The sequence below is a fragment of the Amblyomma maculatum genome, chromosome 10 (assembly GCF_055883805.1).
Source record: "Amblyomma maculatum isolate TAMU_Amacu chromosome 10, ASM5588380v1, whole genome shotgun sequence".
NCBI lineage: Eukaryota > Metazoa > Arthropoda > Arachnida > Ixodida > Ixodidae > Amblyomma > Amblyomma maculatum.
In genome coordinates, this window is record NC_139353.1 from 119,361,358 (window position 1) to 119,433,446 (window position 72,089).

Genomic DNA, 72,089 nt, shown 5'->3' on the forward strand with positions numbered 1-72,089 from the left:
ACGCCCTACAGTCTAAGGTCCTTTCAATATTTTCGCTTTGTCACCCGCTGAACTAGAATCGCCATCTCCTTTTTAGTGTCAGAGCACTTCATAAGCCAACCGCGAATCAAATGTGAAGCCTCTACCGAATGCAGGGGCGGGGGAATCTTGGGAACCGCGTGGATTCGGGCACCGGTATTCCAGGCAAAAAACGATTACAGAAGCTGTAGCCGTTGCCGGAGCCCTATCACTCCGCGTTTTGGACTGCAACGCACTCTCACGCTGTGAATTACAAATCGTTAGCTACACAAACTCCTAGCTGTGCGCAAAACATTTCTCACGTCCTATTCGTTTAAACCACTTTGAACATACAGTTAACCACCCTTGAAAACAAGTAAGAATGCAGGACAAAGAAATCAACCTGGGGCAATAAAGTTATCTCACATTTCCAGCTAGGAAAGACGACTTCATTTCTTGAGACCGGCTTAGGCCTCGAAACAGCCCCAGACTACGCACATTTCAACGCTTTCACTCTTTTTCTGTTAAATGAAACTATGCGTCGTGCAAAAGGAGGGACCATTTATTTATTTATTTATTTTTGTAATAATTCATGTGCTTGTAAATAAAATAAATGGTTGCGTAGCTTGTTTAGCAGATGCACATCTTCGTCCTCCCTGCAGCCTCTACGCCACCTGGAACCATGATCCAACGTCAGAGGCGGATAAACGGAAAAAGAAACGAGTCTTTACAAGATACGGTCTAGCATTGAATCGAGGGCAAGCGCCGCTACTTCGACGTGAATCGACCTAGAGGCTCGTGTTTCCTTTGGCACGCTAATCAGCAATCAGCGGTTGAAGCGCGCTCCACCAAGGGGGATCGCTATAACCGCATCTCGAACGTGAGAGAGCTTCGCACCGTTCAGAAGCCTTGAATGCAGTCCAAGAGATTTTATTTTTTTATCGCGGCCTGATGCCGTGCGAAGCAACGTTCGTGCGTGCTGATTGTGAAACGTGTGCGTAGTCGAGAAGGAACGCTGTGGTGTACGCACTTTCTCTGCCTAGTTTCTTATTCTTCGAAATTGGGTATAGTTCATTGGACGTTTTTCTTTTTACGACGGCGGTTTCGATATCCTGTTAAGAGAACAAGTAATGTCATTGCCGACCAGTTGGTACTGGATCGGGCGCAGCGACGAGCTGCGAGAATGCTGCCGGGAAACACCGCTGCTTTAGTGCTGCTGCTGGCGTCCCTTATAGGTAAGCCAGCTTTGCAGCGCCTTGTGCGGTTTATCTGTGGTACAGTAGGCCTCAAATGCAGGCGTATCTCATCAAATCACAACTATGAATTCTGGTGAGACTAGCGCATTTTGTTTATTCCATATTCTTCCTAACCTTTGAAGGCCGGTCACAAAAAGTTAATGAAGAAACTTGGTATAGGCATACATGGGCATACTTCGTGAAAAGTGGGAAGCACGATGCCGAAAAAGTAGCGGGTGTTCGCTACGCTGGAGCGACACTACATTTGGCGTAGGTCAGGTTTTGCGTGGTTACACACTAGCATTTTCTCCGAACACTTGGTAAAAAAATGTTATAGATAATACAGCTGAATATCTAGAAGATATGTCTGTATTCCTTGGAATATATGACGTCACAGTATGCATCTCCTTATGTAGAAACTACCTCAACGATTCAGTTTTTCGGTAAATGTTTTGTCTAACTTCTTTTTTATTACACACTTACATTGTAAACAAAGTAGCAACTTTCAAACTAATAGCGTAGTTCAATATATACAATATATGCAGTTAAAATTTCTATGATACCGAAGTCATACGCTGAACTTCCAAATTATGGAAGTGCGTCCTAGTATTAATTGTTTTCGACTGCAATAAACAGCGAATCGTTGTCTGTGTTTTCCAAAAACCATGTCAATTAAAATGTCCTAAAATGGCAATGCTTTCTCTCAAGTCGTGGCTCGTTTGAGGTTGCTATGCGTTTTCAGCCGGGGCCGCGACGACGAAGTAATGGGATAAATATAGCAGAAAGGCTTTTCGGTCCACGCTAGGCTGAAATTTGAAGATGGAGGCCGCGCCCCCTACAGGTGGGTCAACTCGGGGAACTCGACCTTTTTCAAAACGTGCAATGAGCAGCTATGTATATACCTGGCCGCTGTTGTTCCCCCCTTGCACATGCCCGCTTTCATAGTGCGTGTGCACTCATTGTAAGCTTGACGTCTGAAATTGGAATAAAGCAGAAAATTATACCGAACCTAACATTCTGATAAATGCAAACACTTTTACAAAACGTTTCTACCTTCATCGTGAGGGAAATCAATGATTTATTCTCAGAGAATTCTCCATGGAGTCTTCAAAAGCTAAGAAATATGCACAACATGTTAGCTTTTTTTTCTTGCACAAAAAACTAAATACTTTTAATCTGTGCGCAGTTTTTTCATCGTGCAGTGCATCTGGTCTGTTGCATATCCTTAGAGTATTGATTGCCAAACTGCAAGATAGTGTTTGCAGCACTCAGCCAGACGTGAAAAAAGTACGGAAGATCGCGAACACACAACGGCTAACTGTAAGTTTATTTATACCTTAAAAAAATTCTGTACCACCCGGTTGAACATTGTCAAGCTTTGCCGAACAATGAAAGAAAGGAAAAAGAGAAGTTCAGAACATAGGATGCCATCCGCGCGTAACTGTTTACGTGAAAAAGATGACGGCGGATAAGATCCTTGGTCCATGGCCATAGCAGTCGACCACCGTTGAGGCATACAGGGCACTACTTAGTTTCCTAACAGCCACCGGCTTGTGTGACAAACTTTGACTGTGCGCAACGTCTTCTATCTCTTCCCCTCTTTAATACCCTTATCACTTTTCCTCAGTGTAGGGTAGCCAACCAGAGGCCTTTCTGGTTGGCTTTCCTGTCTTTCATCCTCATTCCTATCTATGAGTTAACAAAACGATGTTGCCAAATACTTGCAGGGGAAGCTCTACCTGCTTCCTGTTAACGACCTATTTCAGGTACAAAACAGGAAGAGAAATTGGCCAGGTTTTTGAGCGCCGCTGGCAACACTGTTGATGTTTTTTTGTAACTGCTGCCAGTTTACCTGAAATCAACCCTTGCAGAGTAGAATGGGTATCGCTCTATTCAAAGGCAGAGAATTTGTATAGGATCATGGATTGCCCTCGTCGTTATTGACAATTACCTCGCAATGCATGAAAGAGCTCTTAAGGACCGCTTGATTATTCACGTGCTCTAAAATATTCCGGTCGTGGATGAATACCTAGTTCTCTTAGATTCCAATAACGAAGCCATATTACGCAAGGTGCCTCAACATGTCACCTTTATTGTTTATGACGGCACTGGCACCATTTTATTTACACTCTGGAACAACTGAAAAAAAAGAGACGAAGCCAAGACCAGCAAAAGCTTTGCAGTACATGAAGCCAATTAAAAATAAATAGAAAGGAGCAAAAGCTCAAAATTAAAAAAAAAGCTTTTATCATCTGAACAATAAGGAAAACTGGAAAAAAACAAGATCTGAGTCGCAAGGTGGTCCACGCTGGACCGAAGAAGAATAAAAAAAAAGAAAAAAGAAAAACACCAGAAGGCAACATCCAGACCTAAAAATACGGCAAAAACAGGAAACAGAAAAGCATAACACTGGTTCCACTCAACGTGACTCACGAGGGGCCAACAATAATACCCTACGCTTTATCGACCTTAGAATGTTTTTCACACCTAAGCCTGTATTCTTTAAGGAATACATTAAGGAATATTGTACAATCTAGTGAAAGTAATGCCTTGACGAAGTCAATGTGAGCACAAAATTCAGCGTAGCGTTTGCTGAAGTGTGCAGGCTGACTGGGTCGTTCTTGCTTCTGTCGCTGGTAAAATGTTAAAACTTCTGAACGAGCCGATACAGCCCCCTCAGCTGAGGTCTAACAGCAAAATAATGCAGCAATTATTCTTTATATGTAAAAAATTTCTCATAATCTTAAGAGGGTTCGCACGAAGGCAGGCGTTCACGGGATCATTTCGTCCCTTAACTGCCTTTATTGTAAAGTTCTCAAGATGACAAAAAAGACTAAATAAATGTTAGAGAAAGCTCGCAATAAACCACAGGTTATCGCAGGCAAAAACCAATTGACAATAAAATAAAATGGAAAACTCCAACAATAAAATGTCAGAAAAGCGTATTAGAAGCAAACTATGGCACAAATCTCGAGTGGCCCAAGCGAAAAAAAACCAAGGCTGGATCCAGTGTGCCAACTCACTTCACTGTCTGTGTAACTGTGTCGCATGGTAAACGAAACAGCAAAGACACTGGCATTACTGCACGGCAGAAGAATGCCAGCGGAGCATGCGCAGAATACTATATTCCACGATCTCGTGCCAAGGAATACATCGGCCATAGACTGTTGATGTATCAACAAACGATTACCGGAGCAGAGTAATGATTTTTTCGATTCATCGTTTAGAAACGTACCGGTGTCTGCCTTGTCGCACATGCGAAAACAATGAAAAATCTTCTCGTCTCTTGGAACAGACGATCACTCTAAAGAGATGCCGTAATAAGCTTATACGCGAAATAGTTGAAGCCCCCTTGGTCGCGAAGCACAAGGATGAATAAATCAGCAGAGCTCAGACTTTCCAGTAACGAAATTGCATATATCTCTGGTTGTCGCTGATTTTATCTTTGATTTTGCTGGCGTTCTTAACATGGCGTCATTCTATATGATTTGGTTTCGTTTATGAGGTTTAACGTCCCAAAGCGACTCAGGCTAAGAGAGACGCGGTGCTGGAGGGCTCCGGATATTTCGACCACCTTGGGTTTTTAGCGTACACTGACATCGCACGGCACACGGCGCGTTGGTTTTCGCCGCCGCCGAAAAGCGACCACCGAAGACGGGATTCGTTTCCGCATACTTCGGCACTGTTCCCCAGCACCCTATTTCTGCATCACCACCGCTTGGCGCGACATTCTATATATTTTAATTTTTATTTGTATTTTATTCCTGCCTGATTTTTTCGTCGCTCTTTTAGATTGCAACATTTCACATTCAGGCTTCTTTAATTACATTTCATACGACGCCGCATACCCCTCCATGCCTAAACCGATATACTCAAAACCATAACAAGAATGCTCACTAAATGCTCCCTTGACAAAGCCATGATGCACTATGTACGCACGAAAATAAAACATGACAGCAGGCTTAGATTATTTGAAGTAACACCAACGCCCGTGTTTGACAGTGCGAAACGGCTCACTCGACCACAACATATATATCTAAACAAAGTGATAGCAAACGCAGCTTAATTGAAAAGTTGTTTCTCGGTCGACACGAAACACTAAACAGAATACATGCACTTACTGTCAGAAACAGTACTCTGCAGACATAATACATATTATACAGCAATGCGCATCTTTTTCAAGAGGAAGAAACAAAATTACGCATATTCCGCGTGACGACATACCCACCGTAGCACATCAGATACTATGAAGCACCGCAATGCAACATGCCATTGCCACCAATGACAGTGAGAGTGGCCTGTTTCGAGTAGTGTAATAGAGGTCGACTTACAATGCGCAGAGCGGCAGCATGGCAAGCAACGAGAAACCGCTTGTAGAACCGTGAAGAAGCGAGAAACTAGACTCCCATCCCTCCCAATTCTCTAATTACCAAAACATTGCCCAGACATCCCTTAAATTAAATAAAGGCTTTATTTATTCATTAATTATTCTCTTTAATTCTACATGCCCATATCAGCCGCGCTTTTTATTCCTTAATTGGCCTGTATTATTGTTTTGCCATGTTTATAGTTGGCTTTCGATTTTGTTCCATCATTTCCATTACTCTCTCTTTCTCTATGTGTTACTCATTTTTTAACTGTCTTATGTAATCACATGCGGTGTTAAAAAGGTCTTATCAAAAAACGCTCTTTGCACTTTCATTTTTTTAGCCAATGAAGAACTGAAAACATCGTTGATTCTTTCATGCACTATTGTTCCCTGCCTGTTATTAACAGAACTTACAGCATGTTACTTTCATCTCATGCAGTTTTTTTTTCTGTTAATCTTGTGTCAGGCTCATCAATTTATCGATATATAAATTTTTCGATATATAAATTTATCGATATATAAATGCTGTAAGCCGGCGCTTGCTTTTGCAAGCGCCGGCTTTTTTGTCCCATGTTGGCTACATTTTTGCTTTCCTTGCGGGCGTATGTTTTCTGAGGCCATATATGATGTGGGTGGCCGATTGCCGAAATAACGTCGCTGCCGTTCAGCGCTTGTGTGTCTTGTGTGTCTACGCGCTGCAACACACAATAGAAAACCAACTAGCCTGAAAGATTGTCCTCTTCAAACTGCACGATTGTGCATCTAAGAAATTATTCGCCCCTTTTCAAAGGTGCCCTGGTAGTACACACCCTTCTTCAAAATTTCCAGATGGAAACAGTTTGCCATCAAGCGCAGTGTATATTGCGTCGATAGTCAAAGTCAAGATAGTCAAAGTAGCCAAGGAGTTCTATACAGATTTCTACAGCAGCCAATGTAGCCAGGACCGTAACGAGATTGGCGGCAGGGAAAAGCAGTCAGACGTTCCACCAGTGTCGAAGGACGAGGTCAAGAAAGCATTAGAAACTATGAAAAGGGGAAAATCAGCTGGAGAGGATCTGATAACTACAGATTTGCTAAAAGATGGGGAGATATCGTACTAGAAAAACTGGCCACCCTGTATTCGCAGTGCCTGGTGTCATCGATGGTACCGGAACCATGGAAGAATGAAAACATTATCCTCATTCCTAAGAAAGGGGACTCTAAGGACATTAAAAATTACAGACCAATCAGCTTACTGTCTGTTACGTATAAGATATTTACTAATGTAATCGCTATTAGAATCAGGACAACCTTAGACTGCAATCAAGCAAAGAATCAAGCAGGTTTTTGGAAACGGTACTCTACTATCGATCATATCCATACCATCAATCAGGTGATAGAAAAATGCTCGGAATATAACTAGCTCTTATACATAGCATTCATTGATTACGAAAAAGCATTTGACTCAGTTGAAACATCGGCGGTGATGCAGGCATTGCGAAATCAGGGGGTAGACGAGCCGTACGTGAAAGTGCTGGAAGATATATATGGTGGCTGCACAGCAACCATAGTTCTGCATAAAGAAACAAAATTCCCATAAAGAAAGGTGTTAGGCAAGGAGCCATCCCCAGTACTATTCACAGCTTGCTTAGAGGAAGTATTCAGAGACTTAGAATAGTAGCAGTTAGGGATAAGGATAGATGGAGAATACCTCAGTAATTTGCGATTTGCTGATGACATTGCCTTGCTAAGCAACTCGGGGGATCAACTGCAAATAATGATTGATGACCTAGACAGGAAAAGTAGAAAGGTAGGCTTGAAAATCAATATGCAGAAGACTAAGGTAATGTTCGGCAGCCTCGGGAAGGAACAGCAGTTTACATTAGGTAACGAAGTACTGGAAGTAGTAGGCGATTATGTCTACTTAGGACAGGTAGTAACCGCAGATCCGGACCATGAAAAGGAAATAACATAAAGAATAAGATTGGGATGGAGCGCATTTGGCAAGCACTCGCGGATTATGGCTAGCAGTTTACCGGTATCGCTCAAGAGGAAAGTGTACAACAGTTGCATCTTACCTGTAATCACCTATGGGGCTGAAACATGGAGGCTAACCAAGAGAGTTCTACTTAAGTTGAGGACAACCCAGAGGGCTATGGAACGAAAAATGGTAGGGGTAACATTAAGAGATAGAAAGCGTGCAGAGTGGGTGAGAGAAATAACTCAAGTTACCGACATTCTAGTAGAAATTAAGAAGAAGAAATGGACATGGGCAGGACATGTAGTGCGAAGAGAGGGTAACCGATGGTCGCTGAGGGTAACAAACTTGATTCCAAGGGAATGAAAGCGTAGCAGGGGGCGGCAGAAAGTTAGGTGGGCGGATGAGATTAAGAAGTTCGCAGGGGTCAAGTGGATGCAGCTAGCACAGAACCGGGTTAAGTGGCGAAATATGGGAGAGGCCTTCGCCCTGCAGTGGGCATAGTCAGGCTGATGATGATGATATTGCGTCGAACGATGCATTTTACCAAGCTTCTAAATAATACGTAACGCCACAATTAACGTAGGTAACCCCCTGCTCTAATACCCTACTGGCGATGCAGGTATCCCATAAACAACAAAAAACAGGTTCTTCTTTCTTCTGTGCACAACCTGAGCCTATCACACAATAGAACATCACCGTTTGGTCAAAACCCTTTCACACCTTTTCATGCAATAACTGTATCATGCCGTTTCCTACTACCTGCAGGGGAGTGCCGAGCTGCTCTGAAAGCGGATTGCAAACTGGAGACGCTGGGGGAATGCGGCGACGACTTCATCCCGTTCGGCAACACCGACCGCCTGGCCTCATACGGCAAAGGGTTCGACGAGAAATGCGCGTGCGTAATACTGGCGGCATCCCGGCTGCCACGTCCTGCTCAGTCTTGAGAGTTAAACTGAACACTGCTAAAATATTTTCTGTCCAGATGTCAGAATTTATTGCGTCTGTGCTTAAGCAAGCAGTATATAACGTGTGCTTTCTAGTTTTCCAGAGCCCCGGTATATTGACGTGTAGCTACTAGTGACTCATTCGTGGCGGGAATGGCGCCTATGTTACCGGAGTAACGTAAGAGGTTGATTCCGTACTCATTGAACCTTTATTTCATCCCTAGTGGCAAAAAGTACGAGACTGTCAATCCCAAAGAGCTGCACTAGTCGAACGCAATAATACGAATGCGTTGCCGGAGAGAATGTTTATTTTTTCTCACTTCTTTGCTCGAGCAATCGCGAACACGGACTGAGCATCCATAAAAGGCACACGGTTTATACATATTCACAGAAGCCATTGATGACTGAGGTAAGTAGTAGAAATATAGGTCGAAGAAGAACGAAAGAAGGAATCTGGACCGAATACAAAGATTTCTTTGCAAGCTCCCACAGGAATATGCGAAGATCGGAAGAAAGGTGCTTGCTTTCAAGCAGCAGTCTCGACAAATATCCATCGGTCACAAGGCTGAAAGCTTTCCACGCGCCAAGTATTCGGTAACGATAAATACGTCATCAATACACAACGTGATCAATTCGTGCTTTCGTCTAGTTTTTAGAAAAATACGGGCCCACATTTCTGTGATACCACTTAACTCAGCTTTAATTGTCAAAATGTGGGATATTATTAGATAATATTACGTGCGCGCAGGTGAAAATGGTGCAGGCATCATAAGAATGGAGAGTTAGACTTCTAGGTTTACGATCATGGTAAGAATAGCGCTAACACAGGATTGAGCGAGAACACAACACACGCTCTGCGCCAGTGTTGTGTTCTCACTCCGTCCTGGGGTAGCGCTGTTACCAACGTGGTATAAGCATGCGATGGTTGGCAAAAAATATATCCTAAAGTCTTTGCTGCGCTCGTAGTCAGTACCTAAAAGCGCCGTAGAAAACCAATAGCAAGTGCTCTTAACTCTAATGCAAGCGTGATATACTGTAAGATATACTTTATGATCATATTGATAGAAACGCACTGATCTTGCGATGAGGACGCGATTTTGCTGCCGGAGTTCGTACTGCGCTCCCAATAAGAAAATAATAGTTTAAGTAGAAAGCTATTCAGGTAAATTTTGAAGATTGGTAGCGAAAATCTGGAAGCCTGCGTACTTAGGGCTGCTCAGGTGCGTTTTTTGAAATAGTTGGTAAGCGACTGAGACGTAGCGTAAGATAGCTTTATGGGCAGAGTGATAGAAATGCCTTAAACGTTCGAAAAGTGCCACAATTTTTATTCTGAAGCTCTCCGTTCACAACAAATGTCATACTAGCAAGGTAAACATTGTAGTGTGCTTTTAAAAATTTAGAGAAAACCTAGAATCATGCGCAGGGAAGATCTTCGAATATGTTTTTTTTTCGCGATGGTTAACAACGTGCGAAAAAATATGTTCAAAACTGTTTTTCATAAATTTTCCAAAACGCCCGGATATGTGCCAGCGGGTACATTTTATGTGCACTGGAACTCAACCATGTGAAATCGATACTTACACACCAATAGGGCAGTAAGAAACCAGAATTATATTAGCATTTGTCGGCCAGCTCCGCATATGCTCCATTCAGATCATTGTTTCTGAACGGCATAGCAGTAGCACTCTGAAATTCGTACCTTAAATTGGCGAACAAGATCATGTTAGAATAGCATTTTCATTCCAACTCAAAACATAATTAAATCTAGGTGGTGATTCTTGGTAGGGTTATCGCAAGACCTGTATCAAATATGGAATTTTGTGTCTTTACATTTTGCATACGTTGCCGCCTCACATCACATTTTTATTGTATTATTCTAACCTTTCTGTAGAGCGCTTGAGCAGCGCACGACCATGTGAAAAAGATCCCGCTTGACCTCAGATTCTCGGTTGTAGAGGCAACATTTGCGCGGCCGTATTGCGATGTATATCCCATAGCAAGAAAGCTGCGAGAAGTTCGCCTAGAAATTAAGGACTTTTTTGTGACTTGTGACTCTAATTTTATTTTCTGTTGCATTGGACGCAGTTGCAGACTCTCATAGCGCCCTTTGCGATGCTCCTGACAACAATTTTCATCATGATGATGCAATGTCGCATTCCAGTTGCAGTATCCACTTTTCGTTGGAGGCAGGAAGCAAGGTGCTCTTGTCATGTGCGATTTCAGCGGTCGGATTACCGAGGCCTTTCATCACTGTATGCCTCATAGCCTGAGTCGCTTTGGGACGTTAAATCCTACAAATCCGCTGCTAAAATGCACAGAAAATATCATAATCTAACGCCAACAAAAAAATGGTTGTGTTTGGTAAGGCTTTCACCTTGATGGCATTCTGATTGCCTCTCTTCATTTAATTTTACTATCGTTTTATTGCTTCAGTTTTACGTGAGCTTCTGGTAAGTGCCGATTTGTACACTTTGCAACTGGGAAGATAGGTGGAAAGGGGATGATGGTGGGTTCGTGCATGTGCAGCCAATGGAGGGTGTTTTGTCTAACGGAGGATAGACGCTTCCCATACACGCATCTGTAGGAAACATCAGGCGATGTGGGAGTGTCTTAAGGTCGATGATGAGTAGAGAATGGTTGTGGTTTGGTTCTCGGTGGGTGAACAGTCACATGTATTGTTTTGCTCATGAATGTGTGGATGCCGGTCACCGGGTATGCTTCCGTTGGGTTGAGGCTTTACACACACGTGCCCTCACATATCACATATTTATTTAATGCGTTGGCGTTATAATTTTCTTGACACTGAGAACTATTCTTTCTCCTTAGCGAAACGCCATGACTGCTGAAGAGAGATCACATGACCTGTTGACGTCCTATATATTGAATGCAATCAGGACTCAGTGACCATAAATCCAAGTCGCAAGACCCGACTTCTAAAATTATTCCTTGGAGAGTTTTATGGTGTCACGAGGCCACATAATTATGTCTCAGCCGATGGTAGATCTAGTATTGTCCCTGGAAAAATTTTCCCAGGGACCATAGCTCTGGCATGTGGCAGCTAACAGTTTGCATGGCCGAGTGCTTCTAGGTAACCAAGGTGTGGGAAGTGTCCTAAGCTACGAAATAGCCGCGCATCAGCACCACTGCCAAAACGCAAGCGAATAGCCACTGATGTCGTCGTGTCCATAAAAATTGAAACCCGGACGCTCTGCTTACCTATATTGCCCATCATTCAAACTAACCAAGCGCCCCGACCTCTGCACCATTCTCTTCCCCATTCAACATCAAATACTAATCGAACTCATTACGAACTTTACGGCAAAGCGGGCTTTCACTGGACTGGACTGTTTCTTCACTGATACCATGGCAACGCATCGTTTACGCGAAAATTCCCCAGAGTGACAAAGAAAGGAAAAATTAAGGATTCAAAAACACTGCATCATGACCACTGAGGGTCATGATGAATTTCTAAATTCAGGTGTATTAAATCATGTTACCTCATCCTTCACATGCCTACAATGACATTTCTAGGTATAGCTCTTCGGGACCAGACAGTGCATGATATTTACACCCTATTATTTACACTGTGAATTTTGTACGAACCATTCGACCCGCTTGTCACACGTCCTTCATTCGAATCAATCTTTTATATGTTCAATTCAGGGCGGAGAAACGGCAAACCGCTTGCGTACGACAGTTTGTGGACGACTGCTTGGAGGGTGTGTCGGAGACAGCGGCACTGCTATTCGTGACGACGCTTCGACAGAACATCGATGCCATCTGCACATCTAGTTCTGATCAGAACAAGGGTAGGTTTTGATCTACTTATATGGCATAATATACGGCACCTGCCTGAGCCCGCCGTGGTCGCTATAATTTTTCGATGACATCTGACCTCTCCTGATGCTATTCAGCTGCGTTCAGTGCGCATGGTCCAAATAAGAAGAAACTAACTTAAATGAGGCATACTTCGAGAATTGATTTTGCAGCCAGCAAAGGTTAATGCATTCCTCAAAGCTTAATTGGATGCTGATGTTAATAACTTTATTTGTACGTATAGGTTAGATGACGCAAATCAGGTGTTTTCCTCCACCAAATACTCTACGTTGCCGCACAGGCCCTGATGACCAAGTTTATCTTGTAGAGATCCAAGCCAAAAAGCGCGGGCTGCCGCTGCGCATAGGTTGGGCTGGGAAATTCCGGTATAGGCTCCCAAAGCGCCACGAAGCGCCGCTGCTGCTCCTGAAGGAGAGCTCCCTCTCTACTCAAAAACATTACAGTTAAACCCAGTCAGACGTGCGAAAGCATATGGGCTTAATTCTTTAGCTGTTGGTCGGTATTCTTTTTTTTTTGCTCTAAGTTTCGATTTGATTACGCTCCAGGACGTAGGTACATACATAAGGCAACGTGTTCATGTTTACAGCGTTTTCTCTCCCGTTCCAATTCAGCCCGCGGACCCGTAGCGCTCCTTCGGCCAAGACAGTAGAAGATCCCAGCTTACTCGCCATCCTCGTGTGGTCTGACGTGCCGTAGAAATTTCACAGTGTGTCTATGCAAGCAACAGGGAAGCGAATGACTTCATTGAGGTCTGCCTAAATTTCAACTTAACACAAGTGGTATCCGAACCGACCCGCGTTGCAGAAGGGTGTGCAAACATCCTCGATTTAATCCTAACTACCAGGCCGGAAGCCCTCTCATCTATCACTTATCTACGCGAAATCAGCGATCATAAAGTGATTCACGCCACATTTGAGTTCCACCCATCACGACGCCAAAATCAAAACAAAACTATTCGGCTATACGACAAAGGAATCTATGAAGCCTTTAATCTCGAACTAAGCCAATATCTCACAAAATTTGAAGTACCTTTTCACGATCGCTCAGTAAATGTTAACTGGTCCTTCTTTAAGAGCAAGATTATCGAACTAACAGACAGATACATCCCTAAAATAAGCTTCCACTCCGACCGCCAAAAACCATGCTATACCAAAACAATAAAAAGGCTCGACAATAAAAAAAAAGCGCCTTTTCTGTGCGGGAAAAAAAGCAATACGATGCTTTCGCGTGAGAAATATACTATGCAGCCGAACGCACGTGCCTCTCCGCAATCAGCAACGCGAAATACTCTTTCCTTCACAACGACCTCCCGAAATTGTAGACTTCCAATCCCAGAAAGTTCTGGCAGGTAATAAGTGAGCACCCGGCACATACCATCACTCTTACTAAAGAGTCTGGCGAAGAAGCAGATGACAAAAAATGCGCTGATATTTTTAATTACGCCTTTTCATCCGTATTCACTAATGAAATTCACCCACCAACTGCGCCTTCCACCGCCAATATACAGTCCAACATGCCTGCTGTCGTGTTTTCTGAAGCTGGCATTTCCTCGCTAATTGAACGCCTTAAAACTTCGTCATCGGCCGGCATCGACGAAATTAACTCCAAAATACTTCGCTATACTAACGGCATTCCTGCAATGTACTTATTGTTATTGTTTTCACAGTCGCTTTCTACAGGATGCATTCCGGATGACTGGAAAGTGGGGAAGGTCATTCCCGTCTATAAATCAGGCAAGAAAGATACTCCTTTAAATTACCGTCCGATATCATTAACCAGCATACATTGCAAAATCATTGAACACGTCATTTATTCTCAAATTATGAACGTTCTTGACAGTAACAACTTCTTTCATCCCTCACAGCGCGGGTTTCGCAAGGGTCTGTCATGTGAAACTCAAATGGCCATCTTTCTTCATGACGTTCACTCCAACCTCGACCTAAACTGACAGACTTGACGCTATTTTTCTAGACTTCGCTAAAGCATTTGACAAAGCTCCCCACAGGCGTTTACTGCTGAAACTAACCATGCTAAATCTGCATCCTAACGTCTTATTATGGATCGAAGAATTCCTTTCTAACCGCTCCCAATTCGTTTTCGTTAATGGACACAGTTCTAACCCTCTTCCAGTAACATCAGGCGTACCCCAAGGTTCTGTATTAGCTCCCCTCCTATTCTTAATCTATATAAACGACTTACCCGCAAACCTGGTTTGCAATGTTTGTCTGTTTGCAGATGACTGCGTTATTTACCGCACAATTTCCAGCACCTCTGACCAATCAAAGCTCCAAAACGACATTAACGCAATACATGTCTGGTGCGATGACTGGCTAATGTCGCTCAATCCTAATGAATGTAAACTCGCACCTTTTCACCGCCGACGTAACCCCCACATTTTCACTTACTCGGTTGCTAACGCTCCACTAGATCTGCATGCTCATACAAGTACTTAGGCGTCACCTTGTGCCAGGATCTCGGCGCTCACATGTAACGAACCTCGTCGCATCAGCTAACCGATCATTGGGTTTTTTGAAACGCCATTTACGGCACGCCCCTCAAGTATTAAACTTCTCGCCTACCAATCGCTCATCCGACCCAAACTAGAATACGCATCTGCTATCTGGACCCCGCAACAATCATATCTCATCAGTTCTCTAGAATCTGTCCAAAATCGCACCACGAGGTTCATTTATTCTTCCTATTCATATGACATCTGTGTATCGTCACTTAAACGGCAATCAGGTTTATCACCTTTTGCCCATTGTCGTCGCATTGCTTCTCTTAATCGGTTCCATAAGTTTTGTTTACAGCTCCCTCGGCCAACCACCCTACACCACACCGCCAGCTCGCATATCTCATCGCACCGGCCATCCACTTGTAGTTTCAAGCCAGCGTGCCCGCACCGTCACTTTTTCTTCATCATTCTTTCTTCGCACTGCAAAAGACTAGAATGGCCTTCCCCACGATGTTGATGCCATCACCTGCCCATCAAGCTTTGTAAACAGTTTAAATATGCACTTCATAAATATCATGTAGGCAATCACATTCAATCAATGTTTGTACTCCCATCCCTTGTGTAATACCCCCAATGTGAGGTCTTTAAGGTAATAAAGTGAAGTGAAGTGAATATCGCGCGCAGCAAGATGAAAGCCGCATCGCGTCGGGACTGAGTAACTCTCGGTGCCACACGAGCGAGACAACCCAGTTGTCAGGCTAATCCGATAATGACCCCTGTACCGAGGCGTGACGGCGATGACTTTTGTCATCGTTCGTAGATACACCTATTAAAGACACCGCGTGCTCACTCCCCACCCCCCTCCCTTTGCACCCCTTTGTTGGCACATGGTTACAGGTAAGCTTTTGCTGTTGATTTGAAAAGGTCACATTCAAGGCCAAGCCACGCACATTATGAAGGCCTGGTTAGACCTCATGAAGTAGGGCATTCGCACATAAAGGGAAACTGGGAATATGGGGGCAGCGCCGACTGCGGCGGCATCGCGTTCTCCTACACTGCCGCATTCCTACTCCCTTCATGCATATGCAGAACAATTGCACTGCATCTGCAGCACCGCTTCAGAAAACTCTCCTTGCTTGATTTTATATTTCGTAAATCGAACTTGAATAAGTTTGAAAAGTTCGTTGAGAACTTGTACTCTCTGAAGCAGATGGTCGACAATTACGATAGACGTTTGGACCCGATGAGTGCGCTTCGGAAGTAAGCGATCACGTTTTGTTTGGTTTGGTTTGGTAAAACTTTATTTCCCACAGGAGGGGTCTTGGAGGACACTCGGCTAGGCGCCAGGTGTAGAGGACAGCTCCCACGTCGGCACAGAGAGTCCGAAGCTCTCCGCCGCCTCGCGGGCCTCCTGGACAGCCCGAAGCTGATCATGTAGTGAAGCACTTTTTAACACTTTATCCAAAAGTTCCTTGTTCTTGGCGTAGGCGTCGCTCAATGTACAACCACACAGCATATGGTTTAAGTCTACACGGTTACTGCACCGTTCCCACACATGTTGTCTTTCGTAGTCTGGGTCGATGTGCTTCATGCGCCAGGGGTTGGGGTATGAGTTCGTTTGGAGCAAGCGTAACGTGATTGATCGGCTGCGGGTTAATTTCTTATCCGGGAGGGGAAATGCTCGTCTGCCTAGATAAAAGAGCTTAGTAAGGTCGTTGTACGTGAATAATTGATCTCTGTACTCGATATGTGGAGTAGCAGGGGAAACCGGAGGGACGCGGTCGATGAGTCCTCGCGCCGCCTCGTGTGCGATCTCATTGAGACTCCGCAGGCCGCCCCCTAAGCTGTCCATGTGTGCCGGGAACCATACAATGGAGTGATCGGTGATGTTACTTCCGTCTAAGATCCGTAGCGTTGTCTTGTCTATCCCGCCCTTGGCGAAAGCTCGAGTGGCTGCTCTAGAGTCGCTGTATACAGTTGTGAAGTTCGAGTCTTTTAGAGCTGAGTTGTGAAGTGTGAGTGAGTTGCGCGTACGCCCGTGTGCGTCGACTACTGCTGCCGGGTAGGCATGCTTTCCCGGTATGTACGCTGCCTCCACGAAAGCTGTCTGGTCGGGAAACTGTGCCGCGTCCGCAGTGAGGGCTTTGGCGCGGGCGAGCCTTCTTCCTTGATTGTGGATCGGGTGTACGTTTCTTGGGAAGGGGGACACTTTGATTGCTTCTCGCACGACTTTAGGTAACTGCAGGACGTTGTCCCTTTCTACTATGGTGTTCAGGCCAAGCTTAACGAGAATCTCTCTGCCCGCTTTGGTGCTTGATAGGCGTGTAATCTGTGCCGTGTGCTGTGCCTCGATGATTTCGGCAAGGGTATTGTGCACTCCTAGCTGTAAGAGTAGTTCAGTGGAGGCATTATCGGGGAGCCCCAACGCTGTCTTGAAAGCTCGGCGTATGTGTACTTCAAGCCTTCTCTGATGTTTCTTTTTCCAATTGAGCATTGCAGCCCCATATGTGATGTGACAGAGTGCAAAAGCATGGACCATTTGAACGGCGTTGTCCTTGCTCAGTCCCCTGTGGCTATTCATGATGCGCCGAAACATCCGGATCGCGTTTGCAATCTTGATTGGGATGCTGTCAAGCATCGCCCAGTTGGACCCGTTGCTTTAGATGATCAATCCTAGAATTCGTATTTTATCCACCGTAGGTATGCGATTTCCATCCCTGTCGTGTAACTCTATGCATGGTGTGTGGGTCGGCGCCAGCCGTTGGACGGGCGCCCTGGTCTTGGGGGGTGATAGATGAGTAGCTCGGATTTTTTAGAAGAGCAGCGAAGTCCCATTGGGGCAAGATGGGCCTCGGTAACCGTGATGGCTTCTTGCATGCGCGCTTCCAATTCCGCATCGCTGGCACGTACCGGTGCTCCATATGGTAACATCGTCTGCGTATATGATGTGCTCCACGTCAGCAATTTCACCCAGTGCGCGAGAAAGCTTTGTCATCGCCAAGTTAAATAAGAATGATGAAAGTACTGAGTCTTTGGTGTTCCCTTATCGCCCAGATTAAAGCTCTCCGAGACGTGTTCGCCTATCCGGAGAGTGGCCGTTCGATCCTGCAGAAACGCCTTGACGTAGTGGTAGAAGCGTGTTCCGGGATTGTGGTCAGATATGGCTTTGAGAATGGACGCCGCGTTCATTGTATTAGTCATTTTAGGCGATAGCTTATGCAGGTCGTTCCGGTCGAAAGCCGCCGGCGTAGTTGTAGTAGTCCCCACCGCGTGTCAGAAATATACAGGCGTTGCGTAAAAATGGTAACATTTCAATTTTTGGTTCTACTGATTGATGATTCTTTGATGCGTAAGAGGCGATGATGAGTACGTAACGCATGGGGAACTTTTAAGCGCCGGGAAGGTAGGCTAGACTATAGAAGCTAGGCTGAGAAGCTTGCTCTGAAGAAGCTAGTCTCATGTATTTCGGGCCTGACGCATTGTTTGGTTTTAGTTTGTGATAATATGGGCTTTACAGGCCCATAACTGGCAGTTAAATGGCAATGTTCAGTGCTAGTGGTGCCAAATCACTGCACACGACGCACACACCCAAATAACATTTCAAACACATTCGAAACAATGTTGAGAAAGTTTAAAGCAAATTTTGTTTCACTGGTTTTTGTATCCGCTCCCGGATGATTGGACAGGGATGCTAACAAGGTTCACATTTGCCGAGCAAAGTGTGACAAGCTTGTAGCTAACTTAGGACAGCGGAAAAAGTCAACGCAAGCTAACATTTGTTTATTCATACTAAGCATGATGGTCCTATGAAACGTGCATTCGAGACTGAAGATTCTCTTACAAAGCTTGAAATTACGCTACTTCAAAACAATGCTGGGGCGGCGTTCATGTGAATTATAGCAAAGCAAACACATTCACCTGTAGGACAATGGCCAATGTTGCGACCTCTTTGCCCGCGGGTTGGAAAAGCATTCATGCTGTATAATAGAGTACTTCAGCAAAACTATTGGGTCATTTGTGAACTCATGAGAGATACTTTCTGGCTAGCAGCAGTTCATTTTTAATTTAATAGACAGCTTCCATTTTTTTAATAACCCGTTAGCCATTTCACGTCTCATCTTATATTTCATAACACTCAATTAGGCCATCATTCTTCAAAGAAAACCTACAAAAAAATCTTTTTATCTTTCTGCACAAAGGCATTCACAGATAAAGAAAGAGCGAGTTTAGCACCGTTCACCTCTTACTCGCTCAGACTGAAGGGCGCGTGCTACTGGTGCCATGCTGGTGCTACCGCCGCGCGTTTGTTGTTGTTGTGGTTGTAGGAAGAAGGAAAGGAAAATGCGCGGGCCTACTACTGGCTCTGTGGCTGAGCCACCTCCACCGTCTCATGCGGACAGAAGCGAGGAAGTAGAGAAGAAAAATAGGAGGGAGAGAAAGACACGCGCCGCAACAGCCGTCGTCCACCACCTAAGCGGTAGCGGGTGCAATGACGGCCTACAACAGATAAAAATTCGGTGGCTGGCTAGCCCCTGCTGTAAGCAGCGCTGACCAACCTGTCCCAGCCAAGTAGGGTAAGGAACAACCACCCTTCACTCCTCCTTGCTCCCGTAGCCTGGACGTCTCGCCGCCAGGGGGGGCGCGGGGCGGCCGTCATGCACTGAAACTTGAGCTCAGGTTCCCTATCCTTTCACGTCTCCGAACTGTCTTCATAAGCGCCCGAGGACTCCACTAAATGGATATGCTTTCTGATTTATTTGTTTGGTATGAATTGCAGGCTGTAAAATCTTAAAGCGACTTAGGCTTTTAGATTTAGGCATGATTGTGCGGAGGGCTGCGGATAATTTCGACCACGTAGGCTCACTACCATGCGCTGGCTTTTACGTGGGCGCCGACGCTTCGCCTGCATCGAAACGAAGATGGCATGGAATAAATTTACAGTTATCTCAATAGTAAAGCGCCCTAACCTAAATTTTATTGTCAGCTCAATTCGTATTTTGCCTGCAGGGACCTCTTTGAATATTTTGGCGCCAATTCTGAATTTTTAATCTGCTTATAAAGTTTATTGAGTCTGCTTCAATGGGCATTTTTCGTTCAAGGACATCAGATCCGGATATCGACAGCGACAACGCTGGATCCTCGAGACTGCCGTGTTAAAAAACACGTTGGTGCTTTGGAGCAATCGATAAACATTTTTTTTTTAACTTTGCTAGGGACCGGCGAATGTGGCTGGTCGACATGGGATAGTGAAGGTTTTTTATAGTGTGCGCATATTGCGACGCCGCTCTATAAACTCGATGACCTGCTCTAATGCAAATTTAGTTACTCTTTCGCAAAAGAAACCGTATTGGCGTCATCCCTTTGATCGAGACCAATCGTCCTCAGAGGCCTTTCAAAGCATCTCCTTCGTGACATAGTGACCACTGAAACTGTTATATCCAGGGTCATATAATATCTATAATTCTTTATCGCGTAATATTATATTATAATCTCTATTATAGCATCAGAGAGAAAATGGAGACAGTGACACTTCATGCACCGTTTTCCATCGTACTGGTTGAGCGACGCTGCAAATGTTTCTCTTTTATTTGAATGCTGCTGAGTTTCAGCTAAATTTGTTGAGGCAGAGCGAATAGGCGAAGACGCCAGCGTCCCCACAGTCTTCAAAATTTATTGCACTGAACTGACACAAATCACACGCACTTCATACAGAAAATAAACTGACATGAGTGGAGCTTGAATGCAGACAATTATAGCTAACAGAAGAAGGTAAAAAAAAAAAAACCCAACCCAGCGTGAAGAAACTCGATTTCATGCACATAAGCAACATTGAAAGAAATATTTTAAACAAAGTACAAAAATGTTTCAAAATGAAATTATGGTACCACTATAAACAAAATGGTACCACTATATAAAAATACCATTATAAACAAACCAAATTAATGCACATGCATGGCATAGAGGTAACGTGTCCGATTCAGAAGTCCTGGGCGGATACTGGCAGGCTGATTATGATATCGCCCTCCCACATAAAAGGAGAAGCCAGAGTTGGCAGCTCCTGCGAAACGTAATGTCAGGATCCCTACGTACAGTTAGTGATCGGCCATTACGCACATTACATTACGTCGTCGATGACAGCGTCAACGCCAGACGTTTTGGCGAGCGGGGCCTTACCTCTATTGTGTTAAAAATAGCCATTTCCGAGTTCGCATAGAGCACAAAATGTAAAGAACTGGTACTCGTACTTAACGTCAAGTTAAGTTCCTAATAATATGAACGGCAGGTTCCGCCTATGGTTGGGGAGAGATATGGCAGGAGAAGAGTGCACTATATGAAGACTGCCGGAAAAGCTTTGCCCAGGCGTAAGTCGCTGTCATCGCCCGTCTTTGTGCACATTTCAATATGAGCGCCAATATAATTTATTGCCGCCACCTCGTACTGCTCGTCATCGCCCACAGTTTCCCGTTCTTTCTCTGTTTACCCCTCCAGCCCTTGGTTCTCTTCTGATTCTTCATGGCCTTTCTTTCATTTCAATATAGTAGAGTGAGGTGAGTGGTAAGTGTTCTGGAAACTAAAAGAGATGAACAAGAATTGGGAAGAAGCCTTAGGTTTTTGAACAATGTTTGGACAAAAGGATAATTCGAGGTGTTTGCTAAATGACTGAGTGTTAGTATGTAGATGCGTGTGTTTATTTTACCGCCACATCGTTAAGCGCTCTTTCTTCCTGGGATTCGGTCACAGCGTTGTCGTTCTGGCCATTGTAAGTGAAAACATTTTCAGGCCTCTGCCGAAACTGCATTGAGGGAATGAGAAAACAATTAGCGGTGCAACAGCGTGTCTTCTGCATTTTTTATACACAACTTTTTTCACTTTCTAATGTTTTTCCTGTATCTTATTTTACTTTTATTTCTATTTTTTTTTTCAGTGCTTTCTTTGTTAACCTCATATGTAATTCTATTCACTTATAGCCACTAAAATTATTATTCATAAATAATTATTCTCCACTGTGAATAATGAAACTCATCACCCATTATTTCATTTATTGTTTGCATAGCCTATTAAGCATTAATTATTGGTTTACAGGGGAGATGCGGTATCTGTCCCACTTTCTCTGTGGACACCTCAAATGGAACTTCATACTAATACACCGCATACGGTTCTCATACACAGTCGTGGCTCAACTTTTGCATACTCATTCCACGTCCACGGTTTGGCCTCATCAACGTAGCCCTTTTAATGTTTTGGCAATGAATCCTGAGCGCACCACTAGCAGGGGTAGTTAACGGATGAGATGTCAGAGCACTGGTGGTCCTGAGGGTGTTATGACATCACGAGATCGTATAACAGACGAGGTGGCATAAGTATCTCCTTTCAAAAAAGAGAGCAAGATGATATTCGAACCCTGGGTTCTTGAATCTTGGGTCAGGCATGTTGCCTTTAGGCTGCGCAAGAACATTCGGAAGGCTTTGTTACAGCGGGGCTTTGCATGTACGCCGGAATTTCTGCGCTTACAGCGGTAATTTACGACTGTATGTTAATGAGAATTTGTGCTATTAGATGCACAAATAAAACATTATAGATTGTATCAGTAGCAATGTGCATATGTGTGAAAGAGGTCGGTAAGAAGAGCCGCAGATGGAACCCATAACATTACCGTTTCACACATTAATGTAATGCTTATGTGTCCTTTATATGTCTTTTGTTTTCATCTTCCTAGTCTCTTTTTGCTTCCTGTGTACGAAAATAGGTAATGAAATACGAGTAATAATAATAACACAGGTTCACAGGAAAGGAAGGGCGTAGTATCTGTCACACTCATTTTGTGGACACCTAGGCATCACCGTAATGTAAGTGAGGAAGATGGGAGTTAAAGTGAGGTAGAAAGCAGTAGAAAGGAACTTATAGGAGAACAAAAGTTATCAACGTGTCATTTTATTTCTCCTTAATTTCTTTTATACCACGGCCTTTTCCTTTCAACAGAGTTCCAGAGGGCTGCCCCGTGCCTGAACTCAACAGGCCCAGGTATCCACGCCTGCTTTCAGGGCCTGAAGAGCAGTCTGCAGAGGACCGTAGTCAAAGCTCCCGTCAATGAGGTCATTCCTCAGAGTTGCTGGTGAGTGCTTTGGCCGACAGCCTCATAAACTACCTAGTGTGCCTTATGAATGGGCACAAAATTCATATGTCATCTTTTGGAAAAGACATTATATGATTGGTGGAACTCTACTCTGAAACCTATTAATGTCTACCAGAACTCAAAACAGGGAACTGCAGCTGTGGCCAAGAAATGCTTCATGTTTTCGTGTGGAAATGAGTTTTATAGATGGGTCTGCTGACAGTTTTGTGTATCACTCACGTGTGTTTTGATATGGTAAAATTCCATTGTTGCAGTGTTCGAGTGAAAGTGTTGAAATATATACTCTGCGTTTTAAAGAACTGGCGTACCAACTTGTTGATCGGCACTGAATGAAATGACAGTGTTAGCTCAAAATCGTAAGTACCAAACAGCTATGTAGATGTTTAGGCAGGCGCTGTTCGGAGGCGAAGGCTTTTCTACTCAGATGACTGCACGAAACCATGCGTATTTTTTACTAAAATACTCCTGGATGCCGCTTGGAATGCAAACGCATGCAAAACGACAGTAACGCTTGAAGTAACGGCAAATATGCTTTTACCAAAACATGCCTTCGTATTGTAGCACAAGCATAGTAATTTGAGCTTTATAATGAAAAAGTCTGGAATAGTACCCTTTTCTGAAAGAGAAATTTGTGAATGTTCTAAATATTGTTTCGCGTGCTTCACAATGGACAGTGGCTCTGCAACTGAATAGATGGCGTTATGTGCTAGCAGATGCACCACGCTAGATTAGGTGACATTCAAAAACAGCGCCTCTTTTTTTAATTTCGTTACCTGAAATTTTAATTTGACATAAAGACTGCTGACATACAACTCTGCATAAGTTGTATGATATAAAATAATCAAAATTTATGGACGTAACATAAGAAACCGAGTCTATTTCGATGAAACAGATCCAGTATTTATCAGAATTATCTTATCGTTTAAATCTTTGGTCCACCTGCAATTATCAGGCACTCTGTGAGAGAACCACTAAAAGCCGGCCCGTCTAAGCAGAAGTGTACCAGCCATAGACTGGCCCATTATAGATTCCCGATAACTGTCAAGCTCTGTCTTTGAAAGACCCAACAGCTTTGATGCATTCCTACAGCGGCCTGTTACAGGGACTCATTTGCCTACATGTCCCTTCTCCGAGGTGCACTTTTCATATGGCTCAGTCTCTGCTTCCGTAATTAGTACCTTTCTTTTCTCGCACATACTGATTAGGATATATTCGGGAACAACCAGACTTTGTGAACGCTTCACAGACATGGTTGCTCAATTTATTTATTTGATACATGCTGCTAGCCTCCTTGCCTAGGCTGTTGCAGGTTTTGGGCATAAAAACAAAATAAAAAATTACAGGAACATTCAATATTTACACTTTTCTCATTTTGATATTATCCTTTATGGCTGTGTGGAACAAGAAATGGAAAAGAAGAGAAGGGTAGGATACAATACAATCACCCTGAAGACACATGTTTTTCAATATTTGCGCAGAGGTCAGACTACACATATAAGGTACTCAAGGAACAGTTGCCAGGCGTGAAGTGAAACTATTTAGTAATGAGGATATAACCACTTCATCGGCTAAATCATTTCATTCGCGGATCGCCAGGGGAAGATAAACAAAGATGAACGTACCGCTGTGTGCTCGATACTCGACTAAATGCTTGGAATGTTGCGTTCTTTCGTTCCTATGTGGTGACAGTGAAATATATCGATTGCGGTCAATTTAAAGGCTCCTGTTAGAATAACATAAACTTATTAATAAAATGGTTAGGGGGCTCCACTGCTGATCCAAAGGACGCGGGTTCGTACCCAGTCGCGGAAGCTACTTTTAGATCCAGGCGGAAAACAAAGCACAGTTATTCTCTGCCTTCCCAGTGCACGTTAAAAATGTTGCGTTATGATTTCTGGAGTTTTCTTCTATTGCGTTCCTCATAGCCTGATTTTGTTTGGATGTTAGCTCCTCTAAACCAAATAAAACTTGATGTGAGTAAACACCCGGTGTAGATTAACACACAGCATTCACCAAGCCACACGAACGTGCAGCTTCAGTCATACTCAGCGTCAACATGGCTCCGCGTGGTGACGCATACGTGTGCTTTGCCTCATTAAAAATACCTCGTTCACGAATAAATGCTGAGTGGCGAACAATTACGGGGACCTCGAAGCTGTGCTTTGCACTGTCATTCGTTTTGGCTGAATTTCCTAATAGCTTTGGCGCAATGATGCCTTACTTCTTGTGCACCCACGCGGAGCCGTGTTCCCGCTAAGTGTGATTGACACTGTACCGAGAACACAACGCCTCTTTAAAACGACCACCCTGGGAGCTCCGGGCCGCTTCAGTCAACATAAACATCTATTGATAACCATCGCGTTCGAGACTGATTAAGAGTAAGCATGCGGGGCCAAACTGATAGCCTTATCCATATTTTCGGCGATCGCCGCCTGCTTTCGTTTAGAGCACTACCTGCGTTGCCCGCTGAGGAACCTAAAGGTAGCAGCTGAGAGGGCGTTTCTGGCTTATTCGGAACTTTGCCTTTTTTGTATTTTTGGCTAGCGTGGACAGCACTCTGACGAACAAAGCAGGCGGTGAAGCCGCGGCAGCTATCGAGCCCCGAAAAGTGCAGTCGGTTTGACTATGCATTCTTACTCATAGTGGGTCTCGAACCAGGCGGTTATCGCTAGATGTAGCATGTGTAGCCCACAGCAGCCCGAAGCACGCTGTTAGGTTGTTCTAGAGAAGCATTTTGCTGCCCGTACAGTACTGAGCAAAGATGCACACCACACGCTGCATATGACGAAACACGCAAAGACTGGATTGCGAAGCCAACTACCAACAGCTCTCTGGCATCAACAATATCGCGGCCCATTTTATGACCGTGCATGTGTCGTTGTCTCTGTCACTGTCAGTGTAGGTCTGCAGGGAAAGCTTGGGGAAAGTCAATGGAAAAGAAACAGAGTGTACAACTATGCCGAAAGTGGAAAAGGCATATCAGAAAGGAAGCTTTCTTTGATAACTCAAAAGGCAGTGCCCTACTTTTTGAAACTTGATCCGGGTGTCTTATATCGCACAGCTACAATAAAAATTTAAAAAGAAGATGACACGTATGCAGTATGCGGTAACTCCAGTGAAACAATTGACCATCTTACACTCGAATGTAATGATATCCATCAGGATGTCGATGCAGGTTGAGTCACTCTTCCTGAGGCCCTGGGATTTAGAGATTCCACTGGTCGGATGAATGAATTCGGGGTGGAAGAAAGCAAAAAGCGATTGGAATATTGGTCACTTAAGAGCAGAAAAGTTACATAATGTTTGTAGTGTAGAGATAAAAACATTACATGGAATGATGGTGTAGTTAACCGATCTATAAAATTATTCAACATAAAGGCAAAAACGACCTTGATAGAAACTGCTACCACGACGTTTCAAAGAGGACCCTCCTATATTCCATCCAACCATCCACTCCTAGCTCCGGTACTGGCTGCGTGCTTTATATCACTTGTGCTTACGACTGTACCTGCATAGTCTAAGGCTACCGTGTCTGACTCCAGATACCAAGCGAGCTCACTTTTCATTACTCTCTAAATTTTCTTCTCTCCACCGTTCATACACATTTCACACCCATCGCTCCGAGTGTGAGGCCACATCTTTCTGACCAATCTGGGTTTGCTCTACAATCCGCTGTGGCCGCTCGTAGATAGTAGCGCGGGCGCTGGTTTGGTTTGGTTTTTGGGGTTTTACGTACCCAAGCGGCTGAAAATATGAGACGCCCTAGTGAAGGACACCAGAAATATCAATCATCTTGGTTTCTTTAACGTACACTGACATCGCAGAGCACACGGGCGTCTAGCTTTTTACCCCCGTCCAAAAGCAGCCGCAGCGGCCGAGATTTAATTCCTCATCCACGGGCACAGCAGCCGAGCCGCCTAAAAACTGTACCACCACGGCGAGAGCCTTAATATTGCCGCCTTGATAATTATTGCCTCATTGCTGCACGTGTCGGCCGCTGAATTAGTTATCTTCATAGAGGTAACCGATATCTGAAGCTGACCCTCTCTTCTTGCATGCCGCTGTCTCTCCCCCACAGTGCATACAGTGACGTGGTAGACTGCATCGAAGAGGTCCTGCAGCCATGCGACGTTGGCGCCAAGGATTTCTTGCTGGACTTGATAGACAGAGTGATGGGAAAGGCACTGAAGCTGGCCTGTATTGACCTCACCAGAGGATCCGAAGCCTGCAAAGCATTACCGGAGTTGCCTCCTCTGGGCGCCGAGGATCGCAAGGTGGACAACTACATGCAGTTAATCATTGAAGTGGCCATCACGATCGAGTCATAGTGCCGATGCGCTCGCCATTGCTCCCCTCTGATACTTTCCCTCGCAAGTATTTCTGCTTTTTTGTGAGACAATATGAGCTATATGCTCTTGAATGTCTTGAATGCATCATTCATGAATATGCAAGCTTCTTTAGCGCATCCAAAGTTTCGAAACTTTCCACGTACAATACTGTGCTTTTATACTAGTGAAGCACGTGGAAATGGGGCAGGCGTTATCAATACACTCTGCAAAGGGCAATTTAGCAGAAAGAATGTAAATGTTCGGATGGCATTCTTACAATCTATGGAATCAACTGCTCAGTTTACTCATCATAAAATCCGAACAATTTTTGGCAAGTGATGCGCTCGCCCTACACTCTCGAAATGAAGCAGTTTGGCGATATATTCCTCCATTCGAGTTTTGAGTGGGAACCGAAGCAACCAACAGGTTACGCGCTGTACATTTGAGGAAGGCTTATACGGGCATAATGCGTAGCTCATAAAAGCTGTCAATTTCATTTTTTTAAATGGTGCCGGTGCCTACGCAAAACTATGTGAGCCATGAGGTGCCTTGCTTTCTTTGTTTGCTGTTTTCATTCTTCTATTCAAACCTCTTAATAAGAGACTCATCCGTACACGTGTCCTTTATCGCCAAAGGGGAATTTGCTCCAGGGAACTGCGTGCATAGTTCTGTGATATAGTACCCGAGTAATACAATCTATACTTTGCTGACAGAATAATCAAGCAGGCGAAATTCTATAAAAGGATGAATGGCTTCATTCACAAAAATGACAAGAAAATTGAAAGGCAGGCGTACCAAGTGGAACAAATCTATCAGTTATGTATTTATTCCAGCTCAACACAGCAAGACACACGACGAACGACAACACATAAGCGCTGAACTTGCGAATGATATTTATTGGGTGAAAATGTACTTATGTACTGATTGCTCGAGAACATTACGAAAATTTCTTTGCCTGTCACTTCTTCAAAACGAATATCTCCGCATTAGTCAAAGTGATTGAAGTCGCGCTAACACGGATATCTTGCCATGCGCTCGGGACCTTGTCATCTGTTCTGTAATAAGCAGGCACTCGGACCAGATAGTGCGGGCGATCAAGGAGGCTGCTGAGATAGCCGGTCTGAAAGATATCTGTGTTAGCTGGCCTTTAGTCGCTTTGACAAATGTGGAGCTGCTCTTTTTAAAGAAGTGACAAGTACATTTGCAAGTACATATAAGTACATTTCTCACCAATCAATTGCCAGTTAGAAGATCAGCGCTAGTGTGTCCTAGTTCTTCGTCGTATGTGTTGGTGTGTTGTGCTGGTCTACATACGCAATGAATCACCAAATAGCTCGCACTGTAATCTCGCTTTTTAGATCACGCCCTACTGTAATCTATCAGTGCTTTGGAGTCTGCTCACGTGCTCTCACCTGTGCGTACAAGTGTGTGTGAAGTCCCGGTATAAGGAATCAAGGATATGAAGAAAGTACTGAAACCTCTGTAGAAGTTTCGTTCAATAAGCTTTGATAAAACTCAACACCGCCGACATACAAAATGAAAGCATGCGCTTGTTCGTATCGAAAAAGCTTCACCTCCGTTCTCTTGCCTCCAAGCACAGCAGTAGTATTTTGCGCTATTTTTGCCTAAATACCTTAGGGCATGTAGCCTACTACGTGCCCCTATGAAGGAAAATTGGTGCGGCCATCAGGTTTATTCAAAACTGAATAAAAAGTAGTAATGTCTCTAACTTGTTACTGTTGCTGGAGAATATAGAATGTATTTTAAAACCAAAATAATCACGGTCGCACTGACTTCCTTCGTGCGGTGGTGCGTCTGTAGAATACATTCCAACTTTTTGTTCTCTCCCATTTTAACCAGTGTGTCTTGAAATGATGTTGATCGATGTAACCCTGATAGTGCCATTCGCCAGAAAATCGACTCACTCTGGCAGGGGTGGTAAGTGGCTGCACGGAAGTGAACAGACCCATGTCCAAGCTTATGGACTTGGATGAAGTGATGAGATACCACTGACACCTCCCAAGAGAACGACGGCAAAAGGAAAAGACGGGTAATTTAACATCGGTCAAAAATGAACTACCTGCACTGGCAGTTCTGATTTCACATCTGTTTGGGTCCCATATGTATACGCATTGGTAGGCAGTTGTAACCTACCGCATTGTGTTAAAAACCACCTAACGTTGTTATAATGCGCCGCTTTATCCAAGCTGTACGTACGCAGAGGGTCCGCCAAAAGTTCTCAGGACGCACGGTCTGGTTGTTTGTAATCATCAATAAGGGGGTCTATTTCCATCGGAGCATGATGAGGGTTGGTCCAGCAAGAACACACAAATGATATCCACCTAATAGCTCCAATCAAGGCAACTCGGATACCACGCTTTGTGGAGTGCAGAATGAATATTCTTCTACGCCCTATATTAGGTGGTGACTGCTGGTTTCGTAAATGTCACGCAGCATAGGACAGAAGCAGCTAGAGCGGCCCAGAAAGTTTTCACGGACACTGCACTTGCACTGACTCGGCATCCAAAGGTCTCGATGGAGTTTACTCTTATCCCAAAAGTGCTGCTTATGTTGGCTGCTCCTGCCACATACCTGTGACATGGTTGGCGATCTTTTGACGCCGCAGATATCTTCGATGCTTGCGCCGTCGTGCGGCAAAAGCGTCGCTGCTGCATTACAGCGGAGATTTTAGGCATCCCACAGCGGCGAAATGCCGAAGTGTTTAGCGCCCACTTATATATGTCGAACCACGGATGCTTTTAGTTCGACGCTAACAAGCGGGAAGAAGAAAAGAATAAACATAGTCCACGCGTGCTGTGTGCGTAGCCACTGAGCCACTGAGCTGAGTTCAAACGCCTGCCGCGCTGGTCGCTTGTACTGGTGCTCCGCTGTGATTTCCGACAGTAGTTATTACTCCCACACCTCACAAAACTCTAGACAAGGCAGAACACACCCTCCGCCGGCTACAAACAGACACTCTCGTTACACCATTTAAACTCCACCAATGGTACCCCTCACTTTACACACCAGAGTGCCCACACTGTGGAGAAATAGCTACGGCTTTTCACATGGTGTGGACATGCCTATTAAATTCCTTTATCGATAAACTTCCTAATCCCAATTTGGAGGCCATTCTGCACAGCGAGGAACCCGACCAACAACGAGGACTGGTTCGCAGGGCCCACGCTGCGGCACAAGCCACTGGGCTGCCGGAATAGGTGGACCACCCACAACTCCGAGAACTCCCATGCACTCAATAAGGTTTTCAATCAATCAATCCCAGCTAAGATATGACAGACCCCTGCAACCTAGCGCCCTCGGGAGATCCTATGCCTGGCTCTACATCACGCAAATACGATTTCGGTTTGACTGCATCTATCTCCGATGTTTTAAGGCTTTTCCTTTCCCTCAAGGTGGCAGATATATTCCCATAACAATTGATCGCTTCAGCCGTATGTCTGAAGATGTGTCAAATCGCCAAAGCCTTCGTACCAAAATGGGTGTCGTGCTTCGGCTGTCCCAGCAATTGTCACAACTGACGTTGGCAGCCAATTTGAATGCACCCTTGTCACAAGTCTCAACCACCTGCTTGGTACAAAACACTGCCATAACACACCATACCAACCCTACGCCAGTTGCATGATCGAACGCCTCCATTGTATGATGAAGGTTGCTCTCGCTGCCCGTCTAGAAAGAGCAGTGCGTCGACCATCTTCATGTGATGCTTGTCAGTCTACACGCAGTCCTGCGAAGAGGCCTTGGCTGCTTTGTGGCAGAGTGTACGATAAGTTAGCTTCACTTTTAGTATGTTTAGCAACCAGCCATCAAAAATAATGGATCGCAAAATAATGTTGTTGTTGTTGTGTTGGGTTTAGTGGCGCATAAGCAACTTAGGCTATCATGCGCCAATTTCGTGGTTAAGAATGTTGTATTTATGTAATTTAAACTTACATTCTGTGTGTTGTGTTGTGTTGTGTTGGGTTTTATGGCGTATAAGCAACTAAGGCTATCATGCGCCAAGAGCGAGGTTAATGTATGTTCTGGTTGCAAAAGAGGAAATGGATATGTTTAATCTATAGTTTATTTAAAAAGCTTCCTTCTTCTAGGAAACTGAGAACAGATGCTAGGTTTACAAGTGCTCTTTCTCCTAAAAGCAAGGTGGGATGGAATGGGATGGTATGATTGTAAAATATAGTAAAATGTTTTCTCCGTAGTGCCTCAAGTTTTGAGCATGTAATTAGAATGTGGTTTACAGTGAGTATCTCATCGCATTCTTCACAGGTCGGTTTGTTATGTTTCATTAGCAGAAAGTTATGTGTTAGATGTGTATGTCCAATACGAAGACGGCATACTATCACTTCCATAAAACGTTGTTGATGTGTGCTCGATTGCCATTCTCCTAGTACAGGCTTTATGAGACGCAACTTATTATTTTCTTGGTTGTTCCATCTGGACTGCCATTTATTCATCGGTTTATGTTTTATTAATTTCAAGCAATCACTATGTGGTATGTTTACTTTCTGAATCAATTTGTTGTGGGCAAGTGCAGCACATTTGTCTGCTCTTTCATTGCCGTCAATGCCTACGTGACTAGGGACCCAACAGAACACTATGTTGTGTCCTTGTGTCGTGATCATTTTTACATTATGTATTATGTCACCGATTAGAGGCATGGCAGCATTTCTGTGATTTAAAGCCATCAGTACACTCAACGAATCGGTGTAGATGACACTGTTACAAATGCCTTCATTCACTATTTTTTCTACAGCTGTCAGGATAGCATAGGATTCAGCTGTAAAGATTGATGCGCACTGAGGAAGCCTAATTATTTGTTCCCAGTTCTCTTCAACTACGGCACAGCCAACATAAGTAGAAGTTTTTGATCCATCTGTATAAAACTCTATAATTACTGTACTTTTCTTTTATTGTGCGAAATTCTTGTATTATATGCTCTTTAGGAGTTTGGCTTTTGTTGAAGTGTGTTAGAGTGAGATCACAGACATTTGGAAGTTTGTACCATGGGGGTAGGGGGCTGTTTTTTGGTGCAGTGTCGGGCAAGGTGTCCAGAATTTCTAACTCACTGCAAATGTTTTCGAAACGCATTATCAGTGGCCTCGTCGCTTGTGGTTTATTTGTGAAAATTACTCGTGAGCGGCATGTTGAGACTATTGGATAGCAGAGGTGTTTTTTCTGTGACCTTATTCTAAGGACATAAGCACATGTAAGTGAAGCCCTTCTATCTTTCAGCGGAGGCTCATTCGTCTCTGCATACAGACTATCAACAGGGGATGTTCTGTAAGCGCCACAAGAAAGGCGTAAACCTAAGTTATGTACCGGGTCCAATTTCCTTAGGTATGATGGTCTAGCTGACCCGTAGACTATGGACCCGTAGTCCAAGCTAGACCGCACAACAGATCGATATATATGTAGAAGACACGCCCTATCAGACCCCCAGTGTTTCCGAGAGAGAACCTTCAGTATGTTTAGAGATTTTATGGCTTTCCTCTTTAGGATGTTTATGTGAGGCAGGAATGTTAGTTTTCTGTCGAACGTTACACCCAAAAATTTATGTTCGCTCTTTACTGGCAACTCAATCCCATTTAAGTGTAACTTGGAATTGATCTGTATACCTCGTTTCAGCGAGAACATTACTGCCACGGTTTTCTGTGGGGAAAATTTGAACCCATTTTTAAAAGCCCATGAGTCTAGTTTATTTAGTGTTAATTGTACTTGTCTTTCACAAATTGATATGTTTGAGGATGTGCACGCTATTTGAAGGTCGTCGACATACAGCGAGAACATAATGGATTTTGTGATTACCTTGCTAATAGAATTCATTTTTACAATAAACAAAGTTGTACTTAAAATGCACCCCTGAGGCACCCCATTCTCTTGAATAAAGTTCCTCGAGAAGGTGGTACCGAGACGTACTTGAAATGAACGACCTGATAGAAAGTCCTTCAGAACATTTAGCATCCGGCCTCGGATGCCCAAATCTGCTATATCGCGTAGGATCCCGAACCTCCAAGTCGTATCGTATGCCTTTTCCATGTCAAAGAAAACGGCAAGGCAATTTTGTTTATGTATGAACGCTTCCCTGACAGTATTTTCAAGACGCACTAAGTGGTCGGTCGTTGCACACCCTTTTTTAAAACCACACTGATGAACATTAAGAAGTTTATGAGATTCTAAGATGAAAGTTAGTCGGATGTTTAAAACACTTTCAAAACATTTTGCTAAACAGCTGGTCAGAGCTATGGGTCTGTAACTGCCCGCTGAGGTCGGCGGCTTTCCTGGTTTCAGAAACGGAACAATAACGGCTTGTTTCCAAGCCTCCGGGAGTTTACCCAGAGTCCAAATTTTGTTAAAGAATTTCACAAGTGCCTCTACAGAGGATTCGGATAAATGAGCCAGCATTTCGTAATGAATTTCGTCAGGACCAGGCGCAGTCTGTTTTCCAGCAGCAAGGACGTTCTTTACTTCTTGGAGTGTAATAAAACTATTATATGATTCATTTCTGCCACCACTTGTTGTGAGTTTTTGTTTCTCAGCTATGTTTTTTTATTTTAGGAATGTTTCTGTGTAGTGTGACGAACTTGAAACGTGTGCGAAATGTTCGCCTAGTATATTGGCCTGTTCTTCTATGCTAGTCTGAACACCAGGGGCTGTGAGGATGGGAATTGTAAACGGGGAAAAGTTTCCACTCAGTTTACGAACTTGTTCCCACATTTTTTTAGACGTCATTGAGCAATTTATTGACGTGACATACTTCTGCCAGGATTCTTTTTCAGAGTTGCGACGGATGTATCGAGCTTTAGCTTTGGCCTTTTTAAAAGCTGTAAGATTTTCGTGTGTAGGGTACCTTCGGAAAACACCCCATGCTTTATTTTGTCGCTTTTTGGCCTCCTTACATTCCCGAGAGCACCACGTCTTGTGTTTTTGTCGCACCACACCTAAGGACTGTGGAATGGCGAGGTGAGCGGCAGTGATAATGCAAGTCGTGAACAACTCATTTATTCTGTCGACACTAAGGGCATCTGTAAAAACTGCTCCTAGATTCGCCTCTACTTTAAAAAGCTCCCAATCTGCTAAGTGAAGTTTCCACCGTTTCGGTTTGGTCGGCATGAGTGATGGTGAGGATGATAAGCTGATTATTGCTGGCAGGTGGTCGCTACTATACGGGTTGTTCAGAACATCCCATTTAAAATCATTAAAAAGGGAAGGTGAACTAAAAGCCAAATCTAAAAAACTCATTTTTCCTGTCCTTGGTGAACAGTACGTGGGCTCACAGGAGTTCAATAAGCAAATGTCTGAACTAAGAATAAAATCCTCGATAAGCTGTCCACGTGTATCACTTTTTTCACTTCCCCACAAAGGAGAGTGTGCATTAAAATCTCCTACTACTAGGTAGGGCTCTGGTAGCTGGCAAAAAAGGTTTTCTAGATCATGGAGTGTTATTTTAAGATTTGGTTGAATATAGACAGAACACACCGTAAGAGTTTTAAAGGCAATTATTCTGGCTGCTACAGCTTCTAAGGGAGTGTTTAATTTCAGTTCTTGAGCTGGAACTCCACTTTGCAATATGATGGCCGCACCACCCGAAAGCCTGCTTGCTTGCTCTCGATCTCGACGGAAGACTTGATATTTTTTCAGTATATTCGAGTGCATGCAACCTAAATTTGTTTCCTGTACGCACAGTGCAACTGGCGAGACTGTATCTAGAATGTCTTTTATGTGATTAATATTCTTTAGAAGTCCTCTACAGTTCCACTGTACCAGGAATGCCATCTTTTTTTGTTGAAAGCTTGGAGATTAAGTTAAGTTTTTTCCAGGGCCCGTGATTCGGGCCTTGTCTGTTTTTGTTCGTTCCAAGGAGCTCCGCCGTCTCTGTGACGAAGACGGCAAAGAGCTGTCCTGGCCTATGTCCATTACCTCGTCTGAGGTGCTGGACGAACGTGCCAGAGGCACGTGTTCCTTATTTTTAGACCTTGCCCTGTGGGCAGAGGTCTTGTAGCCCGCCGACCCTGAGGGACGCGTAGCCTGTTTTGGGGGTGGTGGAGGAGCGGGAGCTGCTTCCACCAGGGCAGGGTTGGCACTACCTCAGCCTCGTTTGAGGTCTGGGTAGGTGCCGAAGGCCGTTGTGGTGCCCCGCCCTGTCGCACCACATCGGCGAGATTTGGTTTCGCTGTGAACTGAAAAGTGTTCTTGGTTTTGTTGTACTGGGTACGTGCCTCTTTGTATGTGATGTTCTTTGTTGTTTTTAGTGTTATGATCTGCTTTTCTTCTTTCCATTTTTGGCAGGATCGAGAGTATGTGGGGTGATCCCCCTCACAGTTTGCACAGCGTGGGTCTGCGGTGGAGTTATCAGAGTTGTGGTCGTTCGCAGCACATTTCGCACAAGTTCTGCGGCCACGGCAACTTTGCGAACCATGGCCGTATTTCTGGCAGTTGAAGCATCTCCTCGGATTTGGGATGTACGGTCGGACGTTTATTTTGATGTATCCAACTTCAATTGACTCTGGGAGGGTGCAGCTATTGAAAGTCAGAACCAGATGTTTTGTAGGAATCTCCTTGTTATCCTTTCGGATTTTTATTCTGTGAACCGCTATGACGTTTTGGTCTGCTAGTCCTTCTGCCATTTCATCTTCAGTGAGAGCAATGAAGTCTATCTCAGATATTACTCCTTTTACAATGTTCAAGGATCGGTGGGGAGTGATGACGACGGGGATGTCCCCAAGCGACACAATGTTTTTCAGGTTGGAGGACTGGCACTTAGTTTGTACTTCTAGCAAGAGGTCACCATTTGCAAGTTTTGATACTTTGTATCCAGGGCCCAGGTCTTTAGTGAGACACTTTGACACTATGAAAGGGGATATTTTTCGAGCGGGTTTTTCTAGCTCTTCGCTATGTATGACATGGAACTTTGGGAAAGTCTCTTTTGTTTTCACAAAGAAATGGCTTGTAGCATCGGTCCGCCCTCGTTTGCTTGGAGGGCGATCATTTGTTTGGGAGAAAGAATCCATGAAAGGGTTCGTGTTTTCGGTAGTTGTGCCTGCCACCCACCATGGAGCCCAACGAGGGGACGGGACAGGAAGTTGCAAGAAGTCCTGCCCACGCCAGCAGTACACCGCCACTATAACCAAATATGGGCAACTCAGGGTAGCTACTCCACACAAGGTTAACCCTCGCCGCCAAGAAAAAAGGAAAAACAAGAAATGAGGAGGAGACAGGACAGTGCTGAGAAAAGAGATAGGAAAGTGAAAGATGAAGTGGAGGACAGGAAAAGGCGACTGCCGATTTCCCCCGGGTGGGTCAGCCCGGAGGTGCCGTCTGTGGGAAGCGTGGGCCAAAGTGGTGTGTTGCCTCCGCCGAGCGGCCTTAAAGGTCCAAACACTCGGCATCGGCTCAACCACCAGGATCCCCTTTTCCCCAGACACGGCGATGCCACGCACGGCTAAGCGTGGGTGCTCGGGGTCCGTGGTGTCGCACAAAACACACAAACACCTGCTTTAACAGGTGCCCCCTGCGGGGGATCGCAAAATAATGACTCAGCTCCGGCCACAATTCGGTATCTACCTATAGCACGAGTGCTGATACAAGGTCAGTGGCACTAAGCGCGTTAACTTCGATTTCAATAATCCTTCTGTAGGGCAAGCAGTGACTGACAAAGATTATTAACAAAGCCCTAAGATCTCGAAGTCAATATTGAAAAGAAAAATAAAGAGGGCATTATTGAGCTTGTACTACTAAATGCGAATGTGGGCCTGCGCCTGCTGTCACATGGAATATATACCATAACTCTCCCTATACTCCATCTAGGTTGATTAAAAAAAAAGCTTCCAAACTTTCTTTTTGAAAAACAACGGCATGTTCTCGATATGTCTTTAGCATTTCCTTGCCTTGGCTGCAATACTTCTTTTGTCTGCAAAATTAGCTGGTGTTTTAAGATATTCCCTTTAACAATACGCGCTGGTCGAAATGTAGACAAGAATGTTCGTTTTCTGGCTGTGCTTAGTGGCATTCAGTAGCACAGTCTAAGGCTTCGGAAGAGAACTTTGACTACATTTCAAAGGAGGAAGAATGCCAAAACATCCAGGGCATATCTTATAAGTCACCGTATGAAAATAACCCAGGATAATTGAAGGTATATGTAATCATTCTCAGCGACATTCTTCCTCACGACGCATTTAAATATTAGGGTCGGCGAACTCTCTAAATCATATTATGCACAACCGTGTATGTTGGGCTGGTTAGTTGATGTACAACCCTGGAGTCAATTATACGCATCTCGTAGGATGACTTTTCCAGCTGTATCGCTAAGTCCTAAGTGCATCAATTTCGCAAAGAAATGGCGCTTGGTTATCGGTATTTTCTTATACCAAATTTGTTTTTCCTACTAATACGATTCGCTCAGAAGTCGGAGGTTCGAAACTTCTGCGGTGACAGTGAAGCGAAACACAGCGTTTTCCTCGTGTGGGGAGATTTTTTGCACATTCTGGGGGTGTAATCACATGACACGAGAGTGACGTTGCCTATACATCACATACACGTTTCTCGTAATCGGCCGACTAAGAACAGTACATCCGCTCATAAGCAGTCGAATCTTTAGAGGTCCATCCACTGCAGTTCAGGCCATCGCAGCCCATACCCCGTTGCTACGAAAAAAAAAAGGGACCAAACGGGCCTACTGCTCCGTGCTGCGCCGAGGGCAGCTCCAAGCTGTCATTCGATTTAAACCGCTTCTTCTGCGTTGCCAAGCCTGATCGCCTACTGCAAAAAAAAAAAAAAAAAAAAGAAGAAGAAAGCGTGCGGGCTGCTGTCCGCTTTACTCGCCGGACGGCTAGCCTGACCCCCATCTCCCTCCCCACACAACTAAGCGAGTGCCAAGGGAAGCTCGAAGCCGTCACTTGTTTGTACGCGCTGTTTCTCTATGCTGAGATAGCCAGCCCACCCTTCCACTCTTCCCGCGCATTAGGCTTCAGAGAAATCGTGTAGCCTGCCTTTTGCTATGTCCCAGTAAAACGAAAAGAAGGAACGCCGAAACGCACGCACGAGTGGCGTACACACAACGTCATTTTTGTGTCACGTGATTTGCGCGCTCAGGAACACCAAAAATATACTTTAATCGCAATGACACTGGTGGCGCTATCTCGTGAGTTAGGCCTGAATAGGCTAACGGATTGGAATACGTGAGCTTCGGGAGGCGGCTTGACCAAACTACTTGAGCGGACCGGAAGGTACCACATACTGCCACGAAAGACTGTCACAATGCTGTTCTGTAGTCTCTACTTTTTGTTTTTTAGAGCGCAGCTCTTTGGTGCCCATTCCTGCATTTCGCGTCACCGTCGGCTTTGTCTCTCGTAACCAGCTTCGCAACCGGGCCCAGCGCGCGCTCCCCCCCTCCTTCCTCTTCCTCCGTGGCGGCGACCACGCGTGTTCTCCGATTGCGGCGAGCGCTCCTGTCGCCACCGCTTTCCTTTTTCTCTCCTAACTTTCCACTTCTCCTGTTACGTTCACAAAAGCCTGCCCTGAGTCAAAAAGAATCAGGACTTCTTAATTACTTGCTAACATTGCTGTAGATATTCGGCGAAGGAAGACATGCGGGTAGTTGTTTTGGGGAAGAATACAAGAGCTTTATCGACTGCCTTATCAATAATAATCACTAAGACTCCGTTTCGCCGAAACAGTATTATATTTGAGGTGTTTTGTTCGTGTATTACAACAAATCCTTTCGAGCTAAGAAGGAGACATGGTGCCACAGGTGGCATCGGTGGTAAAGCGGCTATTTTTGCTTCGCCGTTGCCTCAGACGATCCGAATGTCCGACTTATAATCTAATGAGGCAAGTACCCCAAACAAGTTTTACAACAAAATACTAACAACTGGTGGCATTTATGTGCGAATTTGAGCTCTAAAGATTTAATGACTTCGGTCATAGGGCGCCCAAGCTCATTTCAGCGCGCGGCTAAACCGCTGAGAGGGCACAGCGGCGTTACTGGGAATAGCTGGCGGCGTCTTTGACACTGGAGGCGGCGCGAGTGCCCATCTGCCGTTCTGTCCAGCTGGGGTGCAGCGGAGTCTCCGCACGGGTAGTTTGGTGAGCGGCTTCGACAACGTTGTATAAGAGGATTTTTTGCGATAGCAAACCCCCCCCCCCCCCCCCCCAAAAAAAAAAAAAAGAAAACGGTGGCGCCTGGCACGCTCGCTCCCTCAGTGGATGCCTTTGTACGAAATGATGAAAACATTTATTTCAGTAGGTATCCGTTCAAGAATGGGGATTTCCTTGCCAGCTATGAAAGGTCAGATGAGAGGTGAACAGGCTAGCGGTTCCTAGCGGTTTCAGACAGTGGAAGCTGGCCATTTAATTAAACACAAACCTTTGATCGCCGAAAAGCATTTCTCGTGGGTTCAGAACTGATCTATTGGTTTTACCGAAGCATTGCATTTATAGGTTGAATGTTTTTTGAGCTCGCGGGTGAGGAGGTCGAAATGTTTGCTATTGCCTACTGGTGAATGACTTCGTAATTACTTAAATGAAGCCAACCACAGCCTCGCTTTGAAATGAGCGGAAGTTTGAGCTTTGCAAGGGTATCTTCTGCCTAGAAAAAAAAAACTCATTTTTTATGAGATGACAATGCCTGCTATGAATACGCAAAAGTGACCTAGCATTGGCCTTTATCGCTCTTTAAAGGTGTTATTAGCTTACCAAACTTTCCTCAGCAAAAGCTCACCTGGTTAGTATCTCTTTCCAATCTTCAGAGAGCAGACACAAATAAACATAAAGTACTAAACTTGTTATAAATTTTCTTAACTTCGTTTCGCATGTGTCTTTACACGTGTGCATCACGTACACTAGTTTTGCCCCATCGTCGCCGAACACTGTGTTTTCACAACCATTTGTGCGCCAGTTTTGCGCCAGTATAGCCCACGTTCTCACAAAATTCAAGCCCGAATACGGCGTGAGAACCGAAATATATGAGACAATTTTCTTCAGAGCTAGCTTCCCAGCCTAGCTTTGAATCTAGCCCACCTTTCTATAGCCTAAGCGTTCCGCTGCCTCATGAATAACTCAGTGGGGAATATTTCAATGTATAGAGAACGCGTGTCTATTACCAAGGCTTTTCAGTAAATAAATACCACTGCCACAACAAAATGTCTCCGGCACGCAGTTAACTTTCATCCCAAAGAGACAGCATTTACTTATACAAGGATGCCATGTAAAAATAAGTAAATATTGATCCTCGTATTCGGCAGCGCAGAACATCGATCAAGTGCGCCACTGAGTGCTTTGATTCGTAGCGCTTGTAGAGCATTCAGTATTTCGAGCATATACTAAAAATAGATTTTCAGTGCAGCAGAAAAGCAAAGCAAGGTGCCCGTGTGCTGTGCGACATCTATGCACTATAAAAAACTCCAGGTGGTCGAAATTTCTGGTGCCCTCCACTACACCTTTTCTCATAGCCAGAGCCCCTTTGGCACATTAAAACCCATAAACTAAATAAATCAACAAACCGAAAATAGGAGAAAGCTAAGCTCCACCGTTAAGGGTATGACACAATAGCGCCTCACATAGACATGGAGGGCGTTTTACACATGTTTCACATTTGCATTACATTTTTTAACTAACATCACGAAGCATTGGCGTATAATTCTGAGAATTTGACACTTATGAACCCCCTTTTTAATTTTTGCATTAATCCGCCCATGCATCAGTTGTATATGTATATATTGTTACGAGGATGTACTTAATGTGACGGTACTGCGATGGGCTGAACTCGACGCTAAGACTTCGATAGCCGTGCAGAATCCACTCTCTCAGCGTCGTTCTCTTTTTCAACGCTTCGTCGTGCCCGCGTTCCTCGATCGTCATCTTTGTCAGTGAGCACATCACTTTAGTCCCGCGTTTCCCGGTAACAATATATTAATTCCATACACTCTTCATGGCCTGTCAATCAGTCATCAACCTCTACAACCACAAAATAACGGCTTGAGGGGCTAGTTGGTGCTTGATCATATTCAGATATGTGGCGCAAAAAACACAAACACGGGAGAAGATACACAACACACGCGCACACTACCAACTGTAATTAGAATTTGAAAACACTTTCTCTTCACCACGCCTCCTCTTCTACACTCAGGCACATTTCTTCTTCCTCTTCTTCTCATCTTCCTCTTCTTTGCCAAGGGGATAATGGCACTCTCTTCCTCACAGACCTTAACATCGTCCAAACATAGTATTGACCAATCTCATCTTCCTCTTCTTCTCTTCTTCCTCTTCTTTATCAGGGGGATAGTGGCACTTTCTTCCTCACAGACCATATACCTCTTCCAAACATGACAGTCACAAATTCTCACTGTCTTGTTACCGCACACCTCTGCTTTGCCCAGTTACTCATACCGCGCTGGACAAGCAAATAACACCACATTGCCACATAGTCATACACTAAACACCACCGCCACACATATCCAGTAGGACATGTCCATCCACACCTCATAACTTGTGTCCAAGAATAACAACTTTAGGCTAAGAATAACAGCTTGAGGCCCGATAGTAATCTCATTCTTTGCATAACTCAGGAGGTTTGCTCAATAAAATTAAATTCTTTTCTACGTAAACTTAACGAAGCTTCACTAATGCATCTCTCTTCTTTCTTCTGTATACAATACGCCTCTAAAATTTCGCGTGCCATCTTATCCCGACTTTTGCCTAAAATGTTTAGCCTGCTAAAGAACGGCTCACACTTGCACTTTTGGCAGTGCAAGGCTAAATTTGACCCTTTGCCATTTTCTATGGACTTCTCGTGTTCCCTCATTCTATCATTAACACATCTTCCTGTTTGCCCAATATATACTTTACCGCACGTCAGAGGAACCTCAAGAATCACTCCCACCCGACATCCAATAAAACTCTTAACATGCTTCTTATCGCATTGGCCTTTCTTTTTCCTCCATATTAATGCACATAACCCACCCAGTTTTTTGGGGGCAGAAAACACAGCTGGCACCTCAAACCTACCAACCACCTTTTTCAGGCAGTGTGCAACTCTATGTATATAGGGAATCACTTGTGGTCGTTTATTTCTCAACTTATCTGGCGATCTTCTTTTCCCTTTCATTTTCTGAAGCAAAGACTCTGCCACCCCACATATAATCATAACCGGGAAACCAGCCACCTGAAGCCTTTGTAATTGATTATTGAAGCTTTCCTGTGCCATATGTACACATGATTTTAACAAGGCCGACTCCAAACAAAGGGAAGCTATCCCTCTTTTTATAGTCTTAGAATGGGCTGACCCATATTGAAGTAGCTCTTTTTTAGCCCTGGGAAAATATTTCCAACACACTTCCCCATTACAAAGTTTCATATTTAAATCAAGAAACTGCAATTTGTTATCCACCGGTAGCTCATGAGTAAAAGTAAGCCCTTTTCCTTGTAGCTTAAAAATAGAAAGCACACTTTTCACACTTAGACTCACTGCAGAGCCCTTATCCACAATGACTAAGAAATCGTCAACATATCTAAATATTTTAAAACCTGATTCATTAAGGGATGTATAAATTGCTCTGTCAACACAGGATAAAAAGATGTTACATAGAACTGGGGCAACACATGACCAAATACAAATGCCCCTTCTCTGCACATACAAATCAGACCCAAACGACACAACAGTGGACATAAGGTAAAACTCGAGTAGGGCTAGAAAAATGTCCACATTGACACCAGCAGAGTTCTGAAAGTCTATAGTCCCATTACTTTCAATGCATTCCCGCACCGATTCAAACAATTCTAAATGTGGCACCGAATAGAACAAATCCTCTACATAAATAGAAAAAAAGTACCCAAGATTGGTTTGAACTTTTAAAAAATTGATCACTTCAAAAGAATGCTTAGTAGCAAAGGGATCATGAACCTCCAAACCTTTTAATGTTTAAGAAGATACCGGCTGATCTGCTGCTGCCACGCATCACGTTCAGACACAATACATCTGAAAGGCGAGTTCGGTTTATGAGTCTTAACAGTGAAGAACACATCCAAACAGGCCTTCTTGCATTAACTGATCCCTTTTGCCAACCTGGTTAACTTCATATCATTACATAACGCAATAGCTCTCGTTCTGCAAACTTTCTTCTTCACTTTAACAAAATTTTTCTCAATTGCAATTGTTGCCTTCTCTTCAAAGAGTCCCGCCGGTATCACAGCAAAGGTATCACATTCTAAGACTATAAAAAGAGGGATAGCTTCCCTTTGTTTGGAGTCGGCCTTGTTAAAATCATGTGTACATACGGCAGAGGAAAGCTTCAATAATCAATTACAAAGGCTTCAGGTGGCTGGTTTCCCGGTTATGATTATATGTGGGGTGGCAGAGTCTTTGCTTCAGAAAATGAAAGGGAAAAGAAGATCGCCAGATAAGTTGAGAAATAAACGCCCACAAGTGATTCCCTATATACATAGAGTTGCACACTGCCTGAAAAAGGTGGCTGGTAGGTTTGAGGTGCCAGTTGTGTTTTCTGCCCCAAAAAAACTGGGTGGATTATGTGCATTAATAGGGAGGAAAAAGAAAGGCCAATGCGATAAGAAGCATGTTAAGAGTTTTATTGGATGTCGGGTGGGAGTGATTCTTGAGGTTCCTCTGACGTGCGGTAAAGTATATATTGGGTAAACAGGAAGATGTGTTAATGATGGAATGAGGGAACACGAGAAGTCCATAGAAAATGGCAAAGGGTCAAATTTAGCTTTGCACTGCCAAAAGTGCAAGTGTGAGCCGTTCTTTAGCATGCTAAACATTTTAGGCAAGAGTCGGGATAAGATGGCACGCGAAATTTTAGAGGCGTATTGGATACAGAAGAAAGAGAGATGCATTAGTGAAGCTTCGTTAAGTTTACGTAGAAAAGAATTTAATTTTATTGAGCAAACCTCCTGAGTTATGCAAAGAATGAGATTACTATCGGGCCTCAAGCTGTTATTCTTGGCCTAAAGTTGTTATTCTTGGACAGAAGTTATGTGGTGTGGATGGACATGTCCTACTGAATATGTGTGGCGGTGGTGTTTAGTGTATGACTATGTGACAATGTGGTGTTATTTGCTCGTCCAGCGTGGTATGAGTAACTGGGCAAAGCAGAGGTGTGCGGTAACAAGACAGTGAGAATTTGTGACTGTCATGTTTGGAAGAGGTATATGGTCTGTGAGGAAGAAAGTGTCACTATCCCCCTGATAAAGAAGAGGAAGATGAGATTGGTCAATACTATGTTTGGACGATGTTAAGTTTGGTCAATACTATGTTTGGACGATGTTAAGGTCTGTGAGGAAGAGAGAGCCATTATCCCCTTGGCAAAGAAGAGGAAGATGAGAAAAAGATGAAGAAGAAATGTGCCTGAGTGTAGAAGAGGAGGCGTGGTGAAGAGGAAGTGTTTTCAAATTCTAATTACAGTTGGTAGTGTGCGCGTGTGTTGTGTATCTTCTCCTGTGTTTGTGTTTTTTGCGCCACATATCTGAATATGCTCTACAACCACACATTGTATACAATGATGCATTTTGTTTGCGGCACCCTCGATTAAAAATTTCCGAGACTTGGTGCGGCTACTATTAATACTACGTCGACGGCTTTTCGAGCGAACGAGCTGTATAATCTATCGTTAAAAATCACTAACACAAATACTGCGGCATTTGAAATGGGATCGTGGCTTTCCGACGTTCACATCCTGTACAGTATTTATCGTAGTTGCCTACTGTCTGCTTGAGAGAGTACGCATTGTCAACGAACTTTCCACCTTATTCAAGTTCGATTTACGGGAAATAAAAGTCAAGCAAGAAGATTCTTTTCAAGCCGCGTCGCTGACGGTACTCTGTGACGCGCTGCAAATGCAGCGCGAGAGGTCTGCACGTGGTCAAAAGGGAGCGAGAATGCGGCAGTGCAAGGAGAACGCACGGAGGCGGGCACCCATACAAAGCGGGACTCGAGGGAGAGCGAGCGCGCGCTCTCCCTCGAAACCGGCCATGCCCCATATTTCCATTTTCTAATTTTCTGCGAAAGATAACGCTTCCCGTCAGAAGCAGCAGTGCCTCCGCGCGGTGGTTTGGGAGCATATACAAACATTCTACTGGATGTGTGCAACTACGCAATAGACGATATGTTCATTTCCTAAAAACAGCGCGAGCGACGCGGTGATCTAAGGGGGGGGGGGGGGGGGGGGGGGCAGCACGGGAACAAAATATTAAGTATAAATTTTGGTTTCGCCCAAAGTGTATACGTTTAATAGTCTTGGAAACCGAATAATAGAAACGAAAGTGCGTAATGCGACTAAACGTTGGACAAAACGTTTCTATCCCGGCTTCTGAAGACTGAAATGTAGAATGCAAACACGCGACTAAACAAACAAAAATCTAGAAAGACACAGGAATGGCAGTCCGTCATACATTGCTAAAAGATAATACGATGTTTTACTTGGAAAGTATAGAATTGCGTTCGCTCTAAATGGGCTTAGCAAACATGCCATGTTAAGCTTGTGAAGACGTATACGCCGATGTGTGTTCACATTTGTTCAGACTACTTCTCCAAACTTGTGCTTCACACATATTTTTTTTTAGTGTTAAATGTTCTAAATAAATTTCGCCTTGCCCTTGACCATAGTACTTACGGTAGATTATACCAAGTTTTAGTACAATCATGTGTAGCAATGTCAGGGTTCGGTTATTGCTATGGAAATAGTCGGTTAGCCGGAAGGAAAGAGGAATCTGTTAAATGAGGAAAATGTATTGTGCTATGTAGAAGTTTTTTCGCACTAATGCCAGCGATAGGCTTGCCGGTTTTACAGCAGTTATAGCTTCGTTTCAACCATAAGTTCTTCCGCCAACTCTTTCATTTCGGCATTCTTCAGGCCTCGTCATAGCCTCCTACTTCCACTCTAGCTGCCTTGTACGTTTCTCTGGAAGTAGCCACCTTCTTGTCGCGCATTCCCGCTCACCTTTTCTCTACTTTACGCTGTGGCAGGCGGGAATTAAATTACTAAATCTATTAAAAAAGGATTTACACCTGACGCTGTGGGTTTCATGGTAGAGTGCACGGCTATAATACCAAACCAATCCTATTTCGGTAAGGCGGAGTAAGTTATGTACATAATCACAATAAAAAGTGCATACTGGCATGACGCGTCTAAAATCCCAATATTAAATTGTTCGATTTCCTCCGGAAACAAACTAAGGGATAGTGTGCGTAAAGTGGCTTAACATTTCTTGCGAACAAATGTCAAACTAGAATGTTTATTGGGGGCTCTGTATCTTCCGTCACTCCTAATGGTATTTGTGTTCAATATCCGCATGAGCACATAATGAAGTGCAGTCTGTAGAGCTGATACAGCGAATAGCAAAGTCGGAACGTGTTGTCGCTTTTCAGCGATTTACAGGATCACACGAACTGTCTTTTACATACCTACGGCTACGTTCTACGTATTATTTGCCACAGCACAACGGTATTATATAAACAGCAGGTTTCTCACATTCCGAAGCGTTGCCTAGAATACCTTCTTAACAAAGGGTCGCGATCTTATTAGGTGCACAAAATAATACGCGTATACGTAACGTTCTTTTTTTTTCTGACGCTTGTGTGATACATCCTGCACATAAGGAATGACGGCGGTGTTCTATCGGTGAATGTACGGAAGACTTTGCGTGGTGTCTACACTTGTACTTCAGCAGTTCCCGCCAAACAAAGCAGGAGGTCCCCTCGGAATTTGGCGGATACGATTTCTCTTACTTGTTAATGGGAGTTTGCAGAATCTAGACATAAACTCAGCCTCAACATTGGGTCTAATAAGGTTAAGGACCATTAGGGAGTGAATTCGCGGCTGTTTAAGCTTGCGCATTTGGGAGAACCAGTGGATCTGTCTTTGTTTCCCCACTACGCGCCAGACAATAACACCTACACACGGCAGAAACTTCAAATGCTTTTCATAACCACACTCCGATATCTTTTGAAGTTCTACACTTTCACATATGACAAACTTTTGTTCTCATGAAACAATTTTAGCTGTGTGTTTATCTATATGCTACAATATTTGTGAACTGTTGTTTTCATTCATCAAATGGAAGCGATTAGAAAAGTATATACCATGTAGAATATCTCATACGAGTACAGGCTCTAAGACTCTCTAATGACGGTGTGCATACGTCATGTGAGGTGTCGGGCCTATGTACCAATTATTACGTTAAATGTATTTTAGCCACCATTAAATAATCGGAAATGTTTCTTTTCGCAAGAAAACCTGTTCGGTAAAATTTACACAACTATTTCAGTCTTAGCTACTAAGAGACAGACAAGATTAATTTACGTTCTCTGATGCATAGAAAACGCATTGCACTCAGCGCCGTCTACAGATGTTTTTAAGAACGTAATTTGCTCACCTCTTAACACCTGACTAAATGCAGAGTGAAGTATATGTGGTTTAAGGGGCATTAAAGGGAAACTGCAAAACAGGAAGATGTCGCCTGGTGTAGATATAGCTACATGTGACACACTATAGGGTAACATGACATTCTGCTCACTGAGGAACACCCCTCATTCAAAGCGGCAAAGAAAAGAACAGTAACAATTTACTTTCAGTGTGCACATAAAGCTCGCCTAACGCAAAACCTCGACACCTTAGGAGGCAAAGCTCAGGTCAGTATCATAATTAAGCGCTGAAGTAACCATGCCAAACGATCGCTTAGCGGCTGAAATTTTTTTCCACCGTTAGTGTCCAATGCTCCAACCATGTGCCTTTATGTCCTGTTTTATTAGTCGTGCATTAACGAATGGTTAAATTATCATCCCCTTACGTAGCAGCAGAAGCCTAGTTGAATGGCGTAGCTGATTACTTGATACGACAAACCCTTCAGAAACTGGCCAAGAATGTTGTCATGGAGACATGAACGTAAAAGGTGAGGCAGGAAGGCGTCCGTTTCATGAACATACTAATCCGCAATTTAGTGCACAGTCTGCAGGATGAATTTGCCGTAAAATCCCCCTGCACGCTTGCAGCGCATTTTCCCTGGACAATACTTTTGAAAACCTGCCCGCTGTTGATTGATGAGGCGGCACGTTTAAAAAAGCTGTGTGTTCATTATCATATCTGTCTGAAGCTTCGGTTAGTAGGTGTTAAGACCGGGAACTGGGAAAAGCAAGACGCACATTGAGGCAAAGCGGCGTCAGTCGCTTTCATCGTGTAACCACCAGCGCGCTTATATTGTGGCTACGATGCTTGACAGCTTCCAGGGACTGTGGTCTGAGCTGTCAGCATCTTGGAGTGCGTCCTACTGGCACGCACTAAGAGAGATGCACTCTTTTATTTTCCCTTTACGGACGTATGCTCCTCGGATAATTTTTCCCTCAGAGTAATTGACCGAACCAGCGCGGTCAATGCCAAAGGTAGCGCGGCGTCCTCTCCTTCAGAGCATTTGTTTTCTCTTTGAGGATAAACTTTGTGCCAGAGTTCGCGAGCCTAGACATCTTAATGGTCGAAAAATATGCCGCCGCCGCATTTTTCCCCCGGCAGTAACGTGTTGTGTTTGCACAGCGCTCTCGACGTGTTCCGATCATGATGCGCGAAAGTGGCTTTGTGTTTATGCTGCTGGCGGCGTCCCTTGTAGGTAAGCGTCTATTGCGGCATCGCCGACTGGTTAGCGGTGCGGTCCGCGTGAAACACCGCTTCTTTGGTCCATTCTTCGTGTATGACATATCACTTCTAGTAATATGTTCTTTACCTCACCTTCCCCTATTTTATTGTCTCCGCAATCGTATGAAACATGGGACGAATAGTGCAGCAGAAAATTTGTGCATAAAATTGATGTGTCTGCTCTTACGAACCTTGGGTACCAGCACGTGTATTTTTAAGCTGAAACGCTTAAGTTCTCTGCAGAGCTGCTGGCAGATAACGCGTCAGCCAAAGATCCTAGCGATTTTGCCGCGCTTCCATCCGGCGTGTCGTTTACGGCCTGACAACTAACTATTCAGACACGTGCGCGGCCTAGGATTGCTATTTGGAGAGCATAACTATCAAAGAGAATTATTTTCTTGATGCAATTCATTGCACTAAGCTTCCAGAGTGGTGGACCTTGATAAGTAGGTATTGCCTAATTAGTTTCATGGGTGTGGCTTTCGCGCTCGGAAAGGAATGAACAGTTGCGGAAGTTCACATTTTTTTAATACTGTCAGTAGCGTGAGCAAAATATTGTCTTCGCCACTCCCCTGCCACTCCTAGAAGCGGCAAGAACTCTAACTGCTCGTCGGAAACCCTTAAATGATGCTGAAGAAAGCACCTTTGAGCTGAATTTAGTCACAGAGCATACGTATGGCACAGTCGTTTCGTCATAGAAACGAGTTTTGCTTCTCCATATAGAAGAGCACAACAAGAGCGTGCAGCATCGTCAAAATTATTTGCTCGCATTGCGTGGCCTTTACATTCCAAGCTAGGAGAAGTGGTCCTCGGCTAGCCGAAACGTTGTCTATAGAAGGAAGCAGAGGTCACTGCCCTTAGCGATGACATTTAATTCAGCTGCTAGGCAAAAGATGGTTCTAACGGTACGAGCATGTAGAATGAACCATTCATGCACCATTTTTTTTTCTGCCAGGTGCTTTAAACAAGGTATGTGTACACACTTTCCAGTAGAAATTTTCAATACAGCAGAAAAGCACAAAAACATTGCGGCCAAGAGTGCACCCGAACCTTTCTGTTATAGGCCTGAGCGTTGATGTAAGGAAACAAAATAATACCTAAAATCATTTCCTCGCTAAGGTTTTTAAAACAATAATAGGACCAGGCAGATTTTCAACGGTTGAAAATCTTTAGGCTATCATCGTATGTTATCGAAACAGATCTCCACTTTCAATGACGTCGGATACATTGATTCAAGCGCGTGACTTGACATGTATAGTACTTACGTCAAACTCTAATGTGTCGATGACGCGTAAGAACACGGTTGAAATAAAGGAACACTGCAACAAAAGAGGCTATTTGCATATAGTTAAATGAACCATGGAGTCTCTTATATACAGAAAGGAGGCGACGGGCCTTGAAACACAAATCGTCTAGTTAGCTATCTCAACGCACGAGCTACTTGATGTCTACATTCACCGCATAAATAGTGGCTTAACCATGCAGTGCCATAAAAAGCTCTCTTAAACTTAACTGTAGGAAGCATGTTTAGCCAGACAGTATGCTTTCTCGATTATGGACACAAGTGGCACATGCCAGAAGGGCGGCCTATTGCGTCGGCCCTCCATATGGCCGCATTGCCATATATAAGAGCGCGGTGTATTGGATAGGACCGGTGAGGATCAATAGAAAGAAATCTTTGATGTGGTTGTCAGTGAGACGGCAGATAAACAGTGCCTCAGCAAGCCCGTGTTGTCTTTGTTCGCAGTATCACACATAATGTTATTACTGAAAAAACACGCTAGTTCCATCATTAAACCGCGAAACTACCATGCGGCGTGACTGCCTTATATGGTTTAGGCAGCTAACTGACCTCTGCTAGTATGCCGGTAGTTTCGCAACAACTTCCTTTTTATCTTGTTTTCAGGCTTGTAGTGATTGGAGGGCTGCTTTTTACATGCTCTTACCTCCTGTTTTGTATCAGTTATGTTCCATTAAAAATGCAGCGAACGACCTTCAACAAACAAAAGCGTAGCAGTGTGAAATAAGGCTTTCCCAACCTTGTATATATATATATATATATATATATATATATATGTATATATATATATATATATATATATATATATATATATATATATATATATATATATATATATATATATATATATATACATGCGCGACGCCGCCGCAGCTCCGTGCCGGGCTGGTCTCAAGGCCGACTGCAAGATGGAGGCGCTGCGAGCTTGCGGCGACGACTACGTGCCCTACAGCAATCAGCCCTACCTGACTGCCTCCGGCAAAGAGTTCGAGGACAAATGCGAGTGCGTATACCGCAGGCGCTCATTGCGTCTACGTCGCCGCGTTGGCGGAATGTGGTGATCATGAATATTCGAGCAGCGTGTAAAGAGTATGGGACACGCTTGCGGCGAAGAGAATCGATCGCTTTTTCTAAGGAAGTTCGATTTCAAACGCAATCCGCCAGCTTGAACAAGTTGTGTGCTGGAATATTTTGTCAGTATCACGCATGCTTTGAAAAACGCCGGTGTAAAGGCGATGTTTCGCAATCTCGCTTGCTATGTAGCATCAATACCATGCTATTTTTTTTTCAAAAAGAGTCTAAGCGCTAGGATTAGCATGTACATTAGCCAGCATTTTACCTAGTAAACAGTAATTTCTTACCAGTGTCTGTATACTATTCTCTGTCGCCCATGCTTGGATGATGATGATGATGATGATGAAAACGTTCGTTGAAAGCCACATTGGCTTAGATTGAGGGAAGGCTGATCGGGTCCCCAGTCCGGGACACCGTTGGTAAGAGCCGCTGGCCATGCTCTTTCGACGAGGGCTCGTTGTTCCTTGAGGCCAAAGCTGGATAGGGCCGCCTCCCAGCCTTCCCACGTTGGCTGATTAGTAATGTGAATACTTGTATTTTGTTAACCAGCCCATACCATATGGTACAAGTTTGCCTTCTGGCCACAAAATTCCACTGCGCCGAAAAGGACTCGGGCTCAATGGGGTGAAGTGTTCTTTTGGTTTCTTCCTTTCGTCCCCGTTTGTTCGCGCTGTTTCTTGTTTTCTCGCATGATAATTCCGAACATATTGAAGCTAACACAAGCGAATAAGTCTAAGCTTATAAAATAGGCGAAACAGGAATAAACATGGTAAGCGTTTTAGCGAGCTACCCGGGGGACGCAAGGTTTACCACGAGAACTTCCTTAATGCCCACTATTTGCCCTGATATTGTATTCGATGATGAATCGCAGTGGCACTCCACTGATACTGTAACTGGCTGTCCCAAGTCCGCATTCTTGTAGTAAACAAAACGCGTGCACAGGATACCGGCAAATATTCATTGTAACTGTTGTTTTTTCATTTCGCCGATAGGACGGATAAAAAAAACAGATCGCTTGCACGTTGCAATTCACCAATGACTGCCCGGACGGTCTGTCCCAGACTGTGACTCTAGGAACCGTCAGGTTAGTGGAACGGAACGTCAACAGAGTTTGCAACGCGATTTCGAAGCAGTACAAAGGTACGTCCTGACCTTTGTTTAGATTATAGTGCAAGGTTAAACCCGCGGTGAATGAAGCCCTTGGAGACATCTTGATATGACATTTCCGGCTTACTAGTACGTCCGCAAAAAGGTCGCTCTAACTGCGGGAATGGCATTGCATTTGCCCACAGGTGTTGGTGGTGGTAAAAATATTTTAATGAAAATGATTAGGAGGTTGTAGCGGCGGTTGGAGTCCTCAGTCCGGAACCCCATTAGCGTAGGCTGCTGTCCGCGCTCTTCCGATGAGTTCTTTTTGAACCCTTGCGTCCGAGCTGGTCAGAGCTGCCTCCCACCCCTCCTGCGTTGGCTGGTTATTAATAGTGACAGTCTGATTTCGCTGGCATGCCCACACCATATGGTATAGGTCCGCCTTCTCCCCGCAGAATTTGCATTGTGAGTCAAATGACTCTGGATCTATTGCGTGTAGTCTGCGTGGATTGTTAAAAGTGTTGGTCTGTAGCTTGCGGAGGTGTATCTCCTCCCCTTTGTCTAGTGTCTTTGCCGGTGGAGGGTAGACCCGGCGAGATAATCTTAAGTGCTGAAGTATTTCGGTGTAAGTTAGCAATGGGATAGGAGGTTCCACGAGATCCATATTGGGTGCCCGGGGGAGAAATGCTCGGGCTGAGGCGTGTGCGCTCTCGTTCCCTGGGATGCCCTGGTGACCTGGTACCCATACTAAGTGTTTATCCATGGGTTGGTAGCCACGGGTGTAACTATCTTGCAGGATTTTAGCTGCTAGCGGTGCAATCCTGCCCCTGAGGTAATTGCGATATGCTGTCTGTGAATCTGTAAGAATGTATTCTGAGGTAGTGTGTGTCGCAGCTAGGGCAATTGCCACTTCCTCCGCAGCCAGTGTGTCATGGCTGTGTAATATTAGTCCATCCACTGTTTTATCTTGGTGTACTACCGCAACGGCCGCCATTCCCTGTTCAGGACCCGCAGCATCGACATAGAACACGCCCTCGCGCCCGCCGTAGTGCCTTTTTATAGCTTCCGCTCGTGCTTGTCTTCTTGGCTGGTGAAAGTCGGGGTGCATATTCCTCGGTAATGGAGTTCCCTTGAATTGTCCTCTCCATGAGGCTGGGATGTCGCTTTTAGGGTCTAGCTGTTCGGGGCAATTGATGTTCAAATCGTTCAAGACTTGTCGGCCAGTCAGAGTCGTGGAGAGTCGTACCACCTGCGCCGTGAGGTGTGCCTCAATCAGCTCGTCTACCGTGTTGTGGACGCCCAGTCGTAAAAGCCGGTCCGTCGATGTCGTAAGAGGGAGGCCCAGGGCCTTCTTGTAGGCTGTTCTGATTATGACGTCGAGGTTCTTGATGTCAAACTTCTTGAGACGAAGGTAGGGTGCCGCATAGACGATGCGGCTCACGACGAAGGCCTGCACCAGTCGGAGAGTATCTTCTTCGCGCATCCCTGATTTCCGCGTCGTTATTCTGGCGATCATCCTGCCGACTTGCTCGCTCACGAGGCGGAGTTTCTGGATGGCGAGGTGGTTGTTGCCCTTGTTATTGATGCATAGACCCAGTATCTTAACGGTCTGAACTTCCTTTATGGGTGAGTTGTCAACGTGGATGTCGATCGTGGCCTGATTTTTGTGCTGGCGGAAGACTAGGAGTTCACATTTTTCGGGAGAGCAGGTTAGTCCACACGCTCGTGCATAATTCTGAACTGTTGTTGCCGCTGTTTGTAGTTGTTCTTCCATCATTCCCATACTACCCCTAGTTGTCCAGATGGTTATATCGTCAGCGTACAGGGCGTGTCGTATGCCCTGTATCTGATTTAGAAGAGGTGGAAGATTGCGGAGTGCAATATTGAACAGAAGTGGGGATAATACTGCCCCTTGCGGAGTGCCTCTCGTGCCCATCTTCACTTGCGTTGTTTGTTTAGTGCCGATGCTGATGTTGACTGTTCTGTCTTTAAGGAAATCATAGATGTATGAGTAGACTCGCTGGCCACAGTTGGTGGTCTGGAGATTTTGGAGGATTGTGGAATGTTTGACATTGTCAAACGCTCCTTTGAGGTCGAGGGATAGAAGTGCTCGGTCACTGTTTCTGCGTGCTGGATCAATGACTTCGCGTTTGAGTTGCAGAAGCACATCATGGGTGGACAGATGTGCTCTGAATCCAAACATCGTGTGTGGCAGTAGCTCGTTGTTCTCTAGATAGTTGGAGAGACGTGCGTGGACTGCCTTTTCCATGAGTTTGCCTGCGCACGACGTGAGGGATATGGGGCGTAGGTTTTCAATGCTGATTTTCTTGCCGGGTTTGGGGATAAAGTGTACATTGGCTGTTTTCCATGCCTGTGGAATGGTGCCGATGCGCCAGCATTCGTTAACGTAATCCGTAAGTTGCTGCAGTGCCTCCGTGCCGAGGTTGGTTAGAAGTCCGACCGTAATTTTGTCTTGTCCCGGGGCTGTACCTCGGCGCATATCTGCTAGTGCTGCTATGATTTCTTCTAAAGTGAAGTCTTTATCTAGGTCTTCGTTCGGTTCCCCCCGGTATTCTGGATTTGAGGGTTCTGCGTCTCTCGAAGTGCAGATATAGCGACGCGTGAGTTCATCCATGAGTTCATCATCCGTGCCTTGAAAGTTGTGTAAGGCTCGATGCAAATTTCTACGTTGTTCACTCTTCGATTTCGGTGGATCAATTAGGCATCGGAGAAGGTTCCACGTAGTCTTGCTGTCTAGGCGACCTTTGAGGGATTCGCACCTTTTTAGCCAATTGGTGCGAGCGAGGTCCCATGCGTATTGGTCTGCTTGAGTAGTTAGCTTCGCTATTCGAATTCTGAGTTTTCGATTGTGCCTTTGTTTCTTCCACCGTTTTATGAGACTACGCCTAGCTTCCCAAAGGTGTAGAAGATGGTTGTCAACAGCTGGGTGGTCCTCCGTGGTGGCAAGGGTTTTTGTGAGGTTTTCTTTAAGGTCGAGAATAGATGCCGCCCACTCTTCGTAACTAGTTATTTGTTCCGATGTAACTAGTTTAGTATCCTTCCTGAATTTCTCCCAGTCTGTCATTCTGGCTTGCCCACGAGGTTTGCTGTGCTTGTTGCTTTCAAAGATGGTCTGCAGCATGTAGTGATCGCTGCCTAAGGTCTCTCCCATATTGAGCCACTCATAGTTGCGGGCGTTGCGGACGAGCGTCAGGTCGGGGGAGGTATCCCGAGTTATGCTGGTACCGACTCGAGTCGGATGCTGCGGGTCAGTAAGTAAGCTGAGTGCCATGTCAGCGATGGCGGAAGCTAGTTTCCTGCCTTTAGTGTCTTCCTTTGGATATCCCCATAATGCGCTAGAAGCGTTAAAGTCGCCGACTATAGCTAGGGGAGCTGTGTGAGCTTCTCTTAGTGCTTTGATAAAGATAGCGTCAAAGGCTGCGCGGCGCTGTTTGGGGCGACTATATATATTGAGTATATAGGTGCCCTTGCTGTTACGGTGTTGTGGTAGCAACTTTATGAAGGTATATTCAATGTCGCTGTGTAGGTCAAGGTCTACAGTGGTTGCTGTGCATGATTTGTGGACCAAAATACATGTCGAGGGGTTTGTTTGATGTGTTGAGTATCCTCTGATCTTAGCCTCCATATTTACTTCTTGCAGGGCTATTATTTGCGGCGCATGAGAATAAGAGTCTATGTATTGTTGTAATGTTTCCCTCTTGCGCTTTAGTCCCCTGCAGTTCCATTGTAGGATGGTGAGTTTAGGTCTTGGTTGTGGCGCCATGTTGAGGATTAGAAATGTGTGTCGGATCCTGTGGTGGATCTTCAGGTTCTTTATCAAGTTCAGGGATGACTAGGCGACGATTTCCCATTTTGCCCTGTAGTTTTGTGCCCTTGTTGTGAGAAACATCCGAATATTCCTGAATTTTTCGGTCAATTCTAATCTCCTGCACTTGCATCCTGATTAGAACTGGTTCAAGTTTTTCCATCATGGGCTTGATGACTGATTCTAACATGCTTTTGATTGTCGTCTCGATCATAATTTGTAATTTATTGGCCATGAGATCTTGGACTGTGTTTTCCAAGCGGGTAATGCGGTCCTGTGTTTCGGTGTTCTCAATAAATTGCGGCATGGGTGCCTGCGGTGCTGCTGCCTGCGGTTGTGGTACCTGCGGCATTGGCGCCTGCTGTGGCGTCTCTAGTGCAGTTTGCCTGTCGATAGTGCTAGTATTTAGCTCCTGTGGGTACGGAGGGTGTACCTCTTCCTTGTCCTCCTCCATCGGACATGCCTGTTGTGTCAATGGAGGTAATGTGTTCTTCGGGTTGGCTGCGACGCCTAATTGCTCTTTTAATTTCCTATTTTCTGACTTTAGTTTCTCGATCTCTGCTTTAAGTTGTTTGTAAGCCAACGCTTCGGGGGAGGAGGCAGCTACATCTGCCCAGCTCACCTTGCCGTCGTTGCGCTGGTCCTTGTAATGGGGTCCTGTTGTTTTCTCAGCTGGACGACTGCCGGTGGGGTGCGACGCCTTGTCGCTAGTGTCACGTCCTTTGCTTGATGACCGGGAGCCGCGTGGTCCTGAGTTGCTGCTGTTGGACTGGGCCCGTTGGGTCAGTCGGTCCCCGCTGTTAGATGTGCCTCTGCGGCTGGACCGGTCCCGAAACTTGGCCCTGGACTGGTGACTGTCTTGACCTGTCTTGGATTTGGCTGGTTGTGATGTTTGGTATTTGAACTTGCATTGATTCGACCCCATGGGATGTGGGCCTTCGCACACTGTGCACTTGGGTTGGCAGTCATGGGCTTCTTGAATGTCGTCCTGGCCACACTGCGGACATCGTGACTGCGCAGGGCAAGGGCAGACATCCGCCCGGTGTCCAAGTTTCCCGCACAGCAAACAGGCTGGTGTTGTTTTCTTGTACAGGCGCACAGGAAGCGCCTCTCCGTAGTAAAAGACGTGAAAAGGGACCTTTCTTCCTTCGAAAGTGACGGCCGCTTTGTTGGAGGAACCTAGTTTTCTCACGCTCACCACTGGTGCGTCCGGGGAGCGAAGCGCTTCCGTGATGTCTTCGTTGGAAACCCTAGGGTCCACCTGTATTACTCCTTTACATGTGTCGTCAGAAGGCCGGAGGTAGGAGTACACTGCGTGTGCTGTGTCCCCTAGTTTAAGTTCTTGAATTGCGAGGATCTTTCTGATTATTTCGGCATCTCGTACGCCGACGACGATGATGTTTTGTTCCCAAATGGGCCAAACGCTGAGCGCTGCTGATGTGTTATTAATGCCTGCTGCCATGTGCAAGGAGCTTCCGAGAGTGTTGCTTCCCCTGAATTTGCTGAGATCCAGCGTTCCTCTAGGTTTGATTATGATGACTGCATCTTGCTTGTCGAGACGCGGCTGCGGAGGAGGCTTCCAACGCTTGACTTGCGTGCGTGGCGTCTCCTGCAGCGGCGTATCAGCTGCGGCGGTGAAGTGGCCATCTGGCGTTCGTCCTTTCTGCCGTGCCGAGCGGTTGTTACGGGCTGATGCGCGTTCCCACTCTTCTATCTTGCGTTGGATGTTGGCTTCTGTTACTTTGTCGAAAACTGGCGTTTTCGCCTGCGGAATGGTGACGATACGCATTCCATCCGGGTCGTACCCCGTCAAGGTTGTCATGATTTGCGGCAGAGTTTGCCCGCGGAGCCGCGGCGGGCAGCTGACTCGAGGCCTATCTGTTAGGCTTAGCTACTCGCTCGATCCGCTTGAACTTGAAATCCTCGTTGAAAATGGTCCCACCTGAGAAACGGTGGTCTCCTCGTTGTTCTGAAGTGCCCGGGAACAAGTCCTGCTGCTTTTGAAGCGCTTTGGAAATCCTTGTCCGGGAAAGGAGCATAAATTCGGCGGAGCCGATGTAACACACGGCCGTCCTTCCCGACTGCTCGCAGCGCCCCCCCCACAGGTGTTGATAAGAGACCACTTACCATATCCTCGTACAGACTGAACGCGTGTCAAACATGAATGAAGCAAAGGTCTTTAGTCATTACTTTTTGTCTCGCTGGCTAAGGCGAACTAAACTATCTCTGTCGCGTATATGGCTAGCTTCCGATTACAATATAAAATACTTTTGTTAGTTGAACAAAATAACATATGAAATTAAAGCTAGAAACGAGTTTCATTTCAGCGCTCTTTGTTTGCTGAGGGTCTACTGGAGAGACGTTTTTTGCAGGCTAGTTGGTGCATTGTTGGGGTATTAACTCAGAGAAACAAGCAGATAAGGAAACCAATTGACAGGACAGAGTGCTCGTCTTCATGTTGTAAAAAAACCAAGAAGATGACGAGCGCTCTATCCTGTCATTTCTTCCCTTCCTTTACTTGTCTTTTTACGCTGAAACCCAATTTTTGTTCTTCTTGAGTACTGGCCACTTTCTGGATGAAAAGGGTTATATCTGCTCATGTAAAATCACCGCAACGGAGGTGCGCGCTACCACATGTCCTGTGACAGCATAAACGCACTCCTCTACTGGTCATTAAATATGTGGCTTTGTGAGGCATTATCAACTCTATCTATTTAAAGCTTTTATCTAGCCCGTGTGAACTTCTAGCAGTAGTAGCGCAGGTAAACACCAGACGTGCTGCGAATAATAAGAGTGCACTGCCGCCATTTTATCAGATATATAACGTTGATCGCGCTATTGCTGCGATTTTTGGAGAATTTAAGATTGCTAAATACTTGAGCGTCGAAAATCTTTGATGTGGTTCACTGCTATTACGTTTAAAGACAAGAAGGAAGAGTACTTATTAATATCTCGGACTGTCTTCATTCAATTATTTAACCTTTTGTATATTCTCTGGGAAAGTGATTGGTTGATACAAATGATCCACCGTGACATTCTACCTTGCGCATGCTATGAACTTGTGATCATACAAATGATATCATCTGGTACAGATAATGCATTCGCTGCGCTCTAAACGATTAATCGAAGGATTTCTACTGCTTTTTCATATGCTCTTTACTAACCTCAAGACACAAAGCGATAACAAAAGCGTTACATCTGATGAAAACCTAACTGATAATAACTGCAGGCTCATTCTTTTTCTGATAACTTTATTTAGTGTTCTCTCAGGTTTCGGTTTAGGCATTGTTTTTACTGATTTACATCACTTCAGCAAAAGAAACTCTGGTTTGAAGCAAAGAAACTCTGAACTCTGGTGTACGTTTCTGATGACCACCGTGACTGCGACATAACGCTGCCTTTTGTGACGATCGCTTACAATTCGTCGCGTCACAACACTACCTGCTACTTCCCCATCTATCTTCTATACGGCCGTGAACATCTGCTTCCTTTTGACAGCCTGCTCCCGTCTGTCACCACTGCCCGCTCATATGCTCGTGACGCCATAGCCCCAGCTGATGCTGCGCGCGTTGTTGCTCGCAACCGACTCGCAGCCTCTCAGCACTCCCAGAAACGTCGCTATGATTCCTGTCATCGCAACACCGAGTATTCCTGCGGCTCTCTCGTGCTGCGTTCGACTCCAGCTCGCCGCGTTGGCCTCTCGTAAAAACGTTTGCCCCGTTATACAGGACCCTACCGTATTTTACGACAAGTGACACCAGTGACATACAAAAGTGCGCCCTTGCATCCCGCCCGCCATGCCTTTACACCACGCACCGAGACGGTCCATGTTGCACGCCTAATGCCGTACTACATGGACCCTGGTTTGCACGCTAGTACGCACGGGATGGTGCTTTTCAGCCGGCGGGGTAGTGTCACATTAGGCGGTGCATACGCATAAGGAAAGAAGAAGAAGACTCTCGTGAATTTGAGAGAAGACGACGTTCAACAGCGTCGGCTGGTGCCTGCAGAAAACGTCTATTTGAAAGCCTTGTCTTCCGTGTCCGCCCTCTGCTACAAGCTGAAATACCCTCTAACAATATATTACTTTAGAGCCATTGTTTTTTTTTTTCGTGTCGGTTTTCCAGTTTACGAAGAGGCCATCACATGAATGAATTCCGTTGGGGCGAAGATCAATGCTTGCGTTCAAGACCTCAAAGACACTCTGCAGAGGGCCGTACTCAAGGCTCCAACCTCTGGTGTTCTTCCCTATATCTGCTGGTGAGTAAAGGTGTGCACAATGTCGAAATTCTCGAGCGAGCTAGATAAAATCGCCGACCTGGAATGGTACCAGAAACTGCTTATTGAAATGTGTCCGCTTTATTCTGTGCATTGCAACCTTCTACAAAAGTATCTGTGATATTTAGTTCGCTAACATATCTTTTGAAATCACTTATATGCAGGTCATGGATTAAATTTTCGCTTTGCTCCTTAGGGCTTAAATATTCGTGCAGTGGTGAGTCGACTATAAGTTGACGCGTAAGCCAGTTTTAAATGACAGTACTTTTTTTATTGTCCACGAACTAGAAGCTTTGTTTTAATGGATTATTTTAACTACAGTCCTAATAAGAGCTTATGAATCCTTGTAGCATAGTCGGACGACGTGGTTACTGCCGCTGTACTTACCAGAAAACACATGGGAAAAAATATTCGTATGTCTGGGTGTCTTGAAGCGGGACTGTACGTTAAAGCCACGACAGCGTGGCCGCCGACTAAGCAGCTCTAGTAGTCAAGATGAGTAGTCATGGAACTTAGGAAAGGGCCCCAATAGTCTACCCCGACTTGCTCAAAACGACATCTTGGCAGCTTTACATGATAGAGGAGACCAGGAAGAGCACCAATGGGACCTTTGTAACTTGCAGACGGGTCACACCTAGCCACATACTTCATGAGTGTTGCTACTTAATTTGCCTTTTACAACTTTAAACAGGAAACGCAATCGTGCTACCTCATTTCTGTTTGATAATTCAATAAAACCTGTTCTATCCCTGAGTACCGTAACCGACCTTTTGCCATATTGAGTTTTGATAAACCTGGCTGCTTTCTTTTCTACTCTTTCCATATTATTATTAACTAAAGTAAACGGATTCCAAAATATATTCCCGTATTCAAGAAGAGGTAACACGAGAGATTTACTCGCTAGCAGCTTAACATCCTTTGACGGGTTATGGAGACATCGCTTCAAGTAATGTAATTTTGTTATAGATTTGTTAACAGTGTGTGTAATACGATGGTCCATACGCAAATCGTGAGTTATGTGAAGACTTTGGTACTTTTATTCAGAAGCTTGGAATGGTTGGTTACCGTGAGCTGAATAGTCAAAGGTCAGTAGACACTTCTTATTTGTCACAGCTAAAAGAAAAGTTTTGGCTTAATTTACACATATCTGCCAGGTATCACACCACTTTAGAAGCCGATTGAGGTCAGTGTTCAACTTAACATAATCTTCATGTGAAAATAACAACAGAATACAGTGCACAGTCGTCAGTATATAACCGGAGCTTTGCGCCATAACCATCAACACTGTCATTAATATAAATAAAAAAAAGTAAACGTATCAACTGATCCTTGGGGTACCCCGGATTCGACTGGCGAAAATTTAGAAGGAGGTTCTCTATAAACAACATATTGGTGTCTAGGTGTCAGGTACGCTTGAAGCCAGTTACAGAGTATAGAATTTTTTAATATGCTACGAAGTTTAAATAGTAGTTTCGAGTAAGAGATCTTATTGAATTATTTGGCTAAATCCAAAAACAATGCGTTTATTTGACTTTGGTCGTTTATAGCAGATGCAAAATCATGTATGCTTCAACAAGACGGGCCACAGTTGAGAGACCCCTCCTAAAACCGTTCTGAGCTGGTGAAAAAATAGAATGAGTATCGAGAAATACGCTAATGGGTTTATGAATGGTGTGCTTCAATAACTAACAGCAGGCGCAGGTTAGTGCTAATGATCGTTACTTCGAGATTAGCTGCTTGTTTTCAATTTTTTGTAACGGATTTAGTTTTGACAGTTTCCAGTCTTCAGGCTAAGTACTTGACCAGAGAGATGCGTTGAAGATAGCTGTCAGAAATTTCGACGGCCGCTCAGCGTACCTCTTCAAAAGCAATTGGGTAGTTCATCTGGCACAGCGGATTTTCTCTCATCTAAATGCAATAAAAGGTTAAACACGCCCAGTTAAGGTATTTCCAAGTCACCAACGGCAGGCAGGCTATCATATGCAGCAAAATGAGGTGTGAATGAGTTATCACATTGCGAAGACCAATTTTAAATGTTCATTGAAAGCTTCTGAGGTTTCTGCTTCATCAGTTGTTAACCGATTGGTTATCACGAAAGTCTCAGCGCGAGGTGTTTTGGGTAATATGAATCGCCAGAAAAATTGTTCCGTTCGTGTAGAATTTTATTCTTTAGCTTCGTGGACAAAAACCTAATTTCATCACCTGTGCTTTGAGTGTTGCGTTTCTTCTTTGGTTTTTAAGACGATTACCTTTTATTTTTAAATTAATTACATCTCTCGTGACCCATGGATTATTCATGCTTCGTTACCTAAGCTTAAAGGGAACTAAAAGCTTAATACAGGCAAGTACACTGTTCTTGAACCGTTGAGTTTAGGTCATCAGATAGCGACATTTAGAAGTTCACCAAATGATAGTTGTAATCTATCTCTAATGCTAATGTTATCTGCAGAAGAAAAAACTGGCACTCGAGCTACATTGGTTGACCTTGTTTGTTTAATTGACTTAAATGTAACTAAGACAGCTAGCCTTATGGTCTGAAATGCCATCAACAACCTTGCATTGAACTTCACCGGAGATGTTGCCACGTACAAAAATCAGATCTAGAACCCACTGGCTGTTACCTTGACTACGTGTGTAATCTCTGACGAACTGATTTAAATCGAAACAAAACGCAATGTCAATGAGCTCTTCATTATGGGCAACATCACTACTACCTGACAAAAATTTCGGCCAATCTATACCCGGATGATTAAAACCGGCACACAGCACTAGCTTGGTATTAACGGTCATGCTGTTCATAATGTAGGTTTACAAGTATTCTAGAACTTCCAAACCAGAGCCTGGCGGTCTGTAAATAACGCCAACCATTAGAGCGTATTCATCACAGAATATCTTGCAAACAAACATTCAAGGTTAGTTGGATCGTTCATGCGCAGAGCTTTCAGTTTTTTTCTCAGATAGTAGCGCAACGCCGCCGCTCCTATTGTTGCGATCCCGGCGATAAACTTAGAAGTCAGGGGGAACAAATTCGCTGTTATATATCTCATCATGTAACCAGGTTTCACTAATTGCTACCACTTCAGGGTCATGAATGATACTCAAGTAATCTAAATGTGCACCTTTATTTACAATGGTTCGGCAGTTAACATTCAGGAGCTGCAATAAGAAGGAGCTATTCTCTTGTCACGATTTTGTTCGATTTGGAATGGCTACTTTTTCTAGTTTATCGAAATTCCATAGGTAAAGATTTCCATACACTGATATTTTATCGAATACTACTTTAACGCGTTTTTTACGGTCCCTGCTGCTAGCACTGCTGTCCCAGAATATTTTATAATAGCGCGTATTTTTTGTGAGAAATCATCAGTAACGCATTGCCCAGATCCCTTTAGCTTCGAGCAGTTCTTTAATACCAAAACCTTTTCTCAGTAATCAGTAGGCTTGAGACTAATGGAGGGCCCTCGCAGATCCCTGGTGTCCGGAAGTGGGATCCACATGCATGACGCACAGAACTGGAGATGGTAGGCTGTCAGGTACCACCAGATGGTAGCACTGGCCAGCGCCACAACAGTTCTTGTATACAAGAGCCTGCCCGGCACATTAAAAGACAGGAAGCTGCGAATTCATTTGCAGCGGTAAATATTGACTTCAGATTCTCGTCTTGCCTCTCCTCAGCGCGGAATGTGCGGGCATCAAAGAACGAGGTACTACCACGGCAATGTAATCGTCAAAGTATTTGGCGTCACATTCTATCGTCGTAACAGGCAAATGCTAGGGAGTCCGCGTCAGAGTGCCAGCGCCCGGCCCGCTCTTGTACGACACCGTAAAATGAACTTCTTGCAAACGGATTGGCCACCGCGCAAGACGGCAAGGCGGGTCATAGAGGTTGATCAGCCAACACAGGGAATGATAGTTATAGTAACCACTCTGAAGGGGCGTCCATACAAATTTCATAGAAACCGCTGAACGGCAAAATCTAGGGCGAGGAACTCTTGCTCAGTAATTGTGTAATTGCGCTTAGTTTTGCTTAAAGAGCGACTGGCGTAATCAATAACATGTTTCTTGTCTCCATAACGTTGAATCACCACAGCACCGATGCCAAAACAACTAGTGTGCACTTCTTTGAGGGCAGGAAGGGTGAAATGCTGAAGAATTTAGTGCCATGTTAGTAGAAACTTAATTTGATGAAAATAGTCACAATGATGATCACTCGTCGGGAGTGTTTATTGCGGAGAAGGCACGTGAGCGGGCGAGCGATTTAACAAAGACCGGGATTGAAGCAGCGAAAATGTTTGCAAAGGTCGAGGAAACTTCGAAGTTTCTTTATACCCTGAGGTGTTGGAAATGACGCAACGGCAGTCGTCTTCTGTGAGTCAGGTCTGACGTCTTCACGATCAACTAGGCGCCCAAGTGCCAAAATCTATCGTTCATGGAAGTGGCACTTCTTTGCATTCAATACCGGACCAGCGTTTTTCAGGGATTCCAGTACAAGCGCAAGGCATCGATTGTGCTCATGGTATGTCCGGCAAAAATGACAGTATCGATGTAACGCGCACGTACGCACGCACACACACACACACACACACACACACATATATATATATATATATATATATATATATATATATATTTATCATTTTAAGCCGCATTGGAATCCATCCATGACTATCTCGAAAGTTGCGGGATTATCACACAGTTGAAAAGGCATTATATTACATTCATACAGGCCGTCGGGCATGGCAAAAGCGATTTTCTCCTTGTGCTGAGGGTAGATAGCTACCTGTCAATATCCCGACCACATTTCAACGCAGCAAACGAATGAGACGGAGTAGAGGCAATCTATGGCGTAATCAATTTGGGGAAGAGGTTATACCTTTTTTTAGTTACTGCATTCTGTCGGCGATCGTACACGTAAGAGCGCCATGTACTGTCTTTCTTCCCGGCCAGAATGAAAGGAGAAGCCCAAGGAGTGCATGACCCTTAAATAATACATTTTTTCACCGTACCCCGAACCGGTTCACTGTTGACTTGGCGTTCTTTCTGCGACAGACTATACGGCTTACGTTGAATTGGGTGTGAGTGATGGCGATAGCCGGAACATGTCAAGGAAATGCACTGCGAACCGCTTGCCTCGAAAAAGTCAAAGATGGATGAGTACTTGAGGACTAGTCTCCAACGCCTCACGCTGTTCGCCGGTCAGAGATTTGGTGATCATTCGGCGAAGTTGCGAGTCAGGGGCTGGAGGAGCAGTAACTCTGCTAGGTGCGTCAGTTATCAAAGCCACCGACGGACCAGCATCATCTTGGCTACACATCACAGTCTTCATATTCCTGGGTAAAGCCGCTGGTTCTGAAGAACTACTGATGGCTCATAGCCGTGAGCCGCCCTTCACCACCGACATCACGAAATGAAGAACGATAATGAGTTTCTTGGCACAGTTATAACGAAGCGGCGCCATCGAAGGTGGCGGAAGCACAAATGTGGTACGACATCGGAACGCACGCCATAGAAAGGGCTGGCACATTGGTATCCTCGGATAGGCAAAACACATCCTCCTGCTCTGGGGACTTCTCTAAATATCCAGACAGAAGGGAACCGTCAATGCTGAGTTCTCTGGAGCGGAAAAAATTAATATCGAGAATGACGTCATACGTGAATCGCAAAAGCCCTGCAAACGCCACTCTGAATATCGTTCCGCCAAGGCACACTGTAGCACTCCCATTCCAAAGGGCATAACAAATCACCACCCGGACCACGAAAATTCACATTTCGTTTCCATATAAACTGAACATTGCGGCCCAAGTGTTTCGTGAACGATAAACTCATAACAGAAATGGATTACCCCTTACCCACTAAATCTATTGTCGCCATACAATCGACAGGCAGCAGCGCAGTCTCCGGTAGCTGCGCTGATTAGATTATCGACACAGGTTATAAAGACTGCCGCCATGGCCGTGGTGCCCAAAAGCGGCGTGCAGAAGAGGCAGGTGGTAGTGAGAAGCTGCGATCGGAAACAGGCGAGTGACTGTGTGGTCCATCTGTCTGCGAAAAGCCGTATGAAGAGGAGGGCCATTGCCAAAAAAAAAAAAAAAAAACAACAACCGTAGGATTGGTTACGTGGCTGAGCTTGGTTGACGTGGAGATCGCAGAGGTTTAGTGAGTGACTGCGGCAGTAATGAGCAATGTGCTCCTCACTGCCACAACGGTGGAGGACGGGGACTGTACAGCGAAGACTATGTTCGATGGAAGGCTCTAAGCAGGCAGGAAAAATCTCGTAGTGAAATGTATCGCCGGAACGAGTGGGCAGGTCGCCGGAACGAGTGGACAGGTGGTTGTTGTGGACGGTACTTAGAACGCAGCTAGTGTGCAGCGAGGAGTGATCCGGACATGAGCCGCAGCAAGACGGATGATTACAGCTATCGACCCTTGCCGATAGAATATAGGCGTCACTGTGTGCCACATTGACAAAGTTCATCCCGAGCATCAAGCGGGGCACGGCGGGAACCTCTCGACGAACGGTAACGTCAGCTGTCACGGATGGTGGAAGCCATGCAGATGGCTCAAACCGCTGTAGCTCCTCGCGAACTATATTGTCACAATATGACGGATCGTTGAAGAAAAGGCCGTGAAGCTAGTTCCAATGCTAGCCACTGAGTCACTGTTGGAACGTTGACTAGCAGCCCAATGTTTGGCGTTATGCTACGATACTTCAATCTCTCGAAAGTGCGGATGTGGCGAATAAGATCACAGATGGCGTCCAGGGCATCTTTCGCTATCGAGAAATTGTAAAAATTATGAGCAACGCCTTTGAGGAACTGTCGTAGTTTATCTTTCTCGGTCATCTGAGAATTTTAAGTTAAGTTAAATTGGTTCACAGGAAGGGAAAGGCGCAGTAACTGTCACACTTGCTGAGAATTTGTCGCTTTACAGAGCTTCACGACAGCCTCCAAATAAGCTGTGCAAGTTTCTCCGGATAGCTGAGACCTATGTGCGAGCAGATTTTAAGCGCGTATTTTCTGCGCAAAGCAGTCGCCAAAGCACAGGCACATTTCGGTGACAAAATTCTTTCAGGTTGTCAGAGAGATTTTGTGTTTTACAAACCAGACTAGCGTGAATTTTCTCAGGACGAAAAGCACGTTTGGAAGCTCAGCGGCTGGGTTTCGATGGAGGCGAAATTAATGACGTCCGTGTGCTGTACGATGTCAGCGCACGTTAAAGGTCCCCAGGTGGTCAAAATTACTCTGTAGCCCTCCACTACGGCTCCTCTTTTTCTCTTACCACTTTAACTCCAATCTTCCTCCCTTCCCTTACGGCGCGGTTCAGGTGTCCACAGACACAAGTGTGACAGATACTGCGCCTTTCCCTTCCTGCGAACCAATTATTAATATTATTATTATTATTATTATTATTATTATTATTATTATTATTATTATTATTATTATTATTATTATTATTATTATTATTATTATTATTATTAATAATATTATTATTATTATTATTATTATTATTATTATTATTATTATTATTATTTTATTATTATTATTATTAGCTTAGCGGAGGAGTCTCATCGGTTGTAGCTGCTCCCCCGCTGGTAGTGGGTCAGCCGCTGCTCCTGCGAAAGTCCGGGGCTCCAGATATTGTGGCGAGGAACCGATCCCTGCGCCGAGTGTTGGCGCGTAAAGTATATTTTGTCCGTGGTTTTCACGGCGCAGAGAAAGCACTAACACAAAGAGCGAAGATGAGCACAAAATTTGTGATGGCAATGGTTCCTTCACTTATGTTTCGAGGCTATCAAGTTTGTGACCGTTCTGTCGTTGTAGCGAAAGTAGAAAGCACAAATATTGTTAAATAAAATTAGAGGCACTTCACTCAACTCAAACGGTCATAGTGGCATTCGGAAATTGTCTGCGAAAGGGACAACACGCTGCGGATTGTCAATACTCGAACTAAGTACCGATGACAGCATCCGTCCCCAAGTGGAAAATCAGTGTGCTCCAATGATGCACAGCGTGGCAAGAAATTAAAACAGGTCGGGCTTTTGCGATAGGATGCGCCTAAATGAATATGAATATGACGGTAATCGTTCAGTAAGTAATTGTCACGTCTCAACTAGCATGAAAAACTACAAGGGAGTGCGACACAAAAGGAACAAACGGGACAGCACTGTTCCTTCAGGACGCTTTCCTTTGTATTTTTCCACGTTATAGTTTTAATATCGCTGTAGTTCACTCAAGCGCACCATCTAGCGCAGTTCTCTTTTTTGCTGGAATTTTTCCAGCAAACACGTCACTTTTCATTTCGTGCATTTTCCCTCCTGTCCCGGAATTAATTTGACGTGTAGTGCTTTTCTCCACCTCAATGTTTACACGCACGGACCGCTAGAATGTATGGGCTAACGTATGCTGCCGGGATGGTTTCCTCTCCCGCAGCCTATACCGAAATTACCCTTTCCGAATGACCGTAACTGTCTGAATAATAAGCTTGAAGACGAAGTATTTTCCTTTATCACACAATAATTGTTTACAGTTATCAGAGCGATCAGCGAGGCTCAGCCAATTACCGCGTGCGAATTCTAAGAGAAGCCGTGCTCTACGCACACATGTGTTAACTGGAATAGGTCGCGAAGAAGTGCGCTTATAAGCGCAGGTTTTTCTCACACCAGGAGAGTTGTTACTTTGGAAACAATAGCAATCATGGTTGCAATTCAGCGCTGCAAGGCAAGGGCGTAAGGAGAGTGGCAAACACCGGAGCTTGTATGCGCTCCTCCTTACCCGTTTTCACGCTGGGCTGTAACAGTGAACACAAACGAACAAGCCCGGTTCAGCATGCTCTTGCGTATTCCATCAACATAAAAATGCTTTCAAGGCTTCTACGCCTTCAAAAAGGTAGTCCCACTAGTAATTAGTATACATTTGATGGAAAAACTGTACATGTAGTCCTTTAATAAAGAAACGTGTGTGTAGCTGATTTCTTTAGTTTTTTATGAGACTAATTATTTATTTTTGCTGCAGAGTTTACGATATGAGTAACTGGTACAGAGGTTTGGCAATTTGATTCAGTTCAGTCGTTCAGTCATGTCCGACACTTCGTAACCCTATGGACCATGTCACGCCACGCTTTTCGGTCTCTCACTATCTTCCTAACATCACATAACTTCATCTACAGCGCCTCGAGGATGCCATCTAACCATCGTGTTCGCTGCCTGCCCCTTTTCCAGCCACCCTCCACCTTTCCCAACATCAAATCTTTCTCCAGCGACTCTTCTCTTCTCATCCGATGACCAAAGCAGCTGAGCTTTAACTTTAGAATGTGACCCAATGAGCAGTCAGGGTTTATGGCCGACAATATCGACTGATTTGATCTTCTGGCAGTCCAAGGAACTCTCAAGAGTCTCCGCCTGCACCACAATACAAACGCGTCAATTCTTCGGCGGTCAGCCTTCTTCACAGTTCAACTCTCGCATCCATACATCACAACTGGAAATACCATAGCACGAGTTAAACGGATCTTGGTTGGCAGACTAATGTCTCTGCTCTTTACTAGGCGGTAAAGGTTAACCACGGCTCTCTTTCCCAGAAGCAGGCGTCTCCTAAATTCTTGGCTGCAGTCTCCTTCCGGGGTAATCTTGGAGCCCAAGAAGAGAAAATCTGTCACGGCTTCCACTTCTTGTCCTTTCCTTGATGCTCCAGTACTTGATAGGGGAAGATGCCATGATCTTTATCTTTTTAAGGTTCAGTTTAAGCCCAAACTTCTCACTCTCTTCTTGTACGCGCATAACAAGTTACTTGAGTTCCACTTCACCTTCTGCCATTAAAGTGGTATCAGCTGCATATCTAAGGTTGTTGATACGTTTTCCAGCAATCTTCACTCCAGCTGAAGACTCGTCCAGACCGGCCTTCTTCATGGTGTACTCTTCATATAGGTTAAATAGGTAGGCCGACAGTATGCAGCCTTGTCTCACTCCTTTCTCAACAGGAAACCAATCACTAACACCATGTCCAATTCTGCCTGTGGCCTCTTGCCCTTCATACAGGTTCTTGAGGAGACAGATGAGGTGAATTAGAACTCCCAACTCTTGGAGAGCTTGCCACCATCTGCTGTGATCTACGCAGTCAAACGCTTTCGCATAATCAATAAAGCAGAAGTAGATGGGTTTCTGGAACTCTCTTGCTTTTTCCATGATCCAGCGAAGGTTGGCAATCCGGTCTCTAGTTGCTCTGCCCTTGCGGAACCCAGCTTGCACGAACGGAAGCTCCTGATCCACATACTGCTGCAGCCTACCTAGGAGGATTTTCAACATCACCTTGCTAGCATGCGAAATAAGCGTGATCATGCGGTAGTTGGAACAATCTTTGGCACAGCCTTTCTTGGAATGGTGGTGTAAACTTACCTCCTCCAATCCTGTGGCCACTGCAGGGTTGTCCAGATAATCTGACATAATGTATGCAGAATGTTAACAGCGTCAGGGTTGAGGATTTGAAGCAACTCAGCTGGAATGCCATCAAATCCTGCTAGCTTTGTTCTTAGCAAGGCTGGCTAGGGCCAATTCAACTACACTCTTCAGGATACCCGGCTCGAGATCAGTAATCACAACCGTCTTATGTTGTATTTGCATAACCAGGTCCTTCTTGTACAGTTCTTCTGTGTATTCCTGCCACCTCTTCTTTATCTCTGAGCTTGCAGTGTTGCCCTTGCCTCTATCACGCTCTGCTTAGCACAGAAGCTTCCTTTGACATCTTTGACTGTCTTATACAGGGCTCTTGTGTTCCTTAATTGGCTGTTGTCCTCAACTGCTTGGCAGTGTATGTTCAGGAAGGCATTCTTATGTTTCCTTGCTATTTTCTGAAAATCCGCATTGAGAACCTTGTATCTTTCTCTTTCCCCCATAACTTTTGCCACCCTCCTTTCCTCAGATATTTGCAAAGCCTCTCTAGATAACCAGTTTGCTTTCTTGCATTTATTTTGCTTTGGAACTACCTTAGTAGCAACTTCTTGTATTATTATCACAAACATCTATCCACATTTCTTCAGGGCCTCTGTCTTTTAGAACTAATTCTTGAAATCGATTACTCACTTCCACAGTATATTCTGATGGAATTTGATCCAGATCATACCTTAAAGGCCTTCTAGTTTTCAGCGTTTTCTGAATCGAAGCTTAAATTTGGCAACAACAAGCGGATTATCAGTGCCACAATCGGCCCCAGGTCTTGTTTTTACTGCTTGTATAGCGCGTCTCCATCTCTGCCGGCAAAGAATATAATCAATCTGATTCCTGTACAGACCATCCGGTGAAGTGCATGTGTACAGGCGCCTCTTGTGCTGTTGAAAATGTGTATTCGTTATGGCCAGGTTCTTTTCTTGACAAAACTCTACTAGCCTGTGCCCAGCTTCATTGGCTCACCAAAACCGAACTTGCCTGTAATTCCGGATATTTCTTCACTCCCCACCTTAGCATTCCAGTCTCCTATGAGAAAAAGGACGTCTGATGATGGAGTGCGGTCTAAAAGGCATTGCAGGTCAGCGAAAATCTCTCAACATCAGCTTCTTCTGCAGTAGTGGTTGGTGCATAGACTTGAATAACTGTCATGTTGAAAGCTTGACCTTGGATCCGAAGTG

General features: G+C 44.7%; 1 protein-coding gene across 1 annotated transcript; it reads left to right on the forward strand.

Moving 5' to 3' along the window:
- Positions 1–1,160: 1,160 nt before the first annotated feature.
- Positions 1,161–28,940, forward strand: LOC146177331 (uncharacterized). The gene is made up of 5 exons (XM_084581127.1): positions 1,161–1,232; positions 8,327–8,456; positions 12,169–12,314; positions 22,778–22,910; positions 27,010–28,940. Exons 1-5 carry the CDS (start codon positions 1,181–1,183, stop codon positions 27,257–27,259), a joined length of 711 nt encoding a protein of 236 aa, XP_084437253.1. The 5' UTR covers positions 1,161–1,180; the 3' UTR covers positions 27,260–28,940.
- Positions 28,941–72,089: the final 43,149 nt, after the last annotated feature.

Excerpts from the sequence above, each read along its gene's own strand:
- LOC146177331 (XM_084581127.1), top strand. The coding sequence starts at position 1,181 with ATGCTGCCGGGAAACACCGCTGCTTTAGTGCTGCTGCTGGCGTCCCTT. Across the intron at positions 12,315-22,777 it reads TAGTTCTGATCAGAACAAGG|AGTTCCAGAGGGCTGCCCCG; the intron begins GTAGGTTTTGAT and ends TCCTTTCAACAG. Across the intron at positions 22,911-27,009 it reads GTCATTCCTCAGAGTTGCTG|TGCATACAGTGACGTGGTAG; the intron begins GTGAGTGCTTTG and ends TCTCCCCCACAG.